Here is a 72,089-nt window from a genome sequence, read left to right on the forward strand (position 1 = left end):
TAGTTGCATGGCAATATATCTCGGAATGACTTTGAAAAAGCCATAGTAGGTAGGTATGGTGGCTGTTTTGAGGGAGGCTAATGGTGGGTTTTGTGCATGGGCGAAAGTTGCACGGCACTAAAGAAGATAGTGATGGTGGAAGATGAAAGTGCATCTAAAGCATGGACTCAACATTAGTCATGAATAACTCATATACTTGTTGCAAAAATTTTATTAGTAATCGAAACAAAGCATTCAACGCATACTCCTAGGGGAAGGGTTGGTAGGTATAAACCATCGCGCGATCCCGACCGCCACACAAAGGATGACAATCAATAGACTAATCATGCTCAGACTTCATCACATAGCGGTTCACCATACGTGCATGCTACGGGAATCACTAACTTCAATACAAGTATTTCTAGATCCACAACACCTTACTAATATAACTTCAATATTACCATAACCACAACTCAAAACTAGTTGAGATGAATCAAACTTCTCTAACTATTCAATGCACATGAAGGTGGAAGTTTTCGTATCCCTTTGGATAACTACCCCTTTTGAGACTACTTTCAAAGCATAGATCAACTACCGAGCCACGCACCGCCGTGCTCTAAAAGATATAAGTGAAGCACATAGAGCAAAAGCATCTAGCTCAAAAGATATAAGTGAAGCACATGTGAGCTGAATTGTCTACCAAAGGATATAAGTGAAGCTCGACAAAATCATGGTGAGTGCATGTCTCTCTCTCTAGGTGTGCAGCACGGATGATTGTGACACAGCAAAAATAAAAGACTCCTACGATACAAGACGCTCCAGGCAAAACACATAACATGTGGTGAATAAAAATATAGCTCCAAGCAAAGGAACCAATTTCTTGCTCTCAATTCCCACTCATCGTGGAGTGGTTCAGGTACGATGCCTTTATCTATCAGATCTTGCTCTTTCTTATCCCACTTTGGGATGGCAGTCTCATAGCCCCCTGGCCCCAGCTTGTGGTGATATTTCTTCTTGTCGGCATTTATCTTGTTCTTTTCTGATAATGCCTCGGCATTTTCTGACTCCTTGTACTCTTGAAATCCCATCCAGTGATTCACCTGCTTGGCTAGATACCCCTCGAATACTGGCACTTTCTTTGTCTTCAGATAGTTTTTCCATAGCTTCTTCTACCAGCTACGGAACAGTTCGGCCATCTTCTTCAGAGTCCACTGCTTGACTTTGGTCCTCAGTTTGTCTGCGGCGTCTTCATTCTCACATTCAGGCAGGTTGAAATGTGACATGAGATCATTCCAAAGATTATCTTTGTACCTTTCGGCGACATAGTCACTATCGGCTGCCCCTTTGCGCTTGTTCCACTCCCGAACGCTAATCGGGACGTGATCCCTAACGAGAACTCCGCATTGCTTCTTGATTGTGTCAGCAGCATTCTTAGGAAGCTTGGGTTCGCCTGTAGGAAATATCACCTCAAATGTGTAATGCGTCCGTGCATCCAACTTTCTAGTCGGGCCTCGTTTCGTAGTTTTGCTCGATGTGGAGGCCTAAGAGGGAGAAACATTCGTCAAATGAATGTATATGTATACAATATAGAGCTATCTCCAATATTTTTCACATATTACAAGTGATTGTCGAACTTCATATGTATACCTCGCCGGACTTTTCCTCTTCACCGGCTTCTCCATCAGTGGAGCTATCACCTTCTCCGTCATTGGACCTATCTCCTGCCCCATCGGCTTCATCTTCGTGTCGCTCGACCTTCATTCCAACGTCCTGGTTTAGATATGACGACGGAGATTCAGCTGGTTCAACGTCGGGGCGGTCTTTGATTATATCTTCGAGAAGTTCTTCCTCTTCGAGGTTCCTGATATGTGGATCCATAGTTCTGCAAAAAACGGATTCTCTTAACCTTTGTACCAAAAAAGAATTATTCTATCACGAACTCCGTTCCAAAACAACTTAAGTCTCGGGTCGTGGCTCCACCCGGGACTCCTAGATTTCGGCATAGTATTCAAAGTAGGAGTACTTTTCCAATTTGAGCATTCAATAAGCAAAGCCAAATCGTAAAATAAAGTAGTATTCAAATTAGCATGCATTCAATTATAAGCTAATACATCATCACTTTTGTCTGTACATTGTCGAATATTATCAATAATACTCCTCGAATACTATCATACATATAGCATCACTCATACATCCAGAACCGTAGCGCCCGACGGGTATCGGCGCGGGCGGTGGACACCCAAAGAGAAGGAACCATCACAGGATCAAAGCTCCAGTGAGATCCCCGAAGAACCTGCCAGGTATGCTCGAACCTGCCCTCCAACGCAACCATGTAGCGACGGACGTGCTCATCCTCCTCGCTGACACGGTGACGTACCACCTCCGCGGTGTCTGGAAGCCTCGGCACCCTCACTGGCCCACACGACCGCCACCAAACAAGGATCGGGTCAACGACGGGCTGGCTCCTGACCAACCTACGCCCCACGGAAGGTAGCACCTCCCAATACCAGCCGGGCGGAGCCCAGTCCCGGACAGGGCCCCTCTGATCAAGCAAGTGTCCTCCGCCGAGTCGACGACGAGGATGCGGGATAGGCATCGTAAAATGAAATAAAAAATAAACTAGTTCTATTAATTTTCTTGCTAAAAATAAACTATTAACACTTAAGCATATATAATAGCAAAATTAAACTATTAACACTTAAGCATATACAATAGCAAAATTAAGCAATAATCTAAGAAACACTATTAACACTTAAGCATATACACTATACAATAGCAAAATTAAATGACAAAAAAATATTTCTTCTTCTTGTAACCCTAAACTAATTTCTCCTCCTCTTCTTATTCTCCTTTTTCTTCTTTTCTTCTCCTCCTCTTCTTATTTTCATTTTTCCTAATCTTATTTTGTTATTTTTGTTCATATTTCTTCTTCTTGTAACCCTAACCTAATTCTAAATATTACTAACCCTAATAATCTAGCACAAACCTAATAACAATAGGAATTAAATGACAAAAAAAGTCTTTTTCTTTTTCTTCTTTTCTTCTCCTTTTTCTTCTTTTCTTCTCCTTTTTCTTCCTTTCTTCTCCTTTTTCTTCTTCTCTTCTCATTTTTCTTCTTTTCTTCTACTGGCCGGAGTGTTGGGGAGGAGGGGGCGGGGGGCTTACCGGCCGGAGGTGTCGACGGCGCGCGGCGAGGAGGACGGCGTGGTGCGCGGCGAGGAGGACGACGGCGACGGCAGGCGGCGGCGAGCAGGACGGCGAGGAGGACGGCGCGACGACGAGGAGGACGGCCGACGGCGAGGAGGACGGCATGCGGCGGCGAGCAGGACGGCGGGCAGCCTAACGGCGTCGTCGAGTTCGTCGTTGTGCCGCGCCGGGCAGGAGAACGAGAGGAAGAAGAAGAGAAATGGACGATTTGGGTTGGAAATTTTCGAAGTCCCGCTTATATAGGTGGATCTATAGTCCCGGTGCGTGGCTCGAGCCGGGACTAAAGACCCCCTTTAGTCCCAGGTGGAGCCACGCCCCGGGACTAAAGGCCTCTTTTCGGGCAGACCAAGAGGCGGAAAGCAGGGGGTCGTTAGTCCCGGTGCTTGCCTCCAGCCAGGACTAAATGGTGTCTTTAGTCCCGGGTCGTGGCTCCACCCGGGACTAAAGCCCCTCCTCGGCTGCACGATAAGTTTAGTCCCACCTCGCCCAGCGAGGGGGACTAACACTTGTTTATAAGCCCCGTCGCAGCTTGTCCATCGAACTCCTCTCTAAAGCAGGCTTACGGGCCTAAACTTACTCAAAATTGAAACTATATTCAAAATTGTGGAGAAAATTCATTCTGAATTCAAAGTGAGTTCACTTTGAATTCATGTTGAATTTTGTCCATGATTTCTCATATAGTTTCAATTTTTTTCTATTTTCAAAATAAATTATTTTGACTATCCAAACTATTAACTTATTTTGTTATTTTCAATTAAAAACTATGTTTATTAAAAATTCTTTTTGCATATCTCAGAATTTGACAAAACTATGATAATGAAAAGTGTTTGAAATTGAATAAATAATTCAAAACTATTTTCTATTTTCATAATTAATAATTTTGACTATCCAAACTATTATCTATTTTGTTATTTTCAATTAAAAACTATGTTTATTAAAAATTCTTTTTGCATATTTGAGAATTTGACAAAACTATGATAATGAAAAGTGTTTCAAATTGAATAAATAATGCAAAACTATTTTTTTCATAATTAATAATTTTGCCTATCCAAACTATTATCTATTTTTTTATTTTCAATTAAAAACTATGTTTATTAAGAATTCTTTTTTGCATATTTGAGAATTTGACAAAACTATGATAATGAAAAGTGTTTCAAATTGAACAAATAATGCAAAACTATTTTCTGTTTTCATAATTAATAATTTTGACTATCCAAACTATTATCTATTTTGTTATTTTCAATTAAAAACTATGTTTATTTTGAGCTAGTTGACCGTGAAATTGAAAAGCACTACAAATGAACTCTGAAAATGTTGAAAGTTGGCATGCTATCATCATTTCACCCACATAGCATGTGTTAAAAAGTTGAGAGGACTACGACAAAAACTGGATGCAGTTCGTGTACAAAACGGACAATCTCTCTCGAAGTAGCAGCGTTTCGAACGAGAACTCATCTCTTACAAAGAGATTTCATTTTTTTGAACTTATTTGAACTCCATACTTTTTGTGTGTTCAAAATGCACCATTAAAAGGCACATCACAAAATTTCAACAATTTCTGACTTCATTTGGTATATTTCGTGCATTTACTTTTTTTTTTTGAGCTAGTTGACCCTGAAATGGAAAAGCACTACAAATGAACTCTGAAAATGTTTAAAGTTGGCATGCTATCATCATTTCACCCACATAGCATGTGTTAAAAAGTTGAGAGGGCTACGACAAAAACTGGATGCAGTTCGTGTACAAAACGGACAATCTCTCTCGAAGTAGGAGCGTTTCGAAAAAGAACTCATCTCTTACAAAGGGATTTCATTTTTTTGAACTTATTTGAACTCCATACTTTTATTGTGTTCAAAATGCACCATTCTAAGGCACATCACAAAATTTCAACAGTTTCTGACTTCATTTGGTATATTTCATGCATTTACTTATTTTTTTTTTGAGCTAGTTGACCCTGAAATGGAAAAGCACTACAAATGAACTCTGAAAATGTTTAAAGTTGGCATGCTATCATCATTTCACCCACATAGCATGTGTTAAAAAGTTGAGAGGGCTACGACAAAAACTGGATGCAGTTCGTGTACAAAACGGACAATCTCTCTCGAAGTAGGTGGGTTTCGAACGAGAACTCATCTCTTACAAAGGGATTTCATTTTTTGAACTTATTTGAACTCCATACTTTTTGTGTGTTCAAAATGCACCGTTCTAAGGCACATCACAAAATTTCAACAATTTCTGACTTCATTTGGTATATTTCGTGCATTTACTTATTTATTTTTTTGAGCTAGTTGACCCTGAAATTGAAAAGCACTACAAATGAACTCTGAAAATGTTGAAAGTTGGCATGCTATCATCATTTCACCCACATAGCATGTGTTAAAAAGTTGAGAGGGCTACGACAAAAACTGGATGCATTTCGTGTACAAAACGGACTATCTCTCTCGAAGTAAGAGGGTTTCGAACGAGAACTCATCTCTTACAAAGGGATTTCATTTTTTTGAACTTATTTGAACTCCATACTTTTTGTGTGTTCAAAATTCACCATTCTAAGGCACATCACAAAATTTCAACAATTTCTGACTTCATTTGGTATATTTTGTGCATTTACTTATTTTTTTTGAGCTAGTTGACCCTGAAATTAAAAAGCACTACAAATGAACTCTGAAAATGTTGAAAGTTGGCATGTTATCATAATTTCACCCACATAGCATGTGTTAAAAAGTTTAGAGGGCTACGACAAAAACTGGATGCAGTTCGTGTACAAAACGGACAATCTCTCTCGAAGTAGCAGGGTTTCGAACGAGAACTCATCTCTTACAAAGGGATTTCATTTTTTTGAACTTATTTGAACTCCATACTTTTTGTGTGTTCAAAATGCACCATTCTAAGGCACATTACAAAATTTCAACAATTTCTGACTTCATTTGGTATATTTCGTGCATTTACTTTTTTTTTTTGAGCTAGTTGACCCTGAAATTGAAAAGCACTACAAATGAACTCTGAAAATGTTGAAAGTTGGCATGCTATCATAATTTCACCCACATAGCATGTGTTAAAAAGTTGAGAGGGCTACGACAAAAACTGGATGCATTTCGTGTACAAAACGGACTATCTCTCTTAAAGTAAGAGGGTTTCGAACGAGAACTCATCTCTTACAAAGGGATTTCATTTTTTTGAACTTATTTGAACTCCATACTTTTTGTGTGTTCAAAATTCACCATTCTAAGGCACATCACAAAATTTCAACAATTTCTGACTTCATTTGGTATATTTCGTGCATTTACTTATTTTTTTTGAGCTAGTTGACCCTGAAATTAAAAAGCACTACAAATGAACTCTGAAAATGTTGAAAGTTGGCATGTTATCATAATTTCACCCACATAGCATGTGTTAAAAAGTTGAGAGGGCTACGACAAAAACTGGATGCAGTTCGTGTACAAAACGGACAATCTCTCTCGAAGTAGCAGGGTTTCGAACGAGAACTCATCTCTTACAAAGGGATTTCATTTTTTTGAACTTATTTGAACTCCATACTTTTTGTGTGTTCAAAATGCACCATTCTAAGGCACATTACAAAATTTCAACAATTTCTGACTTCATTTGGTATATTTCGTGCATTTACTTTTTTTTTTGAGCGAGTTGACCCTGAAATTGAAAAGCACTACAAATGAACTCTGAAAATGTTGAAAGTTGGCATGCTATCATAATTTCACCCACATAGCATGTGTTAAAAAGTTGAGAGGGCTACGACAAAAACTGGATGCATTTCGTGTACAAAACGGACTATCTCTCTTAAAGTAAGAGGGTTTCGAACGAGAACTCATCTCTTACAAAGGGATTTCATTTTTTTGAACTTATTTGAACTCCATACTTTTTGTGTGTTCAAAATTCACCATTCTAAGGCACATCACAAAATTTCAACAATTTCTGACTTCATTTGGTATATTTCGTGCATTTACTTATTTTTTTTGAGCTAGTTGACCCTGAAATTAAAAAGCACTACAAATGAACTCTGAAAATGTTGAAAGTTGGCATGTTATCATAATTTCACCCACATAGCATGTGTTAAAAATTTGAGAGGGCTACGACAAAAACTGGATGCAGTTCGTGTACAAAAGGGACAATCTCTCTCGAAGTAGCAGGGTTTCGAACGAGAACTCATCTCTTACAATGGGATTTCATTTTTTTCAACTTATTTGAACTCCAAACTTTTTGTGTCTTCAAAGTGCACCATTCAAAGGCACATCACAAAAATTCAACAATTTCTGACTTCATTTGGTATATTTCGTGCATTTACTTATTTTTTTTTTGAGCTAGTTGACCCTGAAATGGAAAAGCACTACAAATGAACTCTGAAAAGGTTGAAAGTTGGCATGCTATCATCATTTCACCCACATAGCATGTGTTAAAAATTTGAGAGGGCTACGACAAAAATTGGATGCAGTTCGTGTACAAAACGGACAATCTCTCTCGAAGTAGCAGGGTTTCGAACGAGAACTCATCTCTTACAAAGGGATTTCATTTTTTTGAACTTATTTGAACTCCATACTTTTTGTGTGTTCAAAATGCACCATTCTAAGGCACATCACAAAATTTCAACAATTTCTGACTTCATTTGGTATATTTCGTGCATTTACTTATTTTTTTTTGAGCTAGTTGACCCTGAAATTGAAAAGCACTACAAATGAACTCTGAAAATGTTGAAAGTTGGCATGCTATCATCATTTCACTCACATAGCATGTGTTAAAAAGTTTAGAGGGCTACGACAAAAACTGGATGCAGTTCGTGTACAAAACGGACAATCTCTCTCGAAGTAGCACGGTTTCGAACGAGAACTCATCTCTTACAAAGGGATTTCATTTTTTTGAACTTATTTGAACTCCATACTTTTTGTGTGTTCAAAATGCACCATTCTAAGGCACATCACAAAATTTCAACAATTTCCGACTTCATTTGGTATATTTCGTGCATTTACTTATTTTTTTTGAGCTAGTTGACCCTGAAATTGAAAAGCACTACAAATGAACTCTGAAACTGTTGAAAGTTGGCATGCTATCATCATTTCACCCACATAGCATATGTTAAAAAGTTGAGAGGGCTACGACAAAAACTGGATGCAGTTCGTGTACAAAACGGGCAATCTCTCTCGAAGTAGCAGGGTTTCGAACGAGAACTCATCTCTTACAATGGGATTTCATTTTTTTGAACTTATTTGAACTACATACTTTTTGTGTGTTCAAAATGCACCATTCAAAGGCACATCACAAAATTTCAACAATTTCTGACTTCATTTGGTATATTTCGTGCATTTACTTATTTTTTTTGAGCTAGTTGACCCTGAAATGGAAAAGCACTACAAATGAACTCTGAAAATGTTGAAAGTTGACATGCTATCATCATTTCACCCACATAGCATGTGTTAAAAATTTGAGAGGGCTACGACAAAAACTGGATGCAGTTCGTGTACAAAACGGACAATCTCTCTCGAAGTAGGAGGGTTTCGAACGAGAACTCATCTCTTACAAAGGGATTTCATTTTTTTGAACTTATTTGAACTCCATACTTTTTGTGTGTTCAAAATGCACCATTCAAAGGCACATCACAAAATGGACAATCTCTCTCGAAGTAGAAGCGACCCCCACAATAAGAGACGACATTCTTCTTCTCTCATATATGGTGGACACTAGCTCACCTGATTTTTCAACCGTCGATGATGGTTGCTACTCCTACTTCCCCTAGTGCATAACCAATATCTAGCACAAGGAGAAGAAGGAGAAGCGCCCCCCACAACAAAAGTGGTTCCGCGGCACGCCACTTGGTTCCGTTGCACGCCACGTGGTTCCGCTGCACGCCACGTGGGACTAATGGTCTTTCATTTTTAAATGACTGTTTCAATCAAAAACAGAACTGTTACAAAAGGTATTTCATTTTTTGAACTTATTTGAACTGAATACTTTTTGTATATATATGTGGTCGAAATGCTGATACCATGAAGTTAGAAAGGGCTAAACCATTCAAAAGTAGCAAATGAAGTTAGAAAGGGCTAAACCATTCAAATTTGGAAACTATAATGGCACAAACAGAAACTAGACATATATAAATTTGTCCAAGAAGTACATGATACTAGTCCAAACAGTACATAATAATAGCTACCATAGATATATATACAAGTGTTCGACGTTCAGAACACTACTCGTCTGAATCATCTAAATCAGAATGTCCACCTTCCTCGAGGTGACGCTGGCTATAGTGGATGACTCGAATCTTGCGGTACAACTCGTATGAAACGTATGCATCTTTTGCTGCATACTCAATGTTGATATCATCAAGTGGGCCCTTCTCCCAAAGGTTGTGCTGAGACTTTGGGAAACTGGTCTTCATATCACCATATGACTCGTCAATCAAGGCAACTGCCATATGAGCCATCGAAGTCCTGTCATGTCGAAGCCTGAATATCATTTGGAGATCAACGAGGCAACCAGCTGGTATCTCAATACCGAAGTTGTGCCTCATCTTCAGCTTGTCGTTCCTTATGTCAACGGAAGCAAAAGTGATGCCGCTGCGAAGGAACTCCATGAGTTCTGGACAATGCTTGTCACTCCTGCAACAGAAACAAATTAAAATGGAACAAATGTTACATACTGCTGCAATAAGGAAACATGTTTCACTACAACTAAAGGGAAACTTATCTTTAGGATTCAAATAGAACATATGCATGGAACCTAGAGAGATCACTATAGCTATCCAATGGAACCTAGAGAGATCACTAGCTATATGCAATTTTCATGACTATGACATATCATATTTCTATCCAATGAAACCTAGAGAGATCACTAGCTATATTCAATTTTCATAACCTTGGATCAAAGAACACCGCATAAAATTGTATCACTACAACAATGATTTCAATGGAACATATTGAACCAATCAGATTTTTCAGATTGGGGAACACTATTCCAATCAGATTGTGTTCCCTTCAACTAATCAAAATTGTTTCACTACAACTATTTGAAGCGAACCAACTATGATTCCCATGGAACATATTAAACACTAGTGGATTCTAATATGATTTTTAAGATTGTGGAACACTATTCCAATCACATTGTGTTCCCCTTCAACTAATCAAAATTGTTTCACTACAACTATTTGAAGGGAACCAACTATGATTCCAATGGAACATATTAAACACTAGTTGATTCTAATACGATTTTTCAGATTATGGAACACTATTCCAATTAGATTGTGCTCCCCTTCAACTAATCAAAATTGTTTCACTACAACTATTTGAAGGGAACCAACTATGATTCCAATGGAACATATTAAACACTAGTTGATTCTAATACGATTTTTCAGATTATGGAACACTATTCCAATTAGATTGTGCTCCCCTTCAACTAATCAAAATTGTTTCACTACAACTATTTGAAGGGAACCAACTATGATTGAAACAAATAAACTTACAATGTCATTATCTTGGATCAAAGAAAGCCTCAAAACTTACCTCGCCCATTGGAAGATCAAGACATGGCGTGTGAAGCATAGTTGGATGACGGAAACACTGCGTTGATCGGCCGTGTACTCCAGATCAAGCCCCAAGAAATTCTCATGATCCGCTGCGTGGTCAAACCACCGTTCCTTCAACTGTTGAAGAAAAAACGGCACCTCCCTGCTCAGGTTCATGTACACAACACGGAGCTTGGTCGTGCCATGTGCGAGCACCTCATGAAAGCTAGTTGGCATGGTGGAAGAAGAGAAGGGAAGAAGAGAGGAGAAGAATAGAGAGGGAGAGCGAGAGAGAAGAAGAAACAGAGAAATGGCGATTGTACGCTTCGGTTCGTGCTTTTCATCGCCCGAAACGACGCGGGATGCAAACCGTTTGGGTCTTTAGTCCCGGGTTGAGCCACCAACCGGGACTAAAGAGGTATACCAACGGTTGCCACCACTACGGCAGGCCACGTGTTAGGCCTTTAGTCCCGGGTTGAGCCACCAACCGGGATTAAAGGGGGATACGAACGGTTGCCACCACCACTGCCCACCGCGTAGCCCTTTAGTCCCGGTTTGGGACACGAACCGGGACTAAAGGCTCCTTACGGGTCGGGACTAAAGCCTCGAGGGAGGCATTGAGAATTGGGGCGACGTGGCCGGGCCTTTAGTCCCGGCCCAGAGGCAGGCCGGGACTAAATGGTCCCGGCCAAAGGCCAGTTTTCCACTAGTGGCGGCGGAAAAGTGTTTTCATGGATGCCCTGATTTTTTCTGGATTTTTAGGGAATTTATAGGCCAAAGACCTAGGGCAAGGGAGCGCCAGGGAGGCCACAAGCTTGGTTGCCGCGGCCTCCCCCCTGGCCGCGGCAACAGGGCTTGTGGGCTCCCTGTGTGCCCACTTGCTTGGCCCTCAAGCCTCCCGATCTTCTAACGTTCTGGAAAAAATCATTTTGGGCATTTTATTCCGTTTGGACTCCGTTCCAAAATCAGATCTGAAAAGAGTCAAAAACACAGAAAAAACAGGAACTGGCACTTGGCACTGAGTTAATAAGTTAGTCCCAAAAAGATATAAAAGGTAAACAAAACATCCAAAGTTAACAAGATAACAGCGTGAAACCATCAAAAATTATAGATACGTTTGAGACGTATCATTCCCCATCTTGACAATAGCACCCACACTCAGGCCCATGCCCCCTTTATCACGAGCGTTGAGTGTTGTGCACGAGTCATCTACAACCCTTTTGCCCAAGGCCAGGGCGTCTTCTTTCTGCCCAGGCTGTATCTCATCAGCGCCGGTGTCTAGCTCTACATTGGGGACAAACGGTGCGTTTGTAGCATTAAAACACCAGCTCTTTTGCATGAATTGACCCAGTCTAGTGGTGTCAACTCGATCGAGATCCTGGACCTGCATCTCTGAATCTTGCACGGTAGTTGGAGCGACGTTCGTGTATTCATAACCACGGCCATGTGATCTACCGGCTCCACTGTCCTTGTCATAGGCATTCCCATCACCCCCGTCACCGAACGCCCCTGCATTCCGTTCTGATCCGTGGCCAGAACCTCGACCCGAACTGCGGTTAGCATTAACTTTCCTTCTAGCAGCATGGATAAAAGGTCCCAGTCCATATTTTATTATCATGTTCACCTGAGCCACATTCCTCATGCCAGTGTCCCAGCAAACCACACATAAAACTGAAAACCGTTAGCTTCTCAAATTTGACTTGGTAAACAAACCTCGTCAGCTTTTTTGTGACATCAAGCTTAACTCTCACCCATATGAACTCACCAATGAAGCTATTTGGTAGAACAATCTGGAGTTCCACCACTACCCCTATGCGTTGTGCCATATTCCTCACGAATTGTTTCCTCTTGAGCACCATATCTGGGAGACGATGGATCTGACACCATGTCTCAGTTTTGTCCAACTTGACTGATTCCGGGTTCTTGAAGCCATCGTATTCAGCAATACTCACGACCATGCCCTTAAAATCCCAAGGTACTTGATGGAGCACCTTGTTCCAGTCTTCTAAACAATAAAATTGTACCAAAAACTAATTGGGGTTAATCCTTCTCCGCACCACCTCCTTAGCAGGGTTCCAAGCCGCTCTCATGTCGTCAATCAGCGCCCCTTGCCCAAAGGACTTGGTCGTCATAACCCTAGCTAGGTCTAGCCACTTTGGCTTCTCATCTGGTTCATCCGCTTCACTATCCCAAACTAGATTATCCAATTCATCTTTGTCATTTGGTTGATATTTCTATTTAACTAGCCAAATACTCATTCATTGCAACAATGGCCATTTTATTCCAGTGGTTCAACGTAGGAAATTTTTTGGTTGTGCAGAGATTGAGATATATAGTGGGGAGAAAATCCATAGGCAAACGGAAGGAAAGATACAATGTTATTGAAACTGTGTATATGCAATGTTATTGAAACTGTGTAGGTACAGCTACGTGAGTTTGATCTTGTTGTTTGCTTGCAAGCAATTTCTTGCTATTAGCCATTTATTTTGTTTCCGTTGATTGATTCGCAAGAGATTTATTTTCTCATAAACGAGAAGGCCGGAGTTGGTTTGAAAAATTAATTAACGAGGGTTCTTGCGCGTTTGAAAAAACTAATCATTTAGAGGGGTGGAAGCGATGTAATGGAAACCAACAAACTCTGCTTTAATACTTCCTTTGTATGAAAATACTCGTTGGAGAAATGGATAAAAGTGGATCTATCTAAAACTAATATACGTCTCGATACATTCATTTCCTTGACAAGTATTTTTGAACCGAGGGAGTAGTAGAGATATGCCAAATGAAAGTTGATATAAAGTTTCTTTAGAAGATCTTTGGTCCAACTTCTTGGACAAAATATAGTAAAATCAAATGATTTTCCTATTATACACACAGGAGGACTGTTGTCAAATTGGAGATGATATCATAGTTGTGGGATCAGCGTTTTTAACTACAAGAAAGTCCCTTTTTAGCTTGCTCTCCTTCAAAAAGTCTTCAATCTTAAGTTTTTTTTTAATAAGTCTTCAATCTTGAAAATAGTTTTGTTTCCAGGGAATAAATATGTATTGATACACCTATGATCATTGTTGAGAAAATCGTATGGCTAGTTGGTGAGTAAGGGATTAATAAGCTAATCGACAAGTTAATCGGTCATATAATCAATTAATCGGGTGATCCATCAGTTAATCAACTACTTGATGACCATATGAGTATGGATTAATCGGTAAGTTAACTGATTAATCGGACGATTTTGAACATGGCCTATGATGACCTATGATGTATTTTATGTTTCCAAGAGCTTATAGTAGCAACACATTTTTATAGGTAGTGGAGTCTCCGTCCTGGTTTATTGGTTCACTTAGTATTTTATTTTCAATTTTAACCACAAATTTAACTAACAAAATATTAACACATGTCATAGAATATAGTATCGTTGGATTCGTATGTAAACATATTTTTTTATCATATTACGTTGATACATACAACTTGTTTTTTATTAGTTAAAATCATAGTCATTATATAGCCCTAAATACGAGCGGAAAGTCAATTTGGCTTCTGAGGCCAAAAAAATTTGAAATGAAAAAAATAAGATCAAATTTATTTGTGTAATTAGTCACATTTAAATGGCACGTGCAAGTTTTGAGGCAAAAAGTTAAACATTTTGGTTTGTGCAAAAGAAACAAATTGAACACCAAAAGTTATCCTAAAATGTCATTTCAAATTTGTTTTTTTTACAGATGAAACACGATACTTTTCGCACGAAAATTGTCAAGGATGTTTACGACACTAATACAATCATCTATAAAAACAAAAAAATTAAAAACATTTAATAATTATTTTTTTCGTATTACTGTTTATTCGGGAACATATGTTTCCGGGAGCCAAAACGCTACTCCCACCTACCATGGGCTAATAAAACGGGACAGATGTAGTAGCCGGCAAGCTAAATTACATGTAAGAGCAAGTACAATAGAGCTGAGTCAGCTGGCTATAAGGAATAAAATATTATATTTTTGCTTAGTTGAAGGAGAGATAAGAGGAGAGAGAAGGTAAGCGAGCTCTTAAAGCATGGTTAATAGTATAGCCAACTGCTGGCTATAAGCAGTCTTATAGCCCATCTTATAGCTGGCTTGTATAATACTTAGCTATAAAAGAGTACTACTTTTATCATATATGATTCATCTTTCATTCTCACAAAGCACCTAGGAGCACGTGCTAGAGCCGGCTCTTCACGAAGAGCCCGCTTCCTTCTCTCTCATCCAACTCAGCAAAAATATAGTATTTTAATTCTTACAGCCTGCTGACTGTAGCTTATTGTACTTGCTCTTAGTTAAGAGCCAACTCTAGCACGTGCTCCTAGGCACTTTATGAGAATGAAATGTGGGTCATATAATAAATAAATAGTACACTTTTCTAACCAACTATTGTACTTGTTAGCTATAAGATGGGCTATAGATGACATGACATGAGCTTACAACCGACAGTCGGCTCTACTATTGTCCTTGCTCTAAAAGACCAGCTGATGCCCCAAACATAAGAAAAACCACGTGTACTCAAATCGTGTCTCTTTTCATCCTTTCGAACGACCAACTACCCCAATTTAAAAAGCTCACACATTGATACAAAATTGACAAAGGAACAAAAAAAAAGAACTGGACATCAGCAACAAGCGTTTTGAAAAAGGGGAAAGGTGGAGCTAGCGATGCACTGTGCGCACATCTTATAGCCAATCAACCCCCTACCCCCAGAATAGTTACAGTATGAGCTCGAGCTCAAACCTCAAAAGGGTACTTTCCCAGTACAAACTTAATTACACAGCTACATCCATACAGGCCTCCTCGTGACACCCTTGGCATAATAACGAAGTATCTCGTTACAGGTTTATATACTACCATGGTCGGATACTCCAAACAGAGCCAAAGCTAGTGAAACGGGAGACCTTCCCCCCTCCCGGCTTTCATCAAGCCAGAAGGTCCAAAACACTTCAATCAGGAAGGGGGAAAAATACTCTAGATAGAGAGAAGGAGAGAGGAGGTAGAAGGAGATGGGCAGACAATAAACCGGGCATCTGCATGCGTTACCGGAGAGAAAAAAAGGTATCTCCACGCCGGTACGCGCCTCCTTACCTCTATCCTCGTTATTTCAGCTTCCAAGTTCAGTAGTAGACTTAGACTAGTAGTAGTAGTGCTGTAGCAAGTAGCGACGCCATGCTGGATCATTGGATCGATCGACCTACGGGTCACGGTAGCTCCAGAGGCTCTCCCCAGCCTCGGAAGGGTCAGGCGATTCGTCGGAGGAGTCGGGGCTGAGCCTCGGGGGGCTCATCATCATCCCGGCGGCCATGTTGCGCAGGAACTGCGGCGTCTCGAAGAGCGCCTCCTCGTCGAGAAAGAACTGGTTGAACCCAATGCCGGCTTGATCCTGCTGGGCCGTGCCGCTCGCCGACGCAGCGGCGCCACTGCCTCCACCCAGCTGCTGCTGCAGCGCGGATCCAGCAGCCGCGGGGGCAATGCCGCCGCCGGCGCGATCGTGCTGGATGCAGGCGGCTGCGGCGGCCGCCGCCGCGCGGATGTCGTCGGCGGTGGTGGACGCCGGGGCGCGGCGCGCGGCGGCTAAGGCGGGGAAGTTGAGCGGCGCGTCGGGCCCGCGGAGCGCGTGCGCGGCCACGTCGTACGCCACGGCGGCCATCTCGGCCGTCGGGAACGTCCCCAGCCAGATGCGGCGCGCCTTCCGCGGCTCCCGGATCTCCGAGACCCACTTCCCGCACCGGCTCCGGATGCCGCGGTAGAAGGGGTGCTTGCCCGACGACCCATGCCCAGACATTGATTGACTGATTGATCGATCAGCTAGCTAGCTAGCTAGGGCAATGGCCGCCTCACTACACTCGGAGAGCGAATGCAGTATCAGTCGATGAGTGTGTGTGGGTGAGAGTGGGCGTGCATGGAGTTCGCCGTCGGATAAATTAATGCACGCGGAGGAACTCGGTTTATATAAGGGAGCCGCCAGGAGAAGAAGCGCGCGGGCGGGAAGCGTGAGAGACGCCATGACGCTCGCTCTCGATGAGCTGTTGCCCGCGAATCAAACAACCAAGGTAAGCATACTCGCAGCCAACAGCCGCTTGCAGTTCCTTTCGGACGTGTGGGGAAGAATCACGTCGCTTTCACCCTCTCTAATCATTCATGGAGATTTAATTTGCTCCATTTATTTCCTATCAAGGCGCGCGTAACTAGCTACTATTTGGCTTTCCATTTTTCTTCCGGTTTCTTCCGGAACGATGGATTTTTCTTTTGTACGCCTTGATAGGAAATGTTTTCACTAGCTACTATTTGGCTTTCCATTTTTCTTCTGTTTTCTTTGACTATCTTTTTTTCTTCTTTACATCCAGCGGTAATGTTTTTCCCCTGGGGATACTGTAAATGTTTATGATTAGCTTTATATGGACCTACACCATTTCAGAAAAAAAAACTTGTAGATCCAGTTCTTGCTTCTTATTGAGATATGTGCAATAATTAGCTTCTTATGGGATAGCATCAGCAAGAGGCAGCTCACTAGTGACCTGGCTTGTATTTTCTGCACTGACATATCTTGATTGCGACATTGCTAAAGTACTATCCCCGTCTCGGTTTATTAGGGCTTCTCGTATTTGGAATTAAATTTTGACTATAGATTTAAATAGAAAATTATAATTTAAATGTCATAAAAAATACTTCCTCCGTCACAGACGTGTTTGAAAATTCTCTGGAGCCTAGGTAGTTATTAATTGGTTGTGAGATGGTCTGAAAAATAACATTCACACTACACGTGCATATAGAAGTACTCCCTCCATCATAGTATATTGGACGTATCTCACAGGGCTTTCGGACCTAGAATTTTTTTGTATTGGTAGAAAAAACCGAGCCGACGAGCTGTAAAAGCGCCTAATTAATCGCAAAACTGACGCATTAGTAACCCCCGTCCACTAAACGAGCGACTTCCTCGCATGCATTGGTGGAGACGATTTTTAAAACACCCCAATTAATAGGCTAATTAATGCCATGCGCCTTATTTCCTTCTAATTGTGAAAAATTATCGTTTTAGAGATACGCCGAATATACTGTGATGGAGGAAGTATTACAACGGAGTACTAATTAGTTGATAGGAGTAATGCAATGCGCCCTAAACCTTGTCTATTGTGGAAACACACGAAAATTTAACCGTGTCTTCTAAACTGTGATGGAGAAACTATATTGTTTGACTCGTATTTTATTAAAAAAGAGATTCCATTGATACTATTTTGCTAAATATAACTAATATTTTATTAGTTAACTTTATGGTCAAAATTGCATCAAGAATATGAGAGGGACAAATAAAGCCGGACGGAGAAAGTAATTCGTAAAAATATTTTTTGAATGAAGAGGCAAATAAATTGGGCAGAATTATGAAACAACTTGAGGGAACGGAGCTGATGAATTCTCATTAGGGTCAGTTGGCGTAACAAGATCTGGCACTTTATAAAATGGAAAATATTTTGCTACATCGTAGGTGCACATGGTCAATATAAACTATTCCCTTCATTCCGCTTTATAATGCGCAGTAGTTTTTGGTAAAAATTCTGAAATGTAGCCCGTGCATGCAGCTTCAAGCTAGTACTATCTCCGTTACGGTTTATAAAGCACGGTTAAGTTTGCGTGCATTTTCACAACACATAATGTTTAAGGCGCATTGCATTTATTTCTAGCAGTTAATTAGTACTCCGTTGTATTATTTTTTTATGCATGCGTAGGGTAAATGTTATTTTTAACTCATTTTACATACAATCAATAACCACCTAGGTTATAGAGAATTTCCATGCACGCCTTCTAAACCGTGACGGAGGGAGTACTATTTAGAGAGCATGGTTAATAGCATAGCGAGTTACTGGCTATAAATCATTATCATGTCATATATAACCCATCTTATAACTAACATGTACTCCGTCCGTCCCAAAATAAGTGTATTAAACTTAGTACAACTTTGTACTGGGTCTAATACAAAGTTGAGACAGTTATTTTGGGACAGAGGAAGTATAATAGTTGATTGAAATAGTGTACTATTTTTAATTATATACTCCCTCTGTAAACTAATATAAGAGTGTTTAGACAACTAAAATACCAAACACTCTTATATTAGTTTACGGAGGGAGTAGTTCACATTTTATTCTTACAAAGTGTCTAGAAGCACGTGGTAGAGCTAGTTCTTAACTAAGAGTCCATTTACCTTCTCTCTCATCTTTTCTTTTATTCAATTAAGTAAAAATGTACTAGTTTATTTTTTATAGCCATATAATTCAGCTCTTGGGCTGCAACTAGCTGCGCAAGCACATGGGTGTCAGAGGCGCTACATGGAGGGTTACTTTGATATAAAACCACAATGACGCATCATACATTGGTATAAGTGCTAGAAACCATACTCAGTATAAATGGAATGGAGTAAATAGTTATAAACTACTACCTCCGTAAACTAATATAAAAACATCTAGATCACTATTTTAATTATCTAAATATTTTTATAATAATTTATAGAAGGAGTATTATTCACTGATGTCATGTGTTATTGTGTAAATTGGTTGCAATATATTTTATTAATGTTTGATTGCATGGAACACGAGTAGTAAAATATCCTAAGCTGAAAGTACTCATGGTGAATAGTTTTAATTATCCTATATCTATAAATTATTTATTGAATGTAAACAACACAATAGACTGAAAACAACCGAGTTCTTCCGTGCATGGCTGCATACTGCTAGGGGATTTCATCATACATGGGTGCATGTATAAATGTTGAGAGAAATGTATTAGCAGGATCACATTTTTTAGGGACATGAGCTTATATATTGATAATGAGCAAGTTTACATGTTCATTAGCATACACACAACACACTATTAAGATGTAATTATTATTATTTTTAATGTTGGTTGTACCGTCATGATTGAAGATAAATATATTGGAAGTTTTCCCACATAAAAGAAAGCACACTGCCTAATCAGAAATCAGAGACGCGTTCAACTCTAGCAAGGGAAGCAAGTTCATGAGTCATACACTTGCTACTTACGTCCATTTTGCCAAACAAATGACTCCCACAAAAATATTGACCATATTAACATGAAGAATGATTATGCACGAGGGCCAAATATCGCGATGGTTGGAGTTCATGGCATTGAAGATGGCTTGACAATTGGTTCCCATCATGATATTTTTGCAACCATGGGCGAGGTTGTAACAAAGTCCCTCCAAGAAATATGTGGGTTCATCTTCCTCCACGTTGTCGCAAATATTCAAAATAAGGGTGGATGGGAAAACAATTAAGCCATGGTGATTTCGGGCTATAATACTCCCTTCTTTTTAAATATAAATCTCTTTAGAGATTCCAATACGAACTACATGCGGATGTATATAGACATATTTTAGAGTGTAGATTCATTTATTTTGTTTCATATATAATACATAATAAAATATCTAAGAAAAATGGATTTACAAATTCTCATCTAAATGAGAATTAACAAAGTCTCATCTAACTCCCACACATCATTTGAGTAATCAAATAAAGTATAAAAACTAAAAAACCTGCACGAATCTTCATAAAAATCAAGTGACATATGAGTTAATATGACTTGGTTAAGTCTCATCTAAATGAGCATTAGACACAGCCCTAAAAAACTTATATTTAAGAACAATGGAAAATAGTAGTTATCATTATTAGTAATGTGAAAGGAAATGATTGCCAATGATTCATGCGTAGAAGTTGATGGATACAAATGGACATGCATTACATGGTTGACATGTACCACTTCCATGAAAAGATGTCACCATCCCCTAGGTATGATTGTGTGTATAGCCAATAATAGGAAGTGTGGAAACTTCTTACAAGGCCATTTTTGGCTATTAGCCCGTTTCAACCACTAAGCGGCACAATTTGGAGAATTAAGCTAGTTCAGTCATAGTACCAATATGTTATAATGTTTTAATTGTAGTAATACCGAAACAATTGTAATAATAATAGTAATAGTAATAATAATAATAATGATTACGATGATGATGATAATGACGATGTGCATTGACAAGGTCAAGCCGGTTTTGTAGAGAGCGAGGGCAGCGACACCTCGATGACTCATTCTAGCGACGGTATTGGCCGTCAAGTAGTCTAAATATCTCAATTTGATTTTAATATGTTCATGTGCTTTATATTTGGAGTGAACTTTTATAAATCATTTTTGTAAAAAAATACTTAATTGGACCACACCTATCTACCCTAAAAAGAAATTAGCATTTAAGATGAGCCAAGGCCAGTTATTTTGATCGATTCTCCTAGAATATTAAGAATCGGACCTTAAACTCTTTCAGAATTGTAAACCCATTTTTTATAGTCCGAGTTATCTAGATTCTAAGGACATCTTTAAAGGGGACTCTCAAATCTTCGGTTATGTCTGAATTGTAGTGTTCCGACCGTTTGTGTCAAAAAAATTCATCAAATGATGATTCCATCGGTTCGTGAAGTGGTTCAGACGTCTGTTTCTCAATAAATCCGAGACAAATACGAAAGAGCTATATAGGATGCCGGACATCCACTTGACAAAAAATGCCACCACGTGGTCCTCCTCTCTTTTTCTTCACACATGCATTGTCTTGTCTCCTCTCTCTCCTCCCAACCGAACAAATGAGAATTAATTTATGAAAAGCGTTGGATGAATCTCCCACATCACCTCCGCATACCACGTCTGGATATAAAAACAAATATTTACCGCGTCCATTTGTGGATCAGTTTTGAATATGCCTAGCTAAAAAGTATGGCTTTAAAATTCTGATACTCCCTCTATTTCTAAGTACTTATCGTTAAGGAAACTAGACTAATTCTTTCAAATAATAAGTATTGTGATACGGATGGAGTAGAATATGAGACGTTGGATTTGAAGTTTTTGGAAGAATCGGTTAAAAAAAACGGGCCACGCAGCCGATGTCGCGACAGAGCATCGGGCACGCCAGTCACCTGTGCTCGCACACGGGCGGAGTGCGCGCCAACAGTTGAGCGCTGAACTAAAATCAAGATGCGATTGATATGTCAGGCGCAACGCGACGGCAGCAGCCGTGTAGAGCTGGCGGCCAGAAATTTGATCCGCGACGCGAGGCTCAGCTTCGCTCCATTACAATCGCAAAGCGGCGAAAGCGACGGCGGCGCGACGAGTGCCGCGTTTCTGGTGTCGTATCGCCGGGCCCCTCGACCCGACCCCTGTCCGGCTCAACAGCGACTCGCACGGATTATCAGTCGGTGTCTCGGCAGTTGACACGGTTACACCTGGATCTGCACCGTTGCCATGTGTAAGCCGCCACTGTAACCGCTGTGAACCGCGAAGCTCGCCTCACGTCGGGCCGCGACAGCTCCTGTGCCTCCAGACGTTGCGCGCGATCGCATCGCATAGCGTGGGAAAAGGCAAAGGAAGGCTGAGAGGGAGGGAGAGGAGGGTGATGGCTGATCGTGAATGGCACCATGGCGGGTCAAATCGAGAAGTTGGTGCAACGTTTTTTTGAGTCATTAGTGGGTAGTAATCGTCATCCTTTTGTCTGCGTCGGGAAAAGGACAGACTATTAGTACATGGGAATATCTAGACGTTGCAAAGTTATGTCTTGCTTATCTGGAAACGTGTTGCTTTGCTTCTGACCCATTTTGTTAATCTTTTTCTTTTAAACGTTTTTTTATAGGGGAGTGTCCCATAGCTCGCTTCCATGCCATCTTGTGTACATGACTTAGAGCATCCCTAGCACACCACGTATAAAGCCGATTCACAAAAGTCATTTACAATTCGTAAAAAACGGTTTTGTTGGCCGGTGCGGGCGCGGAACGAGTCACACCCCGCATAACGGATCCGTAAAAAAGTACATTCGCCGAAGATGCTTTTTTACGGGTTTGGCTATGCGGGGTCTGTTCGTCGCGCCGCATCGACCTGCAAACCCCGTAAATTAGAATTACTAATGTGCAATATAAGAAAAAAGTCAATGTTACAATATAATAATCATTCAAAGTACAATAATTATTCAAATCACCGAAGCAAACTAAATAATTCAATACAAAATTTGTCCGTATACAAACCACACATTAATGAAATGAAATTGAATGGAAAAATAGAATGTGTTTACTGCCCAGCCCTTTGTCAATGATGCTCAATGACATCCTTCTGAAGTTTAGAGTGTGTGTTTGCATTTTCAATCTCTTTGTAGGTACGAAGAAAAGCTCTAATTCGATTAGGGTCTCTAGCTGGTTTGACACACCTACCCAGATTGTCATAGAAGAACTCCAAGTCCGTGCCTCTCTCGTCTTCGATAATCATATTGTGAAGAATAACACAGCATGCCAAGATGTTTTTCAAGGATCGCTTGTCCCAAAATCAAGCAGGACCGCGAACAATGGCAAACCTAGATTGCAAAACCCTAAATGCTCTTCCAATGTCTTCTCGGGCTGCCTCTTGTGCCCTTGCGAATTCACACTCTTTCCTAGTTTGGGGGTCTTTGATGCTCTTTACAAATGTGCACCAAGAAGGGTATATACCATCAGCAAGATAGTACCCTTTTGTGTATTCATGTCCATTGGTAGTATTGTTGCAAGACACAGATGATCACTTTGGCAAACCTACGTACTGACTCAATTGCACTATCTTCACCAATGCGAAGGTACTCATCGGCATAGTTAGCCGGAATGTCGTATGCAATTACCCGCATAGCTGCCGAGATTTTTTGATATGCACTAAATCCCTTCAGACCCGCGCCATTTATTCTTTGAGTAAAATGTCTACAATTGACCTTGCAAGCTTGAACAATTTTCACAAAGAGGGATCTCCGCATACGGTACCTTCTCCGAAAGAGGTGCGGCTGATATGTTGGATTGGCCGCGAAGTAGTCTTGCATCAGCATCTCGTTCCCGAGATGGCGCTTTCGAGGAATGCAAAGACGGCGTACGGTCGATCCTCGCCGCTTCTTTCGGTTCTCATCTTCGTGTTCCTTCACGGCAAGGGCCATCACCAAAATCTGCAAGCGAAATGTGAGAAGCATCGTCTCAACATGCGAGTCATCCGAATCAGATGAACCGTCGAGAAAAAACTTCTCGCACATGCTCAATTCCATCTCCGGCGGTGGCTCTCCGGACGCGGTGGATTGGTGGGTCCAGGGGAGCCGGTGCAACAGCTCAGCGGAAGAGGGAAGGGACTCCTCGCGGCGCGATTCAGCCCGCAGATTTGGCCGGAATTGCCGCTGGTGGACGGGCGGAACAAATGGTGGGGCGGCGACGGAAGGGGGTGGGTAAAAGGCGTGGGATGAAGTGTCCCTCCTGCCAACCGCTTTTCTGGGATACAGGGCACCGTATAGACGAGGCGAAAACCTGTGTTTTCGCGGGTTGGGGAGGGGATTTTGCCGCGCCCGTCAAAAAAGTTGACGGGTCGGACGCTTTTGCGGGGTGTGATCGGGCAGCAATTTCCGTGCATACCCGTATTTTGGCAGTTATTTTGTGGGTCGGGGCATTATACAAGATCTGCTAGAGATGCTCTTAGCGAGCTGATATAACCCATGTTGTAACACTCTTGTTCTATCAATAAAAAAGTATACATTCTTTTCCTGTTAAAAAAATAGGAAAGTGTCTCTGAATGCATTTTATTTTGATCTCAATAAATTTACATCATAAATTCGAAATGGTAGCAGAAAAGCTTGGTGGATCGTCTTCTCACGAAAATAGAGTGACAAACATAACGGTATCATCCATAAATTTGCTTTTGTATCTGTCCATGGACAAGGGATGTGAAAGTTCTTTTATATCCGTCCATAAAGAGTAGTTTAAAATTCAAATAAAGTCCTATCCATGGCACGCGCCAGATCACATGCCACATGATAACCAAAAATAGACAAATATGTTACATTCTTACATGCACGATCATGATATGTCTTCAACTTATTGATAATTTGAAGTATTAATGCTATGTTTGTCTATGTTTACAATATTTTTATATCATTTTGATGCATATGATTTATTTAGAACTAACTCGGATTGACGTTGTTTTCAACAGAATTACCGTGACGTTTTTTCTGTGCACAAAATGAAAGTTCTCGAAATCTCCCGAATCTTTTTTATAATTTTTTCTGGAGGAAATAAGCCATATTTAAGCGAATAACCACCGGAGGAGAGCCACCTGTGGGCCACAATACAATAGGGTGCCCCCCAGGCAGCGCCCTGATGGCTTGTAAGGCCCACGTGGCTCCATTTGGCATGATTCCAACACTGCTCTCTGTACCGACAAAAACCCATCTCGAGCCTTTCCAGTACCCTACTGGAGAGCGGAAATCATCTCCAATAGCCATCTTCATCATTCCGGCGGAGGTCATGATGAGGAGTGAGTGGTTCACCCTCGGGGCTGAGGGTATGTACCAGTAGCTATGTGTTCAATCTCTCTCTCTCTCTCTCTCTCTCTCTCTCTCTCTCGTGTTCTTGAGATGGCACGATCTTGATGTATCACATGCCTTGTTAATCTAGTTGGATCATAAGATGATATTCCCTTGCTACCTTGTTGTGATGAATTGGATCTTTCCCTTTAAGATCTCGTTATGTTGGATTGAATATTTCTCTTTGAAAACACTTGATATATGTCTTGCATGCGGATACCTGTAGTGACATGGGGTATTCAAGTGATTCACTTGATATACGTTATGGCATTAACTTGCGGATTTCGGTGACCTTGGGGATCTATGCAAAGGGGTTGATTGCACTTTATCATAATATGTTCTCTGATAGAAATCTTGGGGTGCTCCTTGAAGTTCTTTGTGTTGGATTGAATACGATATATGTGAAACTGTTTGACGCATGTCGCATAATTTACCCACGGATACTTGAGGTGACACTGGAGTATCTAGGTGACATTAGGGTTGATGATATGTATCATGGGTGTTATTATAGTACGTACTCTAGGTCTGTTTGTGACACTTATAGGAATAGCTCAAAAGATTGATCAGAAAGAATAACTTTGAGGTGGTTTTACTACCTACACCAATTTCATATTATTGTTCTCTGCTAGATAGGAACTTTGGAGATATTCTTTGTTGCACGTTGAGGGATGATCATATGATTCTACTATGTTAGCATTGCTGAGAGATCGCACTAGTGAAAGTATGAACCCTAGGCCTTATTTCCAAGCATTTATACAACGTTTTGCTCGCTGTTTTACAGTCGCTACCTTGCTGTTTTTATATTTTCAGATTACAAAAACCTATATCTACTATCCATACTACACTTGTATCACCATCTCTTCATTGAACTAGTGCACCTATAAAATGTACCATTGAATTGGGTGTGTTGGGGACACAAGAGATTTTCTTGTATTTGATTGCAGGGTTGTTTGAGAGCGACCATCTTCATCCTACACCTCCGATGGATTGATAAACCTTAGGTCATCCAATTAAGAGAAATTTGCTGCTGTCCTACAAAACTCTGCACTTGGAGGCCCAACAACGTCTACAAGAATAAAGTTGCACAGTAGACATCAAGCTCTTTTCTGGTGCCGTTGCCGGAGAGGTGAGTGCTGTTGAAAATATGCCCTAGAGGCAATAATAAATTAGTTATTATTATATTTCCTTGTTCATAATAATAATTTATTATCCATGCTAGAATTGTATTGACGGTCAAAAAAAATACATGTGTGGATACATAGACAACACACTGTCCCTAGTGAGCCTCTAGTTGACTAGTTCGTTGATCAAAGATGGTCATGGTTTCCAGGCCATAGGCAAGTGTTGTCACTTGATAACAGGATCACATCATTAGGAAAATCATGTGATGGACAAGACCCAAATTATGTACGTAGCATATTGATCGTGTCATTTTATTGCTATTGTTTTTTGCGTGTCAACTATTTGTTCCTACGACCATGAGATCATATAACCCACTGGCACCGAAGGGATACCTTGTGTGTATCAAACGTCACAACGTAACTGGGTGACTATAAAGGTGCTCTACAGGTATCTCCGAAGGTGTCCGTTGGGTTAGTATGGATCAAGACTGGGATTTTTCACTCCGTGTGACAGAGAGGTATCTCGGGGCCCACTCGGTAATACAACATCACACACAAGCCTTGCAAGCAATGTGACTAAGTGTAAGTCACGTGATCTTGTATTACGGAACAAGAAAAGAGACTTGCCGGTAACGAGATTGAAATAGGTATGCGGATACCGACAATCGGATCTCGGGCAAGTAACATACCGAAGGACAAAGGGAATGACATACGAGATTATATGAATCCTTGAAACTGAGGTTCAACCAATAAGTTATTCAGAGAATATGTAGGATCCAATATGGGCATCCAGGTCCCGCTATTGGATATTGACCGAGGAGTACATCGGGGCATGTGTGCATAGTTCTCGAACCCGCATGGTCTGCACACTTAAGGTTCGGTGATTTTTTAGTATAGTTGAGTTATATGTGTGGTTACCGAATGTTGTTCGGAGTCCTGGATGATATCACGGACGTCACGAGGGTTTCCGGAATGGTCTGGAGACGAAGATTGATATATATATGATTACCTCATTTGATTACTGGAAGGTTTTGGGCATTACCCGGAATGTACCGGGAGTAACGAATGGGTTCCGGATGTTCACCGGAGGGGGCCAGCCCACCCGGGGAATCCCATAGGCCCTAGGGGTGGCGCACCAGCCCTTGGTGGGCTGGTGGGACAGCCCAAGAGGGCCCTATGCGCCAAGGATAAGAAAAGAATGAGAAAAGAAAAAAAAAGGGGAGGTGGAAGGAGGAGAAGGACTCCACCTTCCAATCCTAGTTGGACTAGGATTGGAGGAGGACTCCTCCTATCCCTAGTCGGCGCACCAAGGGGCCTTGTCCCTCAAGGAAAGCCTCCCCTACCCTCCTCCTATATATAGTGGAGTTTTAGGGCTGATTTGAGACAACTTTTGGCACGGCAGCCCGACCACAAACACCACGGTTTTTCCTGTAGATCGTATTTCTGCGGAGCTCGGGCGGAGCCCTGCAGGAGTAGATCCTTCACCACCACCGGAGCACCATCACGCTGCCGGAGAACTCATCTACTTCTCCGTCTTGCTTGCTGGATCAAGAAGGACGAGATCATCGTCGAGCTGTAAGTGTGCTGAACGCGGAGGTGCCGTCCGTTAGGTACTATGTCGTGGTTTTGTCACGGCAGATGTCCTCGTGAAAGGACTTAGTACTGGAGCCATCGCACCTTGGTGGCGACTCAAAGGGGTTAAGAGAGAGAGACACGGCGATTTACCCAGGTTCGGCCCCTCGCGTGGAGGTAATAGCCTACGTCCTGCTTGGCGTGTATTGATGTGGATTCGATTACAAGAAAGGCGTAACTCGCCTTACCTAGCACTCGATGATTTCTAACCTACCTCTCCCCCTCCAGACTCGCCTTTATATATAGGTCGAAGCCTTAGGGTTTACAAGAGTCCCTTCCTCTTTACAAATCGTGACCACCGCGGTCTCTAAGTCGCCGTCTTGCAAAACCCAGAGTCCTTCCATAAATCATAACCATCCTGCGACTTTGAACCGCCCAGGCTGAGGCCCAACTAGCCCTAAAGGATGAATCGCCTTAATAGTAACCCGGCTCATATTCGGCGGGTCACTTAACAGGCAATATCCCCAACATTAGGCCCCAAATTGACTTGAATCTTCATGCCAATGCTTCCATTTTAGTTGAAGGTGATTCACTCCTCTGTGTTCCTCCGTACGCCAGAAATCTTAACTCGCCAACTGGTACCGGAAAAAGTCTTTGATCCGCCAACGCATTTCCCATCAGTACTTTCCTTAGCCCTCGATTTTCGGGAACTCCAACACAATCCCAACGGATCTTTTAGTGCGTCATTATCCCAAAATTTTCGGACGTGATCATGGCGAATCTTTCCTTCCTCGACGGTTCCCGCTCATAGCACCTCGATCCCCGCGCCCGTCCTGATAAATAGGCGGAAGGGACAGGGCTCACACCGGCCACCTACCAGTCTCGTCAATCCCTCCATCATCATCTCAGCGAGAAGAGACGCTCCGCATCCCGAAGGCTTCGCCGCCGGCCGCAAACTCCACCCCCGTCCGAAGAACTCCAGTGCTGCCTGCAAGCCGTCGCCGTTCGAGGAGCTCCGGCACCGCCCGCAAGCCGTCGCCGTTCGAGGAGCTCCGGCGCCGCACGCAAGCCGTCGCCGCTGCCAAGCTCCGCCGCCGCCGAGGGTCCCTTCATTCTCCAACAGCCTCCATCACCGCCAATCTTCTCCGACCAAGATCTTCAGGTTAGGCCACTGTTTCCCCTTTCTTAAGGGTAGATTTATTTCTTGTTCATGCTTCCGCCATTGCCATGCTTCCGCCATTGCTATAGTTCCGAAGCCCTCCGCTCGCAACCATCTATTACCCTCGAACTGATTTAGTCCGAGCGCCGTTTGGGCACCCAGTGCCTTGAATAATCTTATCCATCTGTGCTCTTGCGAATTTTCTAAACACACTAGTTTCTTCAAACATGAGGCACCACCCTGATCACACATCGTTCACGTTTTAGCCATATCCGCAAGTTTTTATATCTGTTCAACAGATCCATTCCTCTTTCATTGTTTGTAAAAAGCTGTTTGGAAACTTTGTCCTTCCCTTAGTGTTTAGGAAGGAATAAATTTCACCACCCACAGTAACATTGCTTCTGAGAATAGCCCTGCTCCGCTAAGTCGCCACATCAGCCCAACCCGGCTTCCTAGTCCAGCGGGTTAAGCAAGAGCCGATCCCGATTCACGTAGTAAACGTTCGAGACATGTAATACCATATTCTTACCTATTTGTAGCATGGGTGCCGTTTTCAAGAGCGATTGGCTTCCTACCAAGGTCGATGATGCTGTTTTGGCGAATTACGTGAAAACGGGCTGCTTGGATCCTCAAGACGTCATTGGATGGCGCACCGGGTTAGGAGAAGACCTCCCCAACCCCAAGGAAGGGGAGATAGTAGTTTTTGTAGAACACTTGGAACGGGGTTTTAAGCCGCCCGGATCTAAATTCCTCAGGGACGCTCTGCACTTCGTGAATGTCCGACTCCAGGATTTGGGACCCAATTCCATAAGCAACCTGAGTCAATTCCAAGTCCTTTGCGAAGCTTATTTGCGGATCGAGCCTTCCGTCCCTCTGTTTTGGTACTTTTTCCACTTGAATCGCCAGACGGAATTCCACAATGGCCCCAGTTTGGAACTTGGCGGGGTCAATGTCCAGCGTCGCAGGGACAGTCCGTTTCCTTCACTCACTATGCCTAGCCACCCCAAAGGCTGGGGTGAATCTTGGTTTTATTGCAAAGAAACATCCCCTGCCGGCGAGAACAAACTTCTGGGCTACAGGCCAACCCGCCTTCCGATCAATTTTAAGCTCCCTGACAAGCTCACCGAGGAAGAAGAGTCAGACTTCGTCCCAATTCTGTCCGAACTGAGATCCTTGACGAACAACGGTCTCACCGGGGTTGACTTGATCCGCTGCTGGGTCGAATGGCGGATCCTTCCTCTGAGCCGCCGAGATGGCCTGATGTGCGAATTTGACGGTACTCTAGATCATCCCCAATGCTACTTCCACACAGCATTAACGGAAAAAAGACATCGTCGCCATCATCAGGAAGCTGACCGGCGAACCTGCAGCGAAGTGCGGCCAAATCGGCCTTAAGCCCTTCTGCAAGATTAACCCGACACCCAAGGTAACCAAAGCTAACTCGCCCTCAACTTTTATTCCATCTGTTTTACTGTCATCGTGACTTCATGCCATATCCCTTTCCAGAAAGGCGACAAGTTCTGGTCTAGGAGACCTAAGAAACAAGCCATGAAGAGTGCTAAGCCGCCTTCCAAGAAAAACAAAGGCAAAGGTAAATCGGCTGCGGCCGAGCCATCTGAAGTCGACGAATCTCAAGCTGGCGACGCACTCTCCGAGGTACCAATCCGTACTCTTTTTCACTCGCCACCTATCACCTTTTAACTTTTATTTATCTCTCACTCCTCTAATAATAGAATGAAGATAACGAAAGCCAGGAAGACTCTGTCGAGGTAATTTCCGTCTCCTCCGATTCATCTCCTTCTCCACCTAAGCCGGCCCGGCGAATATGTGGAAAAGTACCTCTCTCACATCCAAATGCCCACTTGGACCCAAATTTCTTACTGAAGAGAACGCAGCACGCCTCGAAACGGAAAACGCGAAGTCATTCTGGCGACCTAACACCTGGCTTGCCAACAACAAACAAAAGAAAACCAAGCGAGGTACCTCCTTTTTTTTATTTGAGCAACCATTGTTCGTGTTGCTTTGGATCACAGTCATAACCCGCCTGTATTATCGATGTACAAATTCTGCAGGATTCTCCCCCTACTTCTGGCGACTCAGTGATGTCGACCCTTCCACCAATGATCCGCGTCCCGGGGTAAGTTTCTTGTCCTGATCCTTGAGAATAGCACTCTTTTTAATTTTTTAACACGCCTATCTCTTTCATTAGGGCGCAAGCCAAAAAGAGGAAAACCAGTGGATCAATCCCTGATGCCACTTCTGAACCTCCAAGGAAAGCAACTCCGACTCAAGAAGATCCGAGTCAAAACGAGCCGACAATTCACACAAACCCTCCTGAGTCGCCCAAAGGATCAACGGATGTCCCTAGATCACCGGTCGTAATGGCGACAGCTGATGACCTAGATGCTGTGGTCATTACTGGTTTTGGTTTCTCCAAGCCGGCAGCGACAATCCTCTCCAAACATATAGCATCCCCTTCTCCATCAATTCCCGAGTCTGGGCCTTCCAAGGCGAAACTTTCTGACTATGCAGGTCTGGAGTTTAAAGAACTCTGTTCTGGCTTCGCAAGTCGCCTGGAAGCGAGTTACGAGATGGAAAAGAATCTGCTAAATATGTTAAATAACAAGCATGAGGTAAAATTTATACTCTATATTATTCCCAGTAACCCCCAAGGGCCGGGTCATCAGTAAAATGATGAGCCGGGTCTTTTAAAAGCTTCGCGACCAGTAACCCCCAAGGGCTGGGTCATCAGTAAAATGATGAGCCGGGTCTCGATTTCTGTATAATTTCCCTTGAGAAATTATACATTAGCCCCCAAGTGTCAGGAGTATTGCCTTGCAATAATTCTGAGACTTGTCTTTGTTTTAAATTTTGAACAGGAAAGCCTTGCCCAGACCGAACTGGCCCTGGGCGACTTAAGGAAAAACTTGGCTGACCAACAAGATGCCCGAACTCAGTCGGAAGACAAATATAAGCTGGCTCTGGTTGAACTGGAAAAGCTCAAAGCCGAGTTAGAAAGAACTCAGGCTGACCACAACGCGGTTTTGACAAGAGCCGAAAAAGCAGAAGCACAGCTGGCAACTGTGCAGCAGGAGCTATCCGGCTTAAAGCGCCATATCTCCAACATGACACAAGCCATCTTTGGTAAGCTTTACCTAACTCTCCAATCTTATCCTCTTCCATGGGCAAATTCCTTAATGTTAACTTACCGGTTATTCAATCCCAGGCTCGAGAGTCGCCAATCTGCAAGACGACTGCGTGTTGATGCTGAAGGCGATCTATACACTGACGGAACAACTGTACACAGGCAGTGTGCTGACCGTCAAAGCCGTGATAGGTGCAAAAGAGCCCATAACTTCTATCAAGAAGGTGCTTGGATATCTATCCAAACTTCCTCCCCAGATCGGCGAGTTAACCCGATCAGCCGCCCGGAAGGGTGTCCTGACGGCTCTGAGTCGCTGCTTGGCGTATGCTCCGGAAATTAATTTGGAAGAAGTAGCTGCCGGCTTCCCTCAGCTTAAAGATGACGGCTCGGAGTTCGTGGAAGAAGACTACCAGAAGGTTGTCAAAGATTCTCGGCTGGCCGCCACTCAACTCGCCGCCAGCCTTGACTTGACAAAATATCAGGCGGCTTACGATGATAAGAATAAGAAAATCAGCACGCCAACCTTCGTGGTGACCAACCTTATCCCTCGGCGACCCAAGAATCCCTTCGACTGGGAAACAGACCTGGCATCAATCTTGACCGATGAAGACGATTTTTCCTCTTTGTCCAGATGCAATTGGGTCTTGGGCGATTTACAAATCGAAGCTGGTCAGAGCTCACGCCAGGACTTACCGGAATAGATTTTCCTTGAATTTGGCCCAAGAGCCATGTAATAGTCAGTACTATCTTTTGATGACATCTTCTACAAAAAACCCTTATACCGCTTTTGAGGAGGTTTAAAATATTTTGGTAATCCTTATCAGAATCGCCTGAAATGCTCAATCCGCCAAGGATGAAAACCTTGAGCACATTATCTGTGAAAATAGAAGAACTACAAATAGTTTCAACGAATAAGCAGTCAGGATAAAAATCTCCAAGGTCAAATCATAACACGAGTAATTTTGTCGGCTCATACGGTCGCGACAGGAGGAGGCGAGTCAGAAAGCTCGTGCACCCACCCTTAATGCAGGTTCCGTCGGCTCATACGGTCGCGACAGGAGGAGGCAAGTCAGAAAGCTCGTGCACCCACCCTCAATGCAGGTTTCGTCGGCTCATACGGTGGTGACAGGAGGAGGCGAGTCAGAAAGCTCGTGCACCCACCCTTAATGCAGGTTTCGTCGGCTCATACGGTCGCGACAGGGGGAGGCGAGTCAGAAAGCTCATGCACCCACCCTTAATGCAGGTTTCGTCGGCTCATACGGTCGCGACAGGAGGAGGCGAGTCAGAAAGCTCGTGCACCCACCCTTAATGCAGGTTTCGTCGGCTCATACGGTCGCGACAGGAGGAGGCGAGTCAGAAAGCTCGTGCACCCACCCTTAATGCAGGTTTCGTCGGCTCATACGGTCGCGACAGGGGGAGGCGAGTCAGAAAGCTCGTGCACCCACCCTTAATGCAAGTTTCGTCGGCTCATACGGTCGCGACAGGGGGAGGCGAGTCAGAAAGCTCGTGCACCCACCCTTAATGCAGGTTTCGTCGGCTCATACGGTCGCGACAGGGGGAGGTGAGTCAGAAAGTTCATGCACCCACCCTTAATGCAAGTTTCGTCGGCTCATACGGTCGCGACACGGGGAGGCGAGTCAGAAAGCTCGTGCACCCACCCTTAATGCAGGTTTCGTCGGCTCATACGGTCGCGACAGGAGGAGGCGAGTCAGAAAGCTCGTGCACCCACCCTTAATGCAGGTTTCGTCGGCTCATATGGTCGCGACAGGGGGAGGCGAGTCAGAAAGCTCGTGCACCCACCCTTAATGCAGGTTTCGTTGGCTCATACGGTCGTGACAGGGGGAGGTGAGTCAGAAAGCTCGTGCACCCACCCTTAATGCATGTTCTGTCGGCTTATAAGGTCGCAACAGGATGTCATGAAATTGCTCTCTCTTTTTTTTAAAGAAGAAGCCCCCAAGCCAGGGAAACATTATATTATTCCATAATGAAACTGAAAAACTTACAAAGCATGGAGTTTTAAGAACTCAAGTGTAGTAAGGCCGCAAATGGGCAATATTTCAAGGGCGAGTTGACTCAGCCCCCGTAGTCGGTCGATCAGGCCGAAGATCCATCAAGTAGTAAGAACCGTTGCGGAGGTTCTTGCTGACAACGAAAGGTCCCTCCCAAGGGGGCGAAAGCTTGTGCATGCCTGCCCGATCTTGTATCAGTCGAAGCACCAAATCGCCTTCCTGGAAAGTCCGACTCTTCACCCGGCGACTATGATAACGCCGCAGATCTTGCTGATAGATCGCCGAACGAGCCGCTGCTAAGTCACGTGCCTCTTCCAAGGCATCCAAAGAGTCCTGACGCGCCAGCTCGTTGTCTCGCTCCACATATGCGGCGACTCTAAGAGAATCATGCCTTATGTCGGTAGGGAGGACGGCTTCTGCTCCATAGACCAAAAAGAAAGGGGTGAACCCCGTGGACCGATTCGGGGTGGTCCGGATGCTCCATAATACCGAAGGTAACTCCTCCACCCAACATCCTGGAGTTCTTTCCAGGGGAATTATGAGCCGAGGTTTGATCCCTCGCAAGACTTCCTGATTCGCCTGCTCGGCCTGCCCGTTTGACTGCGGGAGAGCAACTGCAGAGATATCAAGCCGGATATGTTCACGGCGACAGAAATCCAGCATCGCTCCTTGGGACAAGTTAGTACCATTGTCCGTGATGATACTGTGTGGATATCCAAAACGGAAAATCAGCTTCTTCAGAAATTTTACCGCAGTCTCCGCATCGCAAGTCCCAACAGGCTCCGCCTCAATTCATTTAGTGAATTTATCAACCGCCACCAATAAGTGAGTTTTCTTGTTGGAGGACATCTTAAAGGGACCGACCATGTCCAGCCCCCAGACCGCGAAAGGCCAAGTAATGGGGATCATCCTCAATTCTTGAGCCGGCACATGAGCCTGTCTCCCATATCGTTGGCACCCCTCACACCGCCGTACTATATCTTCTGCATCTGCGTGAGCCGTCAACCAGAAGAAACCGTGTCGAAAGGCTTTTGATACCAAAGAACGTGACCCGGCGTGATGTCCGCAGTCTCCAGAATGGATGTCATTTAGGATTATGCATCCTTCCTCGGAGGAAACGCACCGCTGAAAGACCCCTGAAGCACTTTGTTTATATAGCTCGCCATTAATGATGACCATGGACTTGCTACGCCGAACAATCTGGCGAGCCAAAACTTCGTCAGTGGGTAACTCGCCACGAGCAAGATAAGCTAGATAAGGAAGAGCCCAATCCGGAGCGACATGGAGAGCGGCCACAAGATCAGACTCGGGATCTGGTATCGCCAATTCCTCCTCCGTGGGTACAGTTACGGACGATTTATGCAGGACATCCAAGAAAACATTAGGGGGGACCGGTTTTCTCTGTGAGCCGAGTCGCGAGAGGGCATCAGCTGCTTCGTTGAGTCGCCGATCAACATGATCAACCTGGTACCCATGAAAATAGCCCGCCACGTCAGATACAGCTCGCCTGTAAGCCGCCATCATAGGATCTCGAGAGTCCCAGGTGCCCGAAACCTGTTGCGCCACCAAATCTGAGTCCCCAAAGCATTTGACTCGGGTTAGGTTCATCTCTTTTGCTAGTCGCAAACCGTGAAGCAGAGCTTCATACTCTGCTGCATTATTTGTACAAGGGAACATGAGCCGGAGGACGTAGCAGAACGTATCTCCTTGAGGGGATATCAACACCACACCCGCCCCCGAGCCCTCCAACTGCCTGGATCCATCAAAATAAATAGTCCAATAGGTAAGGTCAGGCCGATCTTCCGGAGCCTGAAGCTCCGTCCAATCATTGACGAAATCAACCAGTGCCTGGGACTTGATGGCCGTGCGGGGGGTATACTGTATGTGATGTGACCCAAGTTCTATTGCCCATTTGGTGATTCGCCCTGTTGCCTCGCGGTTTTGGATGACGTCGCCGAGGGGCACGGAACTGACCACGGTGATCGGGTGTTCCTCGAAATAATGTTTAAGCTTTCGACTCGCCATGAACACCCCATAGACCAGTTTCTACCAATGTGGGTATCGTTGTTTGGAAAGAGTTAACACCTCACTGATAAAGTACACCGGGCGTTGTACCGGTATTCCTTTCCTTCCTCCTTTCTTTCGACGACCACAGCCACGCTGACCGCTTTGGAATTCGTGGCGATATACAGGAGCATAGGCTCCTTTTCAGTCGGGGCCGCCAGGACCGGCGGGTTAACCAATTGATGTTTCAAGGCCTGAAATGCCTCGTCAGCCTCCTCTGTCCACACGAATCGGTCGGACTTTCTCAACAATTGATAAAGAGGAATCGCCTTTTCTCCGAGGCGGCTCACAAAACGACTGAGAGCCGCAATATGACCCGCCAATCGCTGAACTTGGTTAACATTCGTTGGCTTGCCGAGGGAAGTAACCGCTTCAATTTTGTCCGGGTTAGCCTCGATGCCGCGCTCCGATACCAAGAAACCCAGTAGTTTTCCTGCAGGTACGCCGAAAACGCACTTGGTAGGATTTAGCTTCATCTGATATACCCGTAAATTATCAAAGGTTTCCTTAAGGTCTTCCAGAAGTGTCTCCTCCCGGCGGGTCTTGATCACAATGTCGTCAACATAGGCATGGACGTTGCGGCCAATTTGGCTATGAAGACAATTCTGGATGCAGCGTTGGTAAGTCGCTCCTGCGCTCTTGAGCCCGAACGGCATGGACACATAGCAAAAGGCCCCGAAGGGGGTTATGAAAGCAGTCTTCTCCTGATCTTCCACACCCATTTTGATCTAATGATAACCTGAATAAGCGTCCAGAAAGCACAATCGTTCGCATCCCGCCACCGAGTCAATGATTTGGTCGATGCGGGGAAGAGCGAAAGGATCCTTGGGACAAGCTCTGTTGAGGTCCGTATAGTCAATACACATACGGAACGTGCCATTCTTCTTGAGTACTAACACCGGGTTAGCTAGCCATTTGGGGTGAAAGACTTCCACGATGAACCCGGCGGCTAAAAGACGGGCGACTTCCTCTCCAATCGCCTTCCGTCGCTCCTCGTTAAACCTGCGAAGGTATTGTTGGACAGGTTTGCATTTTGGGTCAATATTAAGATGGTGCTCAGCGAATTCTCTCGGTACACCCGGCATGTCAGAGGGCTTCCATGCGAAGATGTCCCAATTCTCACGGATGAATTCGATGAGCGCGCTTTCCTATTTGGGGTCCAGACCCGTTCCAATGGTAAACTGCTTGGATGAATCGCCAGGGACGAAGTCGACTGTCTTCGTGTCATCCGTTGGTTTGAACTTGAGGGGCGACTCAGAATCTGTAGTCGGTTTCTTGAGTGGTGACATGTCTGCCGGGTCAACATTGGCCCGGTGGTTTTTGAGCTCTTCCGCCGCGCAGGCGACTTCCGCATAGGCCGCGTCTCCTTCCTCACACTCCTTTGCAATTCTTCTATCTCCGTCGACCGTGATGGGCCCTTTAGGACCAGGCATCTTGAGCTTGAGGTAGACGTAGCACGGGCGGGCCATGAAGCGAGCGTAAGCCGGTCGCCCGAACAGCGCATGGTACGGGATTTTTAGTTTGACCACCTCAAAGACCAGAGACTCCGACCTGTAATTCTGCGCAGTTCCAAACGCTACTGAGAGCCTGACCCGGCCTATCGGATAAGCCGATTTGCCCGGGACGATGCCGTGGAAGACCGTGGTTGAAGGCATCAAGTCTTTCTCTAATAGATTCATCCTCCGGAAGGTGTCGAAGTATAGGATATTAATGCTGCTGCCGCCATCCATTAGTACTTTCGATAGAGTGTAACCCGCCACTTGGGGAGCCACGACCAATGCCAGGTCGCCCGGGTTATCTATTCTCGGCGGGTGATCCTCTCTACTCCATGTTATGGTCTGTTCGGACCAGTGGAGATATCTCGGAACTGCCGGCTCAATTACGCTGTACGCCCGGTGATTTACCTTTTTATCACGTCTGCAAGCATTAGTGGTGAAAACATGATATTGCCCATTACTTAGCTGTTTAGGATTGTTGCGGAAGCCCCCATGGTCATCCTGGTCCTGCGGAGCCCCCTGTGGAGGCGGCTGCTGGAAAACTCCCGGCGGGTTGTACCGCCGTTGGTGGTGCACCGGGTACTGGCCGCCGCCTGGCTGCGGGCCCCCCTATGCCTCTTGTTCAGGAAAACCACCGAAGGGGTTGTGCCTTTGGTTGGGCGCGGCGAGTTGGTCTTGGCGACGGTACGGATCTTCGCTTTGGCTCTTCTTGATTGCCTCGGCCCGAAATTCGCGCATCACGAAGCAGTTCTCCCAGGAGTGGCCCGCCGGGCCGTCGGCCGTGGCGTGGTGCGGGCAAGGGCCTTTGAGAAACTCTTCGTAGTTACGCGGTCTTTTCCCACTGAAGCCTCGATTCTTCTTTTTGCCGTCATTGGCGTTGGTGTTGGCAACCAGATCCGAGGGCTCCTCATGTGGCCTACGCTTGCCGTTGGTCCCCTGGTTATGACGGTTGCGGCCTTGGAGGCGGGTGTGCTTATTCGTTGAATCGCCCTTCTTGGGCGAGTTACCCTTACCATCCTCGCCGGGATCCTTGGTATCATCGGCTTCGGCGTACCTAGTGAGGGTATCCATCAGCTCGCCCATATCCTGAACTTTCCTTTGAGTCGCCCCAGTTTCTGGACCAGCGGTTCGTAGTGGCAGTTGTGCTCGAGGATAAGCACAGCTTGCGCTGCCGTGATGCCATCCGATGAATGGATAATTTCCGCGACTCGCCGCGACCAATGATGTGCCGACTCATCCGGGCGTTGCAGGCAGTGTTGCAAGTCGACGATTGTCATCGGCCGTTTACAGGTTCCCCGGAAGTTTTTGATGAAACGCTCCTTCAACTCGGCCCAGGACTGGATAGAATTGGGGGGTAAAATTTTCAACCAAGTGCGTGCCGATCCCTCGAGCATCATGGTGAAATATCTGGCGCAAACCGCCTCGTTTACGTCGAGCATGTCCATGGCGATCTCATAGCCCTCGATCCAAGATGTTGGTTCGAGATCTGGTGTGTAATTAGGCACCTTTCTCGGTCCTTTGAAATCCTTGGGCATTCTTTCGTTTCGAAGGGCCAGGGACAAGTAGGGCACCCCAACTCGCCCTCCGGTCCCCGCGGGAGGAGTCTGAGCCTCTTGAATGTTGGGTGGACCTCTGCCCGGCGGGTCCTGCTCGGGCGGGTTGTCCTGCGGGAGGTGTCGCGGGGCGCTGTTTACGGCTGGCTGATCCTCCGGCCAACCCCTGCTATAGCTCGCCTGGGGGGTGGAGTGCAATCGCTCGGGGCTGTGTGAGAACTGCGCGTTTTGGACCACCGCCATTTTCAACATCTCGATGGCGTTCCTTGCTTCGATCTCAGCTGGGGTGTTGCCGTGGATCGGGAGAGACTCCAGATGGCGAGTTGCGGCGAGCACGTTATCCACCGGGTTAGAGAAGTGGCCTCGAGGGGTACGGAAACGAGGAATTTGACCCTTAGTCGGCTGAATCGGCGGGTTAGGAGGGCGGCCCAGCCCTCCTGCTGGAGCGGCTCCCATCCCGGGTGTTTGGGGAGTGTCGAACAGGCGAGTCGGATTGAGATCATGGGGCAGGCGTCCCTGATGCCTCCGCTGATGGACGGCGTCGGATGTGCGCTGCTGTCTTTCAAGCCGCCAATTGTCGGTGTTCAACCGCATCCTTTCGGCCGTAATCTGGGCTTGTCGAGTTTCCATCCTGGCGGACTCCGTCTCAGCATCCTGATGGGCCTTTGCCACCGCCTCCCTCAGTTTTGCTAACTCCGCATTTATCTCTTCTTGGTTCTCTGGCGTGAGGGGGGTTGACATTAGTCTTGTGATTTCTGCCGCTAAATCCACCAGGACTGCTGACGCACTTCTGGACGTCCCGCCGGTTCCATCGCCTCCGGTGGGATTCTGTGCGGGTTGAGTCGCCCCGGCCATGTAGATGGCGATCTGGCGGCGGGTTCGATCGAGGATTTCCGGATCCATGGCCAATGACAAGCCCCCGAGACCGTCTCCGTGGAGGGACTGGATGGAATCGGAATCGCCCATGGATGATTCGTCGTCAGAGTTGATGGGGGTGACCTCCTGAGCCGCCGCATGCTCTGGCTCCTCCGACCCCTGCGTGAAACCCACAAAGACCGGGTGGGTCAGATTCCGGGTTACGACTGGATGAACGTACCCGGCCGGCTCGACGATGTCGGAGGAGATGTCCGGCTCAGGAACAGATGACCCGATCATGCCGATGAAGACATTGATCTTGCCGAAGGGGACCCTGTAGCCTGATTTGAGAGAATTTGCTTCAGGTCCCCATCGCCGGTTGTCGATGTAGGCTATGCCGCGTCGGCTCCAAGTCATGAGCGCCGCCGCATAAGTCCCAGACCCTGGTAGGGCTCCCTTTGAGAACTCAACTCCACCGTGCGCAGGCCCCACGGTGGGCGCCAACTATCGTGGTTTTGTCACGGCAGATGTCCTCGTGAAAGGACTTAGTACTGGAGCGATCGCACCTTGGTGGCGACTCAAAGGGGTTAAGCGAGAGAGACACGGCGATTTACCCAGGTTCGGCCCCTCGCGTGGAGGTAATAGCCTACGTCCTGCTTGGCGTGTATTGATGTGGATTCGATTACGAGAAAGGCGTAACTCGCCTTACCTAGCACTCGATGATTTCTAACCTACCTCTCCCCCTCCAGACTCGCCTTTATATATAGGTCGAAGCCTTAGGGTTTACAAGAGTCCCTTCCTCTTTACAAATCGTGACCACCGCGGTCTCTAAGTCGCCGTCTTGCAAAACCCAGAGTCCTTCCATAAATCATAACCATCATGCGACTTTGAACCGCCTAGGCTGAGGCCCAACTAGCCCTAAAGGATGAATCGCCTTAACAGTAACCCGGCCCATATTTGGCGGGTCACTTAACAGGCAATATCCCCAACATACTAGATGAGAGCGGATCATGGGACGGATCGCGGGACGGATCGTGGGATGGTTCGCGGGGTGGATTGAGGGACGTGAGGACGTTCCACTACATCAACCGCGTTTCTTAACGCTTCCTGCTCTGCGGTCTACAAGGGTACGTAGATCCAAATCTCCTCTCGTAGATGGACATCACCATGATTGGTCTTCGTGTGCGTAGGAAATTTTTTGTTTCCCATGCGACGTTCTCCAACAGTGGTATCAGAGCTAGGTTCATGCGTAGATGTTATCTCGAGTAGAACACAAAGGGTTTTGTGGACGGTGATGTTCAATTTGCTGCCCTCCTTAGTCTTTTCTTGATTCAGCGGTATTGTTGGATTGAAGCAGCCCGGACCAACATTATTCGTACGCTTACGAAAGAGTGGTTTCATCGATTGACATGCAACCTCGTTGCATAAAGATGACTAGCGGGTGTCGGTTTCTTCAACTTTAGTTGAATTGGTTTTGACCGAGGCGGTCCTTGGAGAGGTTAAATAGCAATTTGCACATCTCCGTTATGGTTTTTGCGTAAGTAAGATGCGGTCTACTAGATATCCATAACAGCCACGTAAAATATGCAACAACAATTAGAGGATGTCTAACTTGTTTTTGCAGGGTATGCTTGTGATATGATATGGCCAATGACGTGATGTGATATATTGGATGTATGAGATGATCATGTTGTAGTAGTTAATATTGACTTGCACGTCGATGGTACGACAACCAGCAGGAGCCATAGGGTTGTCTTTAAACTAACGTTTGTGCTTGCAGATGCGTTTACTATATTGCTAGGACGTAGCTTTAGTAGTAATAGCATGAGTAGCACGACAACCCCGATGGCGACACGTTGATGGAGATCATGGTGTGGCGCCGGTGACAAGAAGATCGTGCCGGTGCTTTGGCGATGGAGATCAAGAAGCACATGATGATGGCCATATCATGTCACTTATGAATTGCATGTGATGTTAATCCTTTTATGCACCTTATTTTTGTTAGAACGACGGTAGCTTTATGAGGTGATCTCTCACTAAAATTTCAAGACAAAATTGTGTTCTCCCCGACTGTGCACCGTTGCGACAGTTCGTCGTTTCGAGACACCACGTGATGATCGGGTGTGATAGACTCAACGTTCACATACAACGGGTGCAAAACAGTTGCACACGCGGAACACTCGGGTTAAACTTGACGAGCCTAGCATGTGCAGACATGGCCTCGGAACACAAGAGACCGAAAGGTCGAGCATGAATCGTATAGTTGATATGATTAGCATAGAGATGCTTACCACTGAAGCTATACTCAACTCACGTGATGATCGGACTTGAGTTAGTGGATTTGGGTCATGTACCACTCAAATGACTAGAGATATGCACTTTTTGAGTGGGAGTTCTTAAGTAATATGATTAATTGAACTAATTATCATGAAGATAGTCTAATGGTCTTTGCGAATTACGATGTAGCTTGTGCTATAGCTCTACTGTTTTTGTATGTTCCTAGAGAAAATTTAGTTGAAAGTTAATAGTACCAACTTTGCGGACTGAGACCGTAAAACCGAGGATCGTCCTCATTGCTGTGCAGAAGGCTTATGTCCTTAATGCACCACTCGGTGGGCTGCACCTCGGGCGACATCTGTGGATGTTGCGAACATCTGACATACACGTCTTTGATGACTACATAATAGTTCAGTGCGCAATACTTAATGGCTTAAAAGCAAGGCACCGAAGACGTTTTGAAAACATCGCAGAACATAAGAGATGTTCAAGGAGATGAAATTGAGATTTCATGCGCGTGCCCTTGTTGAGAGGTATAAGACCTCCAACAAGATTCTTTGCCTACAAAGTAAAGGAGTAAAGCTCAAATCGTTGAGGATGTTCTCAGATTGTCCAAGTACAACAATCGCTTGAATCAAGTGGGAGTTAATCTTCCAGATGAGATAGTGATGGTTCTCCAAAGTCACTGCCACTAAGCTGCTAGAGCTTCGTGATGAACTATAAACAAATCAAGGATAGATATGATGATCCTTAAGTGATTCACAATGTTTGACACTGCGAAAGTAGAAATCAAGAAGGAGCATCAATTGTTTATGGTTAGTAAAACCACTAGTTTCAAGAAGGGTAAGGGCTAGAAGGGATACTTCATGAAACGGCAAACCAGTTGCTGCTCTAATGAAGAAACCCAAAATTGAACCCAAACCCGAGACTAAGCGCTTCTGTTATGAGGGGAACGGTCACTGAGGCGGAGCTGCCCTAGATACTTGGTAGATAAGAAGGCTGGCAAAAGTGAAAGAAGTATATTTGATATACATGATATTGATGTGTACTTTACTAGTACTCCTAGTAGCATGAGGGTATTGGATACCGGTTCGGTTGCGAAGTGATTAGTAGCTCGAAATGAAAGCTACGGTATAAACGGAGACTAGCTAAAGGCGAGGTGACGATACGTGTTGGAAGTGTTTCCAAGGTTGATGTGATCAAACATCGCACGCTCCCTCTATCATCGGGATTGGTGGTAAAACCTAAATAATTGTTATTTGGTGTTTGCGTTGAGCATGAACATGATTGGATCGTGTTTATTGCAATACGATTATTCATTTAAAGAGAATAATAGTTATTCTGTTTCCTTGAATAATTACCCTCAAATGGTTTATTGAAACTCGATCGTAGTGTTACACGTGTTCATAATATTGGTGCCAAAAGACACAAAGTAATAATGATAGTACCACTTAGCTGTGGTACTGCCACTTGAGTCATGTTGGTATAAAATGCATGAAGAAGCTCCATGCCGATGTATCTTTGTACTCACTCATTTTTGAAACGCTTGAGACATGCAAACCATACCTGTTGGTATAAATACATGAAGAAACTCCATAGAGATGGATCGTTTGGATTCACTTGATTTTGAATCACTTGAGACATGCAAAACATGCCACATGAAACAAGAGAGTAACTTGTTGGGAGTAATGCATTTTTGATGTGTGCAGTCCAATGAGTACTAAGGCACGCAGTGGATATCGTTATGTTCTTACTTCACTGACGATTTGAGTAGATACAAGAGTATTTACTTGATGAATCACAAGTCTGAAAAACTGAAAAGTTCAAAGCAATTTCAGAGTGAAGATCGTCGTGACAAGAGGATAAACTGTCTACGATATGATCATAGAGATGAATATTTGAGTTACGAGTTTTTGGTACGCAGTTAAGACAATGTGAAAATTGTTTCGCAATTCATGCCACCTGGAACACCATAGTGTGATGATGTGTCCGAACGTCATAGCTACGCCCTATTTTGATATGGCACATACTATGATATCTCTTATTGAATTACTACTATCGTTTATGGGTTATGCATTAGAGACAACCGCATTCACTTTAAATAGGGCACCGCGCATTTTCGTTGATATGACACAGTATAGACTATGGTTTGGAGAAACCTAAGCTATCGTTTCTTAAAAGTTTGGGGCTGCGATGCTTATGTGAAAAAGTTTCAGTCTGATAAGCTCAAACCCAAAGCGGATAAATGCATCTTCATAGGATATCCAAAATAGTTGGATACATCTCCTATCTCAGATCCGGAAGTAAAGTGTTCGTTTCTATAAACGGGTCCTTTCTCGAGGAAAGGTTTCTCTCGAAAGAATTGAGTGGGAGGGTTGTGGAACTTGATAAGGTTAGTGAACCGTCACTTCAACCAGTGTGTAGCAAGGCGCAGGAAGATGTTCCTGTGGCGCCTACACAAATTGAAGTAGAAACTAATGATGGTGATCAGTGAGCTTCGGATCAAGTTACTACAAACCACGTAGGTCGACAAGGTCGCATACTACTGTAGATTGGTACGGTAATCCTGTCTTGGAGGTCATGTTGTTGAACAACAATGAATCTATGAGCTATGGAGAAGCGATGGTGGGCCCGTATTCCGACAAATGGCGGGAGGCCATGGAATTCGAGAGAGGATCCATGTATGAAAACAAAGTGTAGACTTTGGAAGAACTACTTGATGGTCATAGGACTATTGAGTAAAGATGGATCTTTAAAAGGAAGACAGACGATTATGGTGACTATTCACCATTAAGAAAAGCTCGGCTTGTCGCAAAGATGTTTCCGACAAGATCAAATAGTTGACTATGATGAGACTTTCTCACTCGTAGGAATGCTAAAAGTCTGTTAGAATTATGTTAGTAGTTGCTGCATTAATTTTGAAATATTGCACATAGGATGTCAAAACATTGTTTCCTCGACGTTTTCCTTGAGGAAAGATTGTATGTGATACAACCAGAAGGTTTTGTCGATCCTAAAGATACTAACAAGTAGGCAAGCTCCAGCGATCCTTTTATGGACTGGTGCAAGCACCTCGGAGTTGGAATATACACTTTGATGTGATGATCAAAGCTTTTGGGTTTGTGCAAGGTTTATGAGAAACTTGTATTTCCAAAGAAGTGAGTGGGAGCACTATAGAATTTATGATAAGTATATGTGGTTGACATATTGTTGATCAGAAGTAATGTAGAATTTCTGTGAAGCATAAAAGGTTGTTTGAAAGGAGTTTTTCAAAGGAAGACCTGGATAGAGCTATTTGAACATTGAGCATCAAGATCTATAGAGATAGATCAATACTCTTAAGAGAACTTTCAAATGAAATGCATGCCTTGACAAAAAATTTAAGGAGTTCAAAATAGATCGGCAAAGAAGGAGTTCTTGGCTTTTTTGTAAGGTGTGAATTTGAGTAAGACTCAAAAGCCCGACCACGACATAAGAAAGAGAATGGATGAAGGTCGTCCCCTATGCCTTAGCCGTATACTCTACAGTATGCCATGCTGTGTACCGCACCTGATGTGTGCCTTGCCACAAGTCTAAGAGGTACAGAGAGTGATCCAGGATTGAATCACTGAATAACGGTCAAAGTTATCCTTAGTAACTAATGGACTAAGGAATTTTTCTTTATTATGGAGGTGGTTAAAGAGTTCGTCGTAAAGGGCTACGTCGATGAAAGCTTTGACACTAATCCGAATGACTATGAGTAGTAAGACGGATTCGTATAGTAGAGTAGATATTTGGAGTATTTCCGAATAGCACGTAGTAGCAGCATCTATTAGATGACATAAAGATTTGTAAAGCACACACGGATCTGAAAGTTTCAGAACCGTTGACTAAAACCTCTATCACGAGCAAGACGAGATCAGACCCCAGAACTATATGGGTGTTGGATTCGTTAGAATCACATGGTGATGTGAACTAGATTATTGACTCTAGTGCAAGTGGGAGACTGTTGGAAATATGCCCTAGAGGCAATAATAAATTAGTTATTATTATATTTACTTGTTCATAATAATCGTTTATTATCCATGCTAGAATTGTATTGATTGGAAACTCAAATACATGTGTGGATACATAGACAACACACTCTCCCTAGTGAGCCTCTAGTTGACTAGTTTGTTGATCAAAGATGGTCATGGTTTCCTGGCCATAGGCAAGTGTTGTCACTTGATAATGGGATCACATCATTAGGAGAATCATGTGATGGACAAGACCCAAATTATATACGTAGCATATTGATCGTGTCATTTTATTGCTATTGTTTTCTGCGTGTCACGTATTTGTTCCTATGACCATGAGATCATATAACCCACTGGCACCGGAGGGATACCTTGTGTGTATCAAACGTCACAACGTAACTGGGTGACTATAAAGGTGCTCTACAGGTATCTCGGAAGGTGTCTGTTGGGTTAGTATGGATCAAGACTGGGATTTGTCACTCCGTGTGACGGAGAGGTATCTCGGGGCCCACTCGGTAATACAACATCACACACAAGCCTTGCAAGCAATGTGACTAAGTGTAAGTCACTGGATCTTGTATTACGGAACAAGAAAAGAGACTTGCCAGTAACGAGATTGAAATAGGTATGCAAATACCGACGATCGAATCTCGGGCAAGTAACATACCGAAGGACAAAGGGAATGGCATACGTGATTATATGAATCCTTGACACTGAGGTTCAACCGATAAGTTATTCGGAGAATATGTAGGATCCAATATGGGCATCCAGGTCCCGCTATTGGATATTGACCGAGGAGTACCTCGGGGCATGTCTGCATAGTTCTCAAACCTGCAGGGTCTGCACACTTAAGGTTCGGCGATGTTTTAGTACGGCGATGTTTTAGTATAGTTGAGTTATATGTGTGGTTACCGAATGTTGTTCGGAGTCCCGGATGAGATCACGGACGTCACGAGGGTTTCCGGAATGGTCCAGATACGAAGATTGATATATAGGATGACCTCATTTGATTACCGGAAGGTTTTCGGGCATTACCGGGAATGTACCGAGAGTGACGAATGGGTTCCGGATGTTCACCTGGAGGGGGCAGCCCACCCGGGGAAGCCCATAGGCCCTAGGGGTGGCGCACTAGCCCTTGGTGGTCTGGTGTGACAGCCCAAGGGTGCCCTATGCACCAAGGATAAGAAATCAAAGAGAAAAAAGGGGACATGGGAAGGAGGAGAAGGACTCCACCTTCCAATCCTAGCTGGACTAGGATTGGAGGAGGACTCCTCCTATCCCTAGCCGGCGCACCAAGGGGGCCTTGGCCCTCAAGGCAAGCCTCACCTCCCCTCCTCCTATATATAGTGATGTTTTAGGGCTGATTTGAGACAACTTTTGCCACGACAGCCCGACCACAAACACCACGGTTTTTCCTCTAGATCGTATTTCTGCGGAGCTCGAGCTGAGCCCTGCAGGAGTAGATCCTTCACCACCACCGGAGCACCGTCACGCTGCCGGAGAACTCATCTACTTCTCCGTCTTGCTTGCTGGATCAAGAAGGCCGAGATCATCGTCGAGCTGTACGTGTGCTCAACGCGGAGGTGCCGTCCGTTCGGTACTAGATCGGAGCAGATCGTGGGACGGATCGTGGGACGGTTCACGGGGCGGATCGAGGGACGTGAGGACGTTCCACTACATCAACTGTGTTTCTTAACGCTTGTTGTTGTGCGATCTACAAGGGTACGTAGATCCAAATCTCCTCTCGTAGATGGACATCACCATGATAGGTCTTCGTGTGCGTAGGAAATTTTTTGTTTCCTATGCGACGTTCTCCAACAAGTGCTTGAAGGTATATCTTTATATCTTGCAATTAAATATTTTAGTTTCTTGTTTTTCACTAGTTTGGTTTTATAAAATAAAACTACCAAAAATTGGAATTTAGGTTGCCTCATTTGCTTCGTCTCTATAATGTCTTTCGTGAAAATAATGGTTTGGAAAATTGTGCTCAATTGCTAGAGGAAGAATTTATGAAAATGCTCAATGCAAAATCCTTGAATGATGAGAATGATAACAATATTGTTGGTATGAATTCTCTGAATATACATGATGCTAATGACATGCAAAGCCGCAAGCTTGGGGATGCTATGTTTGATAAAGATGCTATTTTTAGTTCCCCAAGTTTTGATGAGCAAATTTATTATGATGAAATTATGCCTCCTATATATGATGAGTATTGTGATGACAATTACGCTATAAAGAATAAGGATAACCATGAAACTTGTCATCATGATTTTTATTTTCACATGGATTATATCAATCAAGTATCTCATGATAGTTATTTTGTTGAGTTTGCTCCCACTACTATGAATGATAAGATTTTTTTTCTTGTGTGGGTAGTAATAAAAATTCTATGCTAGTACATCATGAAAAGAATGCTTTATGTGATAGTTATATTGTTGAATTCCATCATGATGCTACTGAAAATTATTGAGGAAGGAACATATGATTGTAGGAATTGCAATAACATCACATTTCCTCCTTATGTGTTCAAGGTTTTGAAGTCATGCTTGTTTTGCCTTCCTATGCAAGTTGATTTCTACTACAATAAATTGCTTGCTTGCAAAATCCGTATGCATAGGAAATGGGTTAGACTTAATTGTTCTTGTCATGTGATTAATGATGCTATCTTCCATGCCTCAATTACTACTTTTTATACGAGCATCATTGAAATCATCATGCCTAGCTAAAAGGTAATAAAGAAAAGTGCTTGTTGAGAGATAACCCAACACTTTTACTTTTTGTTTTTGTGTGTTCACATGATTAAGCTACTTTGGTAATAATTTTTATAGCTTTTATTTCAATAAAGTGCCAAGTAAAGTCTTTGGGATAGTGTGGATACTTGTTTTTTTTATTCTGTGCAAAAACAAAAACTTTTGCGTTTAGTACATGAATTATATGATTTTACTAGAGAGTCAAAACAATCTATTTTTTACACATTTTCCATGCAATATATCTGCATACTAATTTTCATAATTTTTAGAGTCACTGAAGTATGGTGTCCATTCAGATCTTCACAAACTGTTCTGTTTTTGAGAGATTCTGTTTTGCAAGCATAGTTTGCTTATTTTAAGGTTTACATAGCTTATATTTGGTGATATAAATTATGAAAATGATATAATACAGTAGGTATCATTTGAGGACAATTTTGAATCTTGTCATGACAATACCTAAGTGAACGATCTATCTTTATTACACTAACCCATCTCCTGAAGTTCCGTTAAATTTTGTGTGATTGAAGTTTTCAAGTTTTGGGTGAGATACCGACATGAGGTGAATAAGGATAAGAAATAACCTAAGCTTGGGGATGCCCAAGGCACCCCCAAGTTAATATGCGAGGAATACTCAAGCTTCTATGCATGGGGATACCTCGGAAGGCATCCTCTCTTTCGTCTCCAACACTATCGGTATATCTTACTTGGAGCTATATTTTTATTCGTCACATAATATGTGTTTTGCTTGGAGCATCATTTTATTTAATTTTTCTATGTAATCTGTTATTTATAATCTTATTTTTCAATAAAAAATTCCAAAAATTGCCTTTAGAATGCTTGAATTGCATGTGCTATGTGTGCTATACAAAAATAGAATTTGTTTTCTGTAGTATTTGAATTATAATATTTTACTGGAATGCACAAAGTTTATGAAATTTTTACACAGTACTTTCATACAATGTTTTTATCACTTCCTAAATTTTCATAATTTTTGGAGTTACAGAGGTACACTGTTTAAATAGATTGCTACAGACTATTCTATTTGGACAGATTGTTGTCATAGTTTTGTTATCTACTTATCCTAGAGTTTTCATGACTTATATTAGTGGATATAAATTGTGGAAATGATAGTATACAATACCTAATGTTTGAAAAGCATTATACAACTTGTCTTGGCAGTACATGAAGTGTTGATTTATTCTTATGTGTACTAACCTATCTCACGAGTTCTTTTCAAATTTTGCGTGGATGATGTTTTTGAGACTTAGGTAAAACAGGGATATGAGAGGACCGAATGAGATACAAAAGCTTAAGGTTGGGGATTCCCAAGGCACCTCAAGTAAATATTTCAAGAAGTCTCAAGTATCTAAGCTTGGGTATGCTACGCATCCCATCTCTCTTCGTTAACAACTATCGGTTAGCCTATGTTGATCCTAATTTTTCATTCGTCCACATGATATGTGCTATTCTTGGAGTGTCTTTTGTTTTATTTGATGTTTGAAATAAAATTCTCAGGTGTGAAAATCTTTATTGAGGGAGAGTTCTCACATAGCTACTTCATTGTTTAACTACCCATTGATCTTCACTTATATCTTTTGAGAGTAGTTTGATTGTTTGCTCTTGTGCTTCACCTATATCCTAAGAGTAAATTGTGAATGAATGAAATATCAAAAATATGAAATTATCAATGTTCTTTATGCTTATTAGTAGCTTCGCATCTGGTTTATAAATTAAAATCTATTAAAGTTTGACAATCATAAAAATTGGTCATACAAGTAATTCATGAATGATTAGTATAAGAAAGAGAAATTTCACATAGAAATATATTATCTTGGATATATTTTATGATTGTGAATACCCATTAATTATTTTCAACCTTGATTACATAATTGAAGTTGGACAAGGAAGACAACATATTGGTTATCTTGGGGTATATTTGCATAGAAGTTATATTGTTATGGATCCTCCAACATGTGGTGCTTGTTTAGAGCCTTTTGCTAGCCAAAACTTCATACTAAGTAGAGATACTACTGGTGCATCCAAATCCTTAAGACAATTTTATTTCATTAGAGTCGATCATACCTACCTATATATGGCATGTCACTATCATTCCAAGTAAATTTGCATGTGCCACCTCTAAACATTCAAATAAACATCCGTTTTGTGTGCTCGTACCGCTCATGGAGCGATGGGATGATACGTCTCCATCGTATCTATAATTTTTGATTGTTTCATGCCAATATTCTACAACTTTCATATACTTTTGGCAAATTTTTATACTATTTTTGGGACTAACATATTGATCCAGTGCCCAGTGCTAGTTCCTGTTTGTTGCATGTTTTTCGTTTTGCAGAATATCCATACCAAACGAAGTCCAAACTCAATAAAAAACCTACGGTTATTTTTATGGAATATTTATGATATTTGGGAAGAAGAACCAACGCGAAACGATGCCCGAGGGGGTCACAAGCCCAGGAGGCGCAGCCCCCCTAGGGCGCGGCTGGCAGGCTTGTGACCAATCCCTAAGGCATTTGGGGCCCTTCTTTCGCCGCAAGAAAGCTAATATCCGGAAGAAAATTTAACTAAAAGTTTTGCCCAATCGGAGTTACGGATCTCCGGGAATTTGAGAAACGGTGAAAGCCAGAATCTGGGAGCGCAGAAACAGAAGGACACACAGAGAGAGATCCAATCTCGGAGGGGCTCTCGCCCCTCCGCCGCCATGGAGACCATGGACCAGAGGGGAAACCCTTCTCCCATCTAGGGAGGAGGTCAAGGAAGAAGAAGAAGAAGGGGGGATCTATCCCCCTCTCTCCCGGCGGCGGCGGAACGCCGCCCGGGACATCATCGTGTGACGGCGATCTACACCAACACCTCCGTCATCTTCACCAACACGTCCATCACCTTCCCCCATCTATATTCAGCGGTCCACTCTCCCGCAACCCGATGTACCCTCTACTTGAACATGGTGCTTTATGCTTCATATTATTATCCAATGATGTGTTGCCATCCTATGATGTCTGAGTAGATTTTCGTTGTCCTACGGTGATTGATGAATTGCTATGATTGGTTTAATTTGCTTGTGGTTATGTTGCTGTCCTTTGGTGCCCATCATATAAGCGCGCGCGTGGATCACACCATAGGGTTAGCAGTATGTTGATAGGACTATGTATTGGAGGTCAAGGGTGATAGAAGCTTCAGCCTAGCATAGAAATTGATGCATACGAGATTGAAGGGGGACCAATATATGTTATTGCTACGGTTGGGTTTTACCTTAATGAACGTTAGTAGTTGCGGATGCTTGCTAATAGTTCCAATCATAAGTGCATAGAATTCCAAGTAAGGGATGACATGCTAGTAGTGGCCTCTCCCACATAAAACTTGCTATCGGTCTAGTAACATAGTCAATTGCTTAGGGACAATTCCGCAACTCCTACCACCACTTTTCCACACTCGTTAAACTAAAGTAATTGTTTCTTTATCTAACCAGCCCCTAGTTTTTATTTACGTGTTCTTTCTTTTTTTGCAAACCTATCCTATCACACCTACAAAGTACTTCTAGTTTCATACTTGTTCTAGGTAAAGCGAACGTAAAGTGTGTGTAGAGTTGTATCAGTGGTCGATAGAACTTGAGGGAATAGTTGTCCTACCTTTAGCTCCTCGTTGGGTTCAACACTCTTACTTATCAAGAAAGGCTACAATTGTTCCCCTATACTTGTGGGTTATCAAGACCTTTTTCTGGCGCCGTTGCCGGGGAGCAATAGCGTGGGGTGAATATTCTCGTGTGTGCTTGTTTTCTTTATCACTAAGTAGATTTATTTGTTGTTCTAAGTTGTTCTCTATCTTCAGTTATGGATATGGAACACGAAATACCAAAAAAATTAGGTGTACTTGCTACTCATGGAGATGGGAACCTCCTAAAACCCTCGATGCTCATTATGTGGAAAATATTATGCACTTCTTTAATAATCCTGAGAAAACCCCATTAAATTATATAATGGGATACATGTTGGATCAACGTGAATACTTTAGGGATTATCGCTTGACTCAAAAAGGGAAACTATTATGGGATCAAATTCATATGTTGAAATGGTATGCTTGGGAGCTATGCTTGAGATATGATATTACTTGTTGCTCTAGGATGAAGGCTAAACACCTTCCCTTTTCTTGTAAATTTAATGCTAATGAAACCTTGGGTTCTTATGCTAATGGTATATATGATTACTATGATGTGGAACAAATAGAAGAGTTTGTTGCTTTTATGGGTGCTTATGAAATTGAAGCTCTGTTTAAAAGGTGTGATGATAATGATGATGCTGCTTACCGATCTGAAAATTTGGTTGTGCTTCGTTATTGTTATACTAATTATGAATATAATGCCCATATTTATAGATTTATGGAGAAATTCTTCGCTGCCCAAGAAGAGACTAATATTTTGCAGGAAACTATGGAAGAAGAAAATGCTGAAACTGTGAGCTCATTAGATTAAAAAGATGACGTGGAGAGCGAAGAAACAAAGGAGGAAGAGCGGACTAGCTACCCGTGCCCACCTTCTAATGAGAGTAACTCTTCAACTCATACATTGTTTAATTTCCCTTTGTTCTTACCGAAGGATGAATGCTATGTTGATTGCTATGATCCCTTGGATTCGTTTGAAATATCCCTTTTTGATGAACTTGATGCTTTCTATGCTTGTGGCCATGATGCCAATATGAATGATGCTTATGAAGATGAACTTGCTATAGTTCCTTATGTTAAACATGAAATTTTTGCTATCGCACCCACTTATGATAGTCCTATTATCTTTCTGAACTCTCCCAACTACACTATATCGGAGAGTTTGCTCTTATTAGGGATTACATAGATGGGTTGCCTTCTACTATTACACATGATGATTTTGATGAATATAATATGCATGTGCTTGCTTATCCTACTTGCAATTATTATGAGAGAGGAACGACATCTCCACCTCTCTATGTTTCCAATACGATAAAATTGCAAGAAACTGCTTATGCTATGTATTGGCCTTTACTTGATGTGCATGAATTGTTCTTTTATGACATGCCAATGTATAGGAAGAGAGTTAGACTTCATCATTGCATGATATATGTTACCTTGTGCTCACTACTAAATTACAAATCATTGTTAATTAAAATTGGCTTTGATATACCTTGGGATCCGGGTGGATCCATTACTTGAGCACTTTATGCCTAGCTTAATGGCTTTAAAGAAAGCGCTGCCCGGGAGACAACCCGGAAGTTTTAGAGAGTCATTTATTTCTGTTGAGTGCTTTTATATAGTTTAAAAACAAAAAAAATATAGAGGGGAACTTAAAACTTTTTCAAAAAGAGAAGCGATTGAAAGGTGATGCATTGCGGAAGTGAGGGTCGACCTTGAACACTTGTGTTCATGCTCATGGAAACAATGTAGAATTTTCCATGGAAGTTTCTCGCAAAAATAATTATCCCCTGGTAAATTCCATTGTATTATAAAAATAATGTGCCAAGTAAAGCCTTTATGATTAGTTTGGGTGATAGTTGTTTGATCATGCTGAAAAGACAGAAACTTTGCACTCACGAAATCATTTCTTATTTCTGTACAGAGAGTGATATTGAGTTGATTCTTTTTGCTGCTGATTGATATAAAAATTTCCTTAATTATCATAATTGTTTCAGAATTTTTGGAGTATCAGAAGTATGGTAAATGTTCAGATTACTACAGACTATTCTGTTTTTGACAGATTCTGTTTTCTATGCATTGTTCTCTTATTTTGATGAATCTATGGGTAGTATCGGGGGGGGGGGGGGTATGAACCGTGGTGAAGTTGGATTACAGTAGATATAATGCTAATATGAATTTGGAATGAGTTCACAACAGTACTTAAAGTGGTGATTTACTTTATTATACTAAAGGATCTCACGAAGGTTTTGTTGAGTTCTGTGTGATTGAAGTTTTCAAGTTTTGGGTGAGACCACGATGGATGAAGGAATAAGGAGAGGCAAGAGCCTAAGCTTGGGTATGCCCAACGCACCCCAAGGTAATATTCAAGGAAGACTCAAGTGTCTAAGCTTGGGGATGCCCCGGAAGGCATCCCCACTTTCGTCTACAATCTATGGGTAATTTTACTCGGAGCTATATTTTTATTCATCACATGATATGTGCAAATGCTTGGAGCGTCTTTTGTGTTTATTTTTCCTTTTTCTTTTATGCACCATGCTGGTATGAGACAGTCCTTGGTTGATTTATAGAATGCTCTTTGCACTTCACTTATATCTTTTGAGTATGGCTTTATAGAATGCTTCATGTGCTTCACTTATATCAGTTGAAGTTTGGATTGCCTGTTTCCCTACACATAGAAAACCGCCATTTGTAGAATGCTCTTTTGCTTCACTTATATTTGTTAGAGCGGGGCATATATTTTGTAGAAAGAATTAAACTCTCATGCTTCACTTATACCTATTTAGAGAGTTAACAGGAGTTGGTCATTCACATGGTTAGTCATAAAATCCTACATAAAACTTGTAGATCACTGAATATGATATGTTTGATTCCTTGAAATAGTTTTTTGACATGAATATGTGATATTAGAGTCATGCTAGTGAGTAATTGTGTATTCGTAGAAATACTTGTGTTAAGGTTTGTGATTCCCGTAGCATGCACGTATGGTGAACCGTTATGTGACGAAGTCGGAGCATGATTTATTTATTGATTGTCATCCTTTGTGTGGAGGTCAGGATCACGCGATGGTTAACTTCTACCAAACCTTCCCCTAGGAGCATGCATGTAGTACCTTGTTTCGATGACTAATAGACTTTTGCAATAAGTATGTGAGTTCTTTATGACTAATGTTGAGTCCATGGATTATACGCACTATCAACTTTCCACCATTGCTAGCCTCTCTAGTACCGCGCAACTTTCACCGGTGCATTACACCCACCATATACCCTTCCTCAAAACAGCTACCATACCTACCTATTATAGCATTTCCATAGCCATTCCAAGATATATTTCCATGCAAGTTCCATCGTTCCGTTTATTATGACACGCACCATCATTGTCATATTGCTTTGCATGATCGTAAGATAGCTAGCATGATGTTTTTATGGCTTGTCCGTTTTTTTGATGTCATTGCTACGCTAGATCATTGCACATCTCGGTACACCACCGGAGGCATTCATATAGAGTCATATTTTGTTCTAAATATCGACTTGTAAGTAAATAAAAGTGTGATGATCATAATTATTAGAGCATTGTCCCATGTGAGGAAGTAATAAAGGAGGCCAATGAAGCCCAAATAAAAAAAAGAGGCATGCTGCCTCTTGAGCTTGTGTTGGTTTTTCCCTTGAAGAGGAAAGGGTGATGCAGCACAGGAGCAGTAAGTATTTCCCTCAGTTTGAGAACCAAGGTATCAATCCAGTAGGAGAATCGCGTCAATCCAGAGTACCTGCGCAATCACAAAAGAGCTTGCACCCAACGCTATAAAGGGGTTCTCAATCCCTTCAAGATTGATTGCAAAGTGAGATCTGAAGGCGGAAAGTGCAACGAAGTAAAAGAGTAAGGCTGAAAATATGGTCTGAAGTAGACCCGGAGGCCATAGTTTTCACTAGAGGCTTCTCTCAAAATAGCAAATATTATGGTGGGTGAACAAATTACTGTCGAGCAATTGATAGAACCGTGCAAAGTCATGACGATATCTAAGGCACTGATCATACATATAGGACTCACGTCCGAGACAAGTAGACCGATACTTTCTGCATCTACTACTATTACTCCACACATCGACCGCTATCCAGCATGCATCTAGTGTATTGCGTTCATGACAAACAGAGTAAGCTTTAAGCAAGATGACATGATGTAGAGGGATAAACTCAAACCAATGATGAAAACCCCATCTTTTTACCCTTGATGGCATAACCACGATGCGTGCCTCGCTACCCCTTCTATCACTGGGTGACATCACCGCACGGTATGAACCCAAAACCAAGCACTTCTTCCATTGCAAGAATCATAGATCAAGTTGGCCAAACAAAACCCACAACTGAAAGAATTACAAGGATATGAAATCATGCATATAAGAGATCACAAGAAACTCAAATAAGATTCATAGATAATCTGATCATAAATCCACAATTCATCGGATCTCGACAAACACACCGCAAAAGAAGATTACATCGGATAGATCTCCATGAAGATCATGGAGAACTTTGTATTGAAGATCCAAGAGAGAGAAGAAGCCATCTAGCTACTAGCTATGGACCCGAAGGTCTATGGTGAACTACTCACGCATCATCAGAGAGGTCATGGTGTTGATGAAGAAGCCCTCCGTATCCGAATCCCCCCTCTGGCAGGGCACTAGAACGTGCCCCAGATAGGATCTTGCGGAGACACAAGCTTGCGGCGGCGGAAAAGTATTTTCGTGGATCTCTCGCATAGTTTTGGAATTTTTCTAAATTATAGGCGGAACAGGTAGGGCAGACGTGCCACAGGGGGCCCACAAGCCTGCTAGGCGCGGGCCCCCTGGCCGCGCCTAGGGGGCTTGTGGGGTCCCCTGCTGGCCCTGCCTTGGTTCTCAAGTCTGGCGCGTATCTTCTGTTCCGGAAAAAATCCTTTCGGGAGTTTTATTCCGTTTGGACACCGTTTAAAATCCTCCTGTGAAAAGGGTCAAAAAGATGGAAAAACAGGAACTGCCACGTGGCACTGAGTTAATAAGTTAGTCCCAAAAAAGATATAAAAGGCATACAAAACATCCAAAGTTTGACAACATAATAGCATGGAACTATCAAAAATTATAGATACGTTGGAGACGTATAAAGCATCCCCAAGCTTAACTCCTGCTCGTCCTCGAGTAGGGAAGTGATAAAGACTGAATTTTTGATGTGGAATGCTACCTAGCATAGTTGTCCTTTGTAACTTCTTTCATGTGACATGAATGTTCAGATCCGTAAGATTCAAAACAATAGTTTGCTATTGACATGAAAACAATAATACTTCAAGCAAACTAGCAAAGTAATCATGAACTTTCGAAATAACAAGGCCAAAGAAAGTTATCCCTACAAAATCATATAGTCTGGCTATGCTCCATCATCCCCACACAACTAATTTAAATCATGCACAACCCCGGTATTGGCCAAGTAATTGTTTTCGCACTCTTACTTTCTCAAACCTTTTTCAACTCTCACGCAATACATGAGCGTGAGCCATGGATATAACACTATAGGTGGAATAGAGTGTGGTGGTGGTTTTGAGACAAAAGAAGAGGAGATGGTCACATTGACTCGGCGTATCAAAGGGTTATGTAGATGCCCATTAATAGATATCAATGTGAATGAGTAGGGATTGCCATACAAAGGATGCACTAGAGCTATAAGTATGTGAAAGCTCAAAAGAAGAACTAGTGGGTGTGCATCCAACTTGCTTGCTCACGAAGACCTAGGGCAATTTGAGGAAGCCCATCACTGGAATATACAAGCCAAGTTATATAATAAAGATTCCCACTAATATATGGTGTTGACAAAACAAGAAGCTCTCAATCATGAGGAACATGGTGCTATTATGAAGCACAAGTGTGGAAAAAGATAGTAGCATTGTCCCTTCTCTCTTTTTTTTATTTGGGCTCTTTGGCCTCTTTTTTTCTCTTCTCTTTTTTTATTTGGGCTCTTTGGCCTCTTTTTTTTTCCTCACATGGGACAATGATCTAATAATGACGATCATCACACTTTTATTTACTCACAGCTCAAAGCTTAGAACGATGATGGCTCTATAGGAAATGCCTCCGGCAGTGTACCGGGATGTGCAACGATCTAGCTTGGCGTATGACGTTGAAACATCTCGCTAGCTATCTTACGATCATGCAATGGCAACATGAGAGTGACGGCACAAGTCATGAGACGGAACGGTGGGAGTTGCATGGCAATATATCTCGGAATGGCTATGAAAATACCATAGTAGGTAGGTATGGTGGCTGTTTTGAGGAAGGCATATGGTGGGTTTGTGCACCGGCGAAAATTGCGTGGTACTAGAGAGGCTAGCAATGGTGGAAGGTGAAAGTGCACCTATACCGTGGACTCACATTAGTCATGAAGAACTCACATACTTGTTGCGACAATTTTTATTAGTAATCGAAAGAAAGTGCTAAACGCAAACTCCTATGGGAAGGGTTGGTAGGTGTAAACCATCGCGTGATCCCGACCGCAACACAAAGGATGCCAATCAATAGATCAATTATGCTCCAACTTCCTAACATAGCGGCTCACCATACGTGCATGTTACATGAATCACTAACTTCAACACAAGTATTTCTAGATTCACAACACCCTACTAACATAACTCTTAATATTACCAAATCCACGTCTCAAAACTAATTGAGAGGAATCAAACTTCTCTTTCTACTCAACGCACATGAAGATGGAAGTTTTTGTATCCTATTTGGGTACCTATCACCTTTGGGACTACTTTCATAGCACAAACCAACTACCAAGTCACGCACCGCCATGCTCTAAAAAGATCTAAGTGAAGCACATAGAGCAAAAATTATCTAGCTCAAAAGATATAAGTGAAGCACGATGAGCATTCTATCAAATTCACGATGAGTGCATGTCTCTCTCAAAAGGTGTGTGGCAAGGATGATTGTGACACAAAAAAAATACTCCTACGATACAAGGCGTTCCAAGCAAAACACATATCATGTGGTGAATAAAAATATAGCTCCTAGTAATGTTACCGATGGATTGAAGACGAAAGAGGGGATGCCTTCGCGGGGCATCCCCAAGCTTAGGCTTTTTGGTGTCCTTGAATTTGGATTGGGATGCCTTGGGCATCCCCAAGCTTGAGCTCTTTCCACTCTTTATCCATTTGTCCATGAGAACATCACCCAAAACTTGAAAACTTCACAACACAAAACTTAAAGAGAAACTCGTGATATCATTAGCACAAGAAAACAAACTACCACCTCTTTAGGTACTGTAGAAATCTTGATTTCTATTTATATTGGTGTTAGATTACTGTATTCTCACTTTTGCATGGCTAGTACCCCCCGATACTATCCATAGTTTCATCAAAACAAGCAACCAACTCAACAAAAACAGAATCTGTCGAAAACAGACCAGTCTGTAGCAATCTGTATACTTCACATACTTCTGGTACCTCAAAAAATCTGACAAATTACGACTGCCTCGCCAAAAGGCATATCAACCGGTAGCAAGAAGAATCAACTCAAAAGCTCTTTCTGAATAAAAATGAAAAATAATTTCATGAGAGAAAAGTTTCTGTCTTTTTCCAGCAGGATCAAGCAACCATCACCAAGACTAGTCATAGAGGTTTTGCTTGGCTCAAACACAAAAAGAAACACAAAATACACAATCACAACATAACTATGATGTTGTGGACGCAACAAAACAGAAAGAAAAATATAAATTCATTGGGTTGCCTCCCAACAAGCGCTATCGTTTAACGCCCTTAGCTAGGCATTGATAAATCAATGATGCTCACACAAAAGATAGCAATTGGACACGGAGAGAGCATCATGAAACATGTGACAAACATATCTAAGTCTAACATACTTCCTATGCATAAGCATTTTATAGGAAAACAAATTGGCAAGACAACCAATAGTTACCAAATGCAAGGAAGAAGAAAGAGACAATGTCAATCTCAACATAACGAGAGGTGATTTAGTTATACGAAAGTTTCTACCACAATATTTTCCTCTCTCATAACAATTAGATGTGGGATCATAATAAAATTCAACAATATAACTATCACATAGGATATTCTTTTCATGATCCACATGCACGCAAAGTTGACGCTCTTCAAAAATAGTGGGATTATCATCAACTAAAGTCATGACTTCTCCAAACCCACTTTCAATATTATTGCAAATATCATATTCATCATGAGGCTTAAAAAAAATTTCAAGATCATAAGAAAAATCATTACCCCAATCATGATCATTGCAACAAGTAGTGGACATAGAAAAACTAGCATCCCCAAGCTTACGGTTTTGCATATTTTTAGCATCATTGACACTAATAGGATTTATAGTGAAACCATTGCAATCATGCTTTTCATTCAAGGATCCCTCGTGAATCACTTCATAAATTTCTTCATCACGATTTTCAGATTCACGCATCTCAAGCAAAACTCCATAGAGAAAGTCAAGTGAAGCGAAGATGCAAGCATATTGAAGGCACATAGCACACAAGCAAAGGAAAGGCAAACAAAAAAGGCAATTTTTTGTAAATTTTTGTTTTTCAGAAGTGGGGGACAGGAAAACGAGAGGCAAAAAAGTAAATGCAAGAGATGAGTTTGCGACACTTACTTGGATGAGTTCTTGACTTGATCCTCCCCGGCAACGACGCCAGAAATCCTTGTGCTGCCCCTTGAGCTTGCGTTGGTTTTTCCATTGAAGAGGAAAGGGTGATGCAGCACAGGAGCAGTAAGTATTTCCCTCAGTTTGAGAACCAAGGTATCAATCCAGTAGGAGAATCGCGTCAAGTCGAGAGTACCCACGCAAACACAAAAGAGCTTGCACCCAACTCTATAAAGGGATTGTCAATCCCTTCAAGATTCATTGCAAAGTGAGATCTGAAGGCGGAAAGTGCAACGAAGTAAAAGAGTAACGCTGAAAATATGGTGTGAAGTAGACCCGGGGGCCATAGTGTTCACTAGAGGCTTCTCCCAAAATAGCAAATATTACGGTGGGTGAACAAATTACTATCGAGCAATTGATAGAACCGCGCAAATTCATGACGATATCTAAGGCAATGATCATACATATAAGCATCACGTCCGAGACAAGTAGACCGATACTTTGTACATGTACTACTATTACTCCACACATCGACCGCTATCCAGCATGCATCTAGTGTATTGAGTTCATGACAAATAGAGTAACGCTTTAAGCAAGATGAGATGATGTAGAGGGATAAACTCAAACCAATGATGAAAACCCCATCTTTTTACCCTTGATGGGAACAATATGATGCGTGCCTCGCCACCCCTTCTGTCACTGGGTGAGGTCATCGCACGGTATGAACCCTAAACCAAGCACTTATCCCATTGCAAGAATCATAGATCAAGTTACCCAAACAAAACCCACAACTCGAAGAGAATTACAAGGATATGAAATCATGCATATAAGAGATCAGAAGAAACTCAAATAAGATTCATAGATAATCTGATCATAAATCCACAATTCATCAGATCTCAACAAACACACCGCAAAAGAAGATTACATTGGATAGATGTTCATGAAGATCATGGAGAACTTTGTATTGAAGATCCAAGAGAGAGAAGAAGCCATCTAGCTACTAGCTATGGACCCAAAGGTCTATGGTGAACTACTCACGCATCATCGGAGAGGTCATGGTGTTGATGAAATAGCCCTCCATATCCGAATCCTCCCTCCGGCAGGGCACGAGAACGTGCCCGAGATGGGATCTTGCGGATACACAAGCTTGCGGCGGCGGAAAAGTATTTTCGTGGATCTCTCGCGCAGTTTTGGAATTTTTTTGAATTTATAGGTGGAAGAGGTAGGGCAGACGTGCCACAGGGGGCCCACAAGCCTGCTAGGCATGGGCCCCCCTGGCCGCACCTAGGGAGCTTGTGGGGTCTCCTGCTCGCCCCTGCCTTGGTTCTCATGTCTGGCGCGTATCTTCTGTTCCGGAAAAAATATTTTTGGAAGTATTATTTCGTTTGGACACCATTTAAAATCCTCCTCTGAAAAGGGTCAAAAACACGGAAAAAACAGGAACTGGAACTTGGCACTGAGTTAATAAGTTAGTCCCAAAAAATATATAAAAGGCATACAAAACATCCAAAGTTTGACAAGATAATAGCGTGGAACTATCAAAAATTATAGATACGTTGGAGACGTATCAAGGCCAAAGAAGCCCACCAAAAAAAGGAAAACAAATAAAAAAAAATGAGAGAAAAGAGAGAAGGGACAATGCTACTATCCTTTACCACACTTGTGCTTCAAAGTAGCACCATGATCTTCATGATAGAGAGTCTCCTATGTTGTCACTTTCATATACTAGTGGGAAATTTCATTATAGAACTTGGCTTGTATATTCCAATGATGGGCTTCCTCAAATTTCCCTAGGTCTTCATGATCAAGCGAGTTTGATGCACACCCACTAGTTTGTTTTTGAACACTCATACACTTATAGCTCTTGTGCATCTGTTGCATGGCAATCCCTACTCACTCACATTGATATCTATTGATGGGCATCTCCATAGCCCGTTGATACGCCTAGTTGATGTGAGACTATCTCCTCCTTTTTGTCTTCTCCACAACCACCATATTCTATTCCACCTATAGTGCTATGTCCATGGCTCATGCTCACGTATTCCGCGAAAGTTGAAAAAGTTTGAGAACACTACAGTATGAAACAGTTGCTTGGCTAAACCGGGGTTGTGCATGATTTAAATACGTTGTGTGGGTAAGATGGAGCATAGCAAGACTATATGATTTTGTAGGGATAACTTTCTTTGGCCATGATATTTTGAGAAGACATGATTGCTTTGTTATTATGCTTGAAATATTATTGTCTTTATGTCCAATTATAGACTACTGCTTCGAATCACTCGTGTTTTAGTATTCATGCCATGATTAGATTATATGATCAAGATTATGCTAGGTAGCATTCCACATCAAAAATTATCTTTTTTTATCATTTACCTACTCGAGGACGAGCAGGAATTAAGCCTAGGGATGCTGATACGTCTCCATCGTATCTATAATTTTTTTATTGTTTCATGCCAATATTCTACAACTTTCATATACTTTTGGCAACTTTTTATACTATTTTTGGGACTAACATATTGTTCCAGTGCCCAGTGTCAGTTCCTGTTTGTTGCATGTTTTTTGTTTCACAGAATATCCATACCAAACGAAGTCCAAACGCAATAAAAAACCTACGGTGATATTTTATGGAATATTTATGATTTTTGGGAAGAAGAATCAACGCGAAACGATGCCCGAGGGGATCACAAGCCCAGGAGGAGCGCCCTCCCCTAGGGCACGGCTGGCAGGCTTGTTACCAATCCCTAAGGCGGTTGGGGCCCTTCTTTCGCCGCAAGAAAGATAATATACGGAATAAAATCGTGTTAGAATTTCAGACCAATCGGAGTTACAGATCTCCGGGAATTTAAGAAACGATATAAGCCAGAATCTGGGAGCGCAGAAACAGAAGGACACACAGAGAGAGATCCAATCTCGGAGGGGCTCTCGCCCCTCCACCGCCATGGAGACCATGGACCAGAGGGGAAACCCTTATCCCATCTAGGGAGGAGGTCAAGGAAGAAGAATAAGAAGGGGGGCTCTCTCCCCCTCTCTCCCGGTGGCGCTGGAACGCCGCCCGGAACATCATCGTGTGACGGCGATCTACACCAACACCTCCGTCATCTTCACCAACACCTCCATCACCTTCCCCCATCTATATTCAGCGGTCCACTCTCCCGCAACCCGCTGTACACTCTACTTGAACATGGTGCTTTATGCTTCATATTATTATCCAATGATGTGTTGCCATCCTATGATGTCTGAGTAGATTTTCGTTGTCCTATGAGTGATTGATGAATTGCTATGATTGGTTTAATTTGCTTGTGGTTATGTTGTTGTCCTTTGGTGCCCATCATATGAGCGCGCGCGTGGATCACACCGTAGGGTTAGTAGTATGTTGATAGGACTATGTATTGGAGGGCAAGGGTGACAGAAGCTTCAGCCTAGCATAGAAATTGATGCATACGGGATTGAAGGGGGACCAATATATCTTATTTCTATGGTTGGGTTTTACCTTAATGAACGTTAGTAGTTGTGGATGCTTGCTAATAGTTCCAATCATAAGTGCATAGAATTCCAAGTAAGGGATGACATGCTAGCAGTGGCCGCTTGTTATCGGTCTAGTAACATAGTCAATTGCTTAGGGACAATTCCGCAACTCCTACCTCCACTTTTCCACACTCATTAAACTAACGTAATTGTTTCTTTATCTAACCAACCCCTAGTTTTTATTTACGTGTTCTTTCTTTTCTTGCAAACCTATCATATCACACCTACAAAGTACTTCTAGTTTCATACTTGTTCTAGGTAAAGCGAACGTAAAGTGTGTGTAGAGTTGTATCGGTGGTCGATAGAACTTGAGGGAATATTTGTCCTACCTTTAGCTCCTCGTTGGGTTCGACACTCTTACTTATCGAGAAAGACTACAATTGACCCCCTATACTTGTGGGTTATCATGGGGCAGTCATTATCTCCCATGCTAAGAGAGTTATTCTCAAGATGAGTGTTTATTAACTTGTCATTGCATGAGAGGTGCTAGTAAAAAGGATTCTCAGTCCTACATAATACAAAAAAACAAGAACCCCCCCCCTAGAAAGTTGATTGATTGGAAGGCACCCGTGGATACAGCTAGCCATGGAATGTGTTTCAATGGTGGAGGGGGGGGGGTAAAATTTCAATTCTGTTTGGGAACCGCCAATAATGTGATTAGCATGGACGATATTGAAAACTTTGTTGTGACATTGATAGGAAAGGCACACCACCCAAAATTACATATTCGTCTCTATTTTAAAACAATAAGCTCTGGCACCTCTACAAATCCCTGTTCCCATCTACGAAGGGACAATCTATTTACTTTCATGTTACTTACTTTTCATGTTGAGTCAACTTCTTATTCCAACCACGGTCTATTAGTTGTCAAGCACCATGTGGTAGGGAAGATCCAAACATATATATCTAGTCAAATATATTTGATCATGATTCATTATTGTTGACAATTTTCTTTATGATAAGTATGTTGGGAGGCGAAACTTTAAGCCCCTATCTTTCTCTGTGTTCGATGGATGTTGTTTGTTCTAAAGATATGCCTTGAGTATTAGCAATCATAGAAGAATATATGATAATTGAGTATGTGTAGACCTTACTTAGACTTGATGATGCATTGAAATTTGTTTGATGACTAAGAACATATGATGTTGAGTTTCAAGAGAATGCATCGTTTGAACCATGACATTTGAATTGATTGCTACTCAACCATGATGATTTTTTTATGAAAATGTTGCTGGTTAGGATGCTAGAAAAAGTGATTGGAATTATCACTGATCAAACTTATATACTATGCTAGCATTCACACTTCCTAAATTATGTCTTTTAACATTTACCTACTCGGGGACGAGTAGGAATTAAGCTTGGGGATGCTGATACGTCTCCAATGTATCGATAATTTATGAAGTACTTATGCCATGTTTGCCTATGTTTACAATACTTTTATATGGTTTTGATGCACTTTATATGATTTATTTGGAACTAACCCGGAGTGGTGTTGTTTTCAGCAGAATTACTGTGGTGTTGATTTTTGTGTGCATAAAATGGAAGTTCTCGAAATAGCCCGAAACTTTTTTACATTTTTTTCTCGAGGAAATAAGCAATATTGGAGCGAAGAACCACCGGAGGGGAGCCACCTGTGGGCCACAAGGCAGCAGGACGCGCCACCCTAGGTCACGCCCTGATGGCTTATGAAGCCCACATGGCCCCGTTTGGTGTGATTCCAATGTTGAAAAATCCTATATATACCAGAAACCCCAGAAATAAAGAGAGAACTTCCGCTCGGTCGTCATAACTCTCTGTAACACTGCCAGAGAGTACAAATCATCTCCGGTGGCCATCTTCATCATCCCGACGAAGGCCATGACAAGGAGGGAGTCGTTCACCCTCATGGATGAGGGTATGTACCAGTAGCTATGTGTTCTCTCCCTCTCTCTCTCTCTCTCTCCTTCTCGAGATGGCATGCTCTTGATGTATCACGGGCCTTGTTAATCTAGTTGGATCATATGATGTTATTCCCTTGCTACCTCTTTGTGATGAATTGAATCTTTCCCTTTAAGATCTCGTTATGTTGGATTGAATATTTTGGTTTCAGAACACTTGATGTATGTCTTGCATGTGGATACCCGTAGTGGCATTGGGGTATTCAAGTGATTCACTTGCTATATGTTATGGCATGAACTTGCAGATTCCGGTAACCTTGGGGATCTATGCATAGGGATTAATTGCACATTATCATACTATGTTCTCCGATAGAAATCTTGGGGTGCTCCTTGAATTTCTTTGTGTTGGATTGAATATGATATATGTGAAATTGTTTGACGCATATGGCATAATTTACCCACGGATACTTGAGGTGACATTGGAGTATCTAGGTGGCATTAGGGTTGATGATATGTATCATAGGTGTTATTCTAGTACAAACTCTAGGGCTGTTTGTGACACTTATAAGAATAGCTCAAAAGACTGCTCAGAAAGAATAACTTTAAGATGGTTCTACTACCTACACCAATTTCATCTTATTGTTCTCCGCTAGATAGGAACTTTGGAGTGATTCTTTTTTGCATTCTGAGGGATAATCATATGATTCTACTATGTTAGCATTATTGAGAGATTGCACTAGTGAAATTATGAACCCTAGGCCTTATTTCCAAGCATTTATACAATGTTTTCTCGTAGTTTTACACTCGCTACATTGTTGTTTTTATATTTTCATATATTACAAAAAGTTGTATCTACTATTCATACTACACTTGTATCACCATCTCTTCGCTGAACTTGTGCACCTATACAATTTACCATTGTATCGGATGTGTTCGGGACAAAAGAGATTTCTTGTATTTGATTGCATGGTTGTTTGAGAGAGACCATCTTCATCCTATGCCTATCACGGATTGATAAACCTTAGGTCATCCATTTGAGGGAAATTTGTTGTTGTCATGTGAAACTCTACACTTGGAGGCCCAACGACGTCTACAAGAATACAATTGTGTAGTCGACATCAAATTACAAAAAGAATATCAGTTCAACACTCTGTGCAATAAATTTTCTGTCCTGCGGAACCAGTAATATCAGTCTCCGCACTCAAGGTGTTGTCATTAGTGTGTAGGAATCTCCACATGTGCCTCTTTCTCTCCCACCTCCTCCTTGTTGGGTTCAACCGTGGGTGCATAGTATGCGAATTAAAAATTCCTACGCGCGGAACATCCAAGAACATGCTATGGAGATGGATCACAGATCGTTACCACTAGACGCGTAGTGCCGTGCAGCGGAAGTAGAGTTGGGGCAGCGCGTTCGTAGGGTTCGTATCTTCCTTGTTCGTTCTCCATCGTGCAGCCGGTCTGATCACCCTCATGAGGCCGGTCGCCGGATCCCGCGTACAGGCTCGCCGGAGCGGCGCAAATGCACTGCCTCTAATGGTATCCGCACGTGCAGGAGAAACACACCGTGCGGCAGACTGCTAGGTCCGATCACACGGTCGGCGGATGGTGGAGGTGGCTATTCGCAACTGATGCGAAAATGTAATGACGGCGCCGAAGCGATCTCTCCCATAGGTGTGCCGCACCTCCACTATATCTAGGCGTCCGACGTGGGATCAACTCTTGGGCCTCGCATGGACCCTAAAGCCCATGTGTTCCTTCCCGTAAGCGCATGACCCTTTAGGTACTCGTTCACTTGGTTGCGAGTTAGACTACGTCCGACTCGGCTAGTGGGTAGCGGTCTCTAGCAAGACGTGCCGACTTTAAGTGTCCGATGAAGCTGGTTAGGCGAACCTGTACTTCATACTTATGTTCCCTTTGCCACACGATATACGTTGTCGTGCTCAAGGCGATATGGTCATCCTCGTTGCCGCACGACCTCTTTCTGGTTCTGGTGAATCCGACCAGCATTCGGATTATCTCATAATCCTCATCGCATGGCCATGCTTCTCCAGGTCGGATCACCCAAGGGGGCCAAGAGTATATCTCTCCTGATCGGAGGGGCAAATCCCATCATGCTCGACCATGTCTCACATCATGGGTCTGGACAAGCCCGAAACCTACCTTGTAACTACCCAGTCACGGAGTAGCGTTTGGTCGGCCCAAAGCATGTCTGTCACCATCCCGATTACATGCAACAACTCAGGTCTTAGGACATAGAACGTATGTTGTACTAGAGACTCTCATGTGACTTATCGTTGCGTCTCATAGTTGGATCTGTCCAACTCAGACCTTATCTTGTCTTGGATTCGACTACGTCGAATCCAACCAGATCATTCTGAGTCATATTATGCGGCTAGCATCCAATGCTACATGGCCAGTGAGATCGGACCATCCACAGTGTCATATGCTAGTCTAACTCGTTGCGCGTCCACACAACCCTTTTGACTAGGGGCTCTTTAGGACAATCATCATACAATGCATAGTCTCACAAACAAATCACGTACTTGTTAATTACACATCATTGATAATGTCCAAGGACTAACTTTATTCATAAACACATATGAAATATCATCATACATGATTGCCTCTAGGGCATATCTCCAACAGTCTCCCACTTGCACTAGAGTCAATCAAATAGACATCGAATGCCCATAGCTCTAACGTGCCCCTCATGCTTAGGTTGTGGAAGCGGCTTAGTCAACAGATCAGCAATGCTTGCATCCATATGAATCTTGCATAAATTAGTATCACCTTTCGCTACGAGCATTCGTATCAGGTGATACTCTCGGTCTATGTGCCTGGTCTTGTGGTGTTGTCTCGGTTCCTTGGCTTGTGTGATGGCACCTGAATTATCGCAATAAAGGTCCAATGGTTTTGACCAGCCTGGGAACACACCAACATCTTCCAGGAATTTCCGAATCCAAACACCTTCCTTTGCGGCGTCACAAGCCGCAATGTATTCGGCCTCTGTTGTGGAGTCGGCCACTTTATATCTTGCTTGGAGCTCGTCCAGCTCACTGCTCCTCCATTCCTGACATACACGAATCCTGTTTGCGATTGACAATCATCCCTGTCGTTTTGGAAACTAGCATCAACGTAACCCTTTACATTGAGCTCCTCCTCACCTCCATAAACTAGGAACATCTTTTTAGTCCTTTTCAAGTACTTCAGAATAGCTTTCACCGCTGCCCAGTGACTCTCACCTGGGTTGCCTTGGTATCTTCTTGTTAAGCTTATTGCAAAGGCAACATCAGGCCGAGTACATAGCATGGCATACATGATGGATCCTATTGCCGAAGCATATGGAACCCTACTCGTCCGATTTAGCTCATCAGAAGTCGTAGGACTCTGAGTCTTGCTTAGCCTTATACCATGTGAGATAGGCAATAACCCTTTCTTGGCCTTACTCATGTTGAACTTCTTCAACACTTTGTCTATGTACGTGCTCTGGCTCAAGCCGAGCAGCCTCCTCGATATAGATCTTGATGCCTAAAATGTACACTGCCTCTCCAAGGTCCTTCATTGTAAACTTGCCATTCAATGATTTCTTGACTGAGTTCAGCATCGAAACATCATTTCCGATCAGCAGTATGTCATCCACATACAAGATCAAAAATACTACCGAGCTCCCACTAGACTTCTTGTATAAACAATAGTCCTCTTCATTCTTGATGAAACCAAGGTCAACAATGATTTCATCAAAACGAATATTCCAATTCCGAGCTGCTTGCCTCAATCCATAAATGGATCTCTTGAGCTTGCATATTTTACCAGCGTTAGTTGGATCGACAAAACCTTCGGGTTGTATCATGTATACATCCTCTTTAAATTTACATGAAGGAAAGCCGTTCTGACATCCATCTCCCATATCTCATAATCGAAATATGCAGCTATAGCTAGTATGATCCTCACCGACTTCAGCATCGCTACCGGCGAATAAGTCTCGTTGTAGTCAATTCCTTGAACTTGTCCATAACTTTTAGCGACAAGCTGAGCTTTGTGGATCTGAACATTTCCATCCACATCGGTTTCTTCTTAAAGACCCATTTGCTACCAATGGCTACTACGCGAGGCGGCGGATCAACCAAGTCCCAGACTTGATTATCATCCATGGACTTTAACTCGGATCTCATGGCCTCAAGCCATGCCTTGGAATCTGGGCTCACCATTGCTTCTGCATACGTGGCCGGCTCGCCGCTATCTAGCAACAACACATCCCGTACTTTGCGCAATCTATCCGACTTCTGTGGATCCGGTGCCGACTCCACTACGGGTTCCCTGACTGACTCCGGTATGATATCATCACCAACCGAGTTGTCCCCGAGTGGCTCTTGAATTTCTTCGAGTCGCACGTTCTCACACTAGCCTCCCGACTGAGAAACTCTTTCTCTAGGAAAACCCCGTTCCGAGCAACAAACACTTTGTTCTCTTCTCGATTGTAGAAGCTGTGTCCCAAGGTTTCCCTCGGATATCCCACGAATATGCATTTATACGACTTGGGTGTAAGATTGTCCGACATGAGTCGCTTGACAAATGCTTCATAGCCCCAAATATTTAGAAAAGACAAACTAGGACTCTTCCCAGTCCACATCTCATGTAGTGTCTTGTCTATGGATTTTGATGGTACCCTGTTAAGTGTGAAAGCTGCAGTTTCTAGAGCGTATTCCCAGAATGATAAGGGTAAATCAGATTTGCTCATCATCGATCGGACCACGTCCAACAAGGTTCTATTTATCCGTTCTGACATGTCGTTTCTTTGTGATGAGCCCGGAGGTGTGAGCTGAGATACTATACCTCGGCTTTTCAAATGATCATCAAACTCATGGCTCATGTACTCACCTCCATGATCTGATCGTAGGAGCTTTATCATCTTGCCAAGCTGATTTTCCACTTCATTCTGAAACTCTTTGAACTTTTCAAAAGTCTCTGACTTATGCCTCATCAAATAGATATATCCATATCTACTCAAGTCATCGGTAAAAGTCACAAAGTACTGGTAGCCACCCCTGGCCGTTGTGCTCATTGGACCACACACGTCACTGTGTATATGCTCCAACAGCTTGGACGCCCTCTCGCAACTCTTTGCAAAAGGAGACTTAGTCATCTTGCCTAGCAAGCATGATTCACATGTCTCGAATGACCCAAAGTCAGACGAAGTTAGGAGTCCATCATCATGGAGCTTCTTCATGCGTTTCAGACTAATGTGTCCAAGCCGGCAATGCCAAAAGTATGTCACATTTATC

At 43.1% G+C, this 72,089-nt stretch overlaps 1 protein-coding gene across 1 annotated transcript; it reads right to left on the minus strand.

The window, feature by feature from the left end:
• Positions 1 to 15,518: 15,518 nt before the first annotated feature.
• On the minus strand, positions 15,519 to 17,743 carry LOC123430639 (ethylene-responsive transcription factor ERF025-like). Its single transcript, XM_045114494.1, has one exon. The coding sequence runs from the start codon at positions 16,490 to 16,492 to the stop codon at positions 15,902 to 15,904; it is 591 nt and encodes a 196-aa protein (XP_044970429.1). The 5' UTR covers positions 16,493 to 17,743; the 3' UTR covers positions 15,519 to 15,901.
• Positions 17,744 to 72,089: the final 54,346 nt, after the last annotated feature.

The sequence above is a fragment of the Hordeum vulgare genome, chromosome 2H, assembly GCF_904849725.1.
Source record: "Hordeum vulgare subsp. vulgare chromosome 2H, MorexV3_pseudomolecules_assembly, whole genome shotgun sequence".
Lineage (NCBI taxonomy): Eukaryota > Viridiplantae > Streptophyta > Magnoliopsida > Poales > Poaceae > Hordeum > Hordeum vulgare.

Excerpts from the sequence above, each read along its gene's own strand:
- LOC123430639 (XM_045114494.1), bottom strand. The coding sequence starts at position 16,492 with ATGTCTGGGCATGGGTCGTCGGGCAAGCACCCCTTCTACCGCGGCATC.